Source organism: Eulemur rufifrons, chromosome 8, assembly GCF_041146395.1.
Source record: "Eulemur rufifrons isolate Redbay chromosome 8, OSU_ERuf_1, whole genome shotgun sequence".
Taxonomy (NCBI): Eukaryota; Metazoa; Chordata; class Mammalia; order Primates; family Lemuridae; genus Eulemur; species Eulemur rufifrons.
In genome coordinates, this window is record NC_090990.1 from 96,844,520 (window position 1) to 96,916,069 (window position 71,550).

The 71,550-nt window shown below is 44.9% G+C and overlaps 2 protein-coding genes across 4 annotated transcripts; both read right to left on the bottom strand.

Moving 5' to 3' along the window:
* Window positions 1-23,140: 23,140 nt before the first annotated feature.
* Window positions 23,141-24,674, bottom strand: ACKR1 (atypical chemokine receptor 1 (Duffy blood group)). Its single transcript, XM_069478522.1, has 2 exons — window positions 24,627-24,674; window positions 23,141-24,130 (listed from the first exon to the last, which is right to left on the bottom strand). Exons 1-2 carry the CDS (start codon window positions 24,645-24,647, stop codon window positions 23,141-23,143), a joined length of 1,011 nt encoding a protein of 336 aa, XP_069334623.1. The 5' UTR covers window positions 24,648-24,674.
* A 1,662-nt stretch (window positions 24,675-26,336) lies between these two features.
* Window positions 26,337-57,369, bottom strand: CADM3 (cell adhesion molecule 3). Of its 3 annotated transcripts, XM_069478523.1 has the most exons (10): window positions 57,138-57,369; window positions 39,222-39,323; window positions 36,992-37,132; window positions 36,394-36,546; window positions 35,560-35,697; window positions 35,079-35,249; window positions 33,071-33,161; window positions 32,463-32,632; window positions 29,741-29,866; window positions 26,337-28,859 (listed from the first exon to the last, which is right to left on the bottom strand). In XM_069478523.1, exons 1-10 carry the CDS (start codon window positions 57,217-57,219, stop codon window positions 28,741-28,743), a joined length of 1,293 nt encoding a protein of 430 aa, XP_069334624.1. In that variant the 5' UTR covers window positions 57,220-57,369; the 3' UTR covers window positions 26,337-28,740. The 3 variants fall into 3 exon arrangements, with proteins under 3 accessions (XP_069334624.1, XP_069334626.1, XP_069334625.1); XM_069478525.1 differs by lacking the exon at window positions 39,222-39,323 and having other exon boundaries at window positions 35,217-35,249; XM_069478524.1 differs by lacking the exon at window positions 39,222-39,323.
* Between the last annotated feature and the right edge of the window lie 14,181 nt (window positions 57,370-71,550).

Genomic DNA, 71,550 nt, shown 5'->3' on the forward strand with positions numbered 1-71,550 from the left:
CAGAGACATCATTTGTCTTGTTCATTTATTGCCCAGAACAAAGCACACGAACTTGCACCTGGTGTTAAATACATAGACTTTAAAGTTAGACCACTTAGGTTCAAATCCTGGATCAACCACATACAGGCTCTGTGTCCTTGGCAAGCCACATAACTTTCATATCCCTTGGTTTTCTTGTCTTTCAATGGGGATAACAGTCATTTCAATCTCAAATAGTCATTGTGAAGGTTAAATGTGATAATTCATAGAAAGTGCATAATGACTGGCACACATTGAGTACTCAAAAATGCCTGCTGCTATTATTATTATAAGATCCTCAATAAACATTTTTAAGTCAACTAGTTGTAGGTTCCAGACATTCACTCTTTCTGTTCCCTAATCTCTCCATATATGCCAGTTTGATAATGTTCCCAGCATTCAACCGACACTTCAGCTCAGGCACAAAGCCTGGCCAATTTCCTTTCGCATTGTCAGATTGCTCATTAGCTCTCAGGAGCTGATTCATATTGTGCTTGTCAGAATCCTCAAGCTTTCTGAAGCATGTGCCATTTATCAACTTGTTCAGGTGAATCTTGAGGTAGAAACCAAGAGCTCACCAGCTTGGAATCTAGCAGTCAGGGTGACAGCTTTGGCTTCAAACAAGGTAGTGGACCCGAGGGCACAAAGAAAGGACATTGTCTCCTCAGTGACCCAGCGAAGCAAAGAAGATAACTCTGAAATTGGGGCTGGATGGGAGGAGAACAAAAGTTAAAACTGGGAAGCAGGATGGAGATGACAATAAAGACTTGCTTTATTTCAGCAAATGCCAAGCTGAGGTAATAAAACTGTACTTATAGTTATTCACCCAGATATAGTTTGCATCCTGAGAGCTCTGCATAGTGCAATAAAGGGTCTCTGTGCTCTAAAACAGCTGTAGGGGAGGGGTGGAGCTGGGCAAGGCAAGGGGAGAGCAAGCGGGTCCTGGACCATGACCTTTGGAGGAGTAACTCGCTCTCACATTATGTCGTGGCAGTGGAAATGTACTCGGCAGCAAAGTGGCCACAGAGCCTGCTGCTTGGGAGCTACTCCGGCACCTGCCTCATCACATGCTCCTGGAAGATCATGTGCTTTTACCAGCCCAGATGGATGCCACCTGTTTCTGTGCCGACATCCTGAACTCATGGGCACTGAGCGGCAGCCAAAGGGTAACGTCCTGACTAAATCGTAGCTGTGGGCCTGAGCCCTGTCATTGAGCTGAACTAAATGCCTTTCTCCATGCCCTTGACTCTCTCTCTGAATTCTCTCTCTGTGTGGAGATGGGCCCACAGCTCAGGCACTCATGGGCAAGACCCAATACCTCCCCACTCTCAGCCACATCCTGGACTGAGCCAGGATAACCTCTAGTTCAGGGAAGGGCCTGGCCTTTTTATGAACAAATCCTTCTCGGTGACTGGACTGGTATCTTAAAAATGCACATTTTCTACTTATTATTGTTTTATTTCATAAGCCCCTTCCCAAGTTCCCATCTCTCCAGGGGCTCTGTCCCAGCACCCTAAAATGCTTTTACAAAAGCCATGTCAAAGCACACATCTTATCTGAATCACACAGAAAGCCATTATCAGCTAGGAACACAGCTTAGTTTATCAAGATTGGTTTCAGAATCTGGGGCCATGTGTTTCTTGTGCAGCTGTGCCTGAGAATGCAGAGCAGAGAGGCAGGACCACAATGGAGACGAATCCAGGAACATGCCCATAGCTTTCTGCTGCACAGAAAATGCAGGAGCTCAGGGCATGTACATGTGAGATTCCAGAAGATCGTGAGAGTGGATAGGATACGCCAACTTTTAACTCAATGAACACTTTTCTGAAACACAATTTGCCACAATGAGGGACTTAAGAAGGAAATCAACTTCTAGTCAAAAAGACTCATATCAAGGAATTATACTTTCAGAAATGTTGGGAAAAGATACATGGATCTTGGAAGATAATTACTCAAAACATGCAGGGAAGGTACAATAAAATTGAAGTATTTTTCTTAGACAACATCATTTGTCAGATTTATTTGATCAAGAATTTGAAGATTTCTCTAACAAGTATCTAGTTTAAGGCAGTAAGAAGGATAAAACATCAGTTTGGAAAGAACCCCAATCAGAGCAACATGAAATCTGCTAAAACTAAAGTAAGAACAAGCATCAAATTTATGGTGAAACTTGGGTGGAAGAATGGTGAAGTCACTGATGCTTTACAAAAAGTTTATGGGGACAGTGCCCCAAAGAAATCACCAGTTTCCAAATGGATAACTTGTTTTAAGAAGGGACGATGTTGAAAATGAAGCCCACCATGGCAGACATAAATTTGCAAGGAAAAAATTCATCTTGTTCATGTTCTGATTGACGAGGACCAATAATTAATAGCAGAAACAACAGCCAATACCACAGACATCTCAATTAGTTCAGTTTACACAATTCTGACTAAAAAATTAAAATTGAGCAAACTTTCCACTTGATGGTTGCCAAAACCATTGTGCTCAAATCAGCTCCGGATAAGGGCAGAGCATTCAATGGAAGTTTTCAACAAGTGGGGTCAAGATTCTGAAGCATTTCTTCAAAGAATTGTACAGGAGATAGAATGTGGCTATAACAGTATGATCCTGAAGACAAAGCACAATCAAAGCAGTGGCTATCAAGATGTGGAAATGGTTTAGTCAAAGCAAAAAAGAATTGATCAAAAGCAAAGGTCATGGCAACAGTTTTTTGGGATGCTCAAGGCATTTTGCCTGTTGACTTTCTGGAGGGCTAAAGAACGATAACAACTGCTTATTATGAGAGTGTCTCAAGAATGTTAGCCAAAGCTTTAGCAGAAAAACACCCAGTAAAGCTTCACCAGAGAGTCCTTCACCAGGACAATGATCCTCTTCATTCCTCTCATCAGTGGGCAGTTTTGCAAGAGTTTCAAGGGGAAATCATTAGGCATCCATCTTACAATCCTGATTTGACTCCTTCTGACTTCTTTTTGTTTCCTAATCTTTAAAGGCCACTCATTTTTTTTCAGTTAATAATGCAAAAAAGACTGCATTGACATGGTTAAAACCCAAGGATGCTCAGTTCTTTAGAGATGGACTAAATGGCTGGTATCACTTACAAAGGGTCTTGCACTTGATGGAGCTTATGTTGAGAAATAATATTTATTTTTTGTCCTTATCTTTTAATTCCATTTTTCCATGAACTTTTTGAAGTTCCCTTGAATATGCAAGTACCTACTTCATAGAGTTACTGTGAGGATTAAATGAATTAATATATGAAAGGGTTTCAGACAGCTGCACAGCCCACAGCAAGTACTCAGTGATCATTAGCTACAACATTAATAATTATCATCATGTCCACTGATCTCCACAGGGCCAAACAGGCACTTCCAGTGACCCTTCAGATTAAGCGATTGGAGGATAAGATGAGTTGTGCTGATTGTCAAAGGTCACCCAATTCAGAAAAGTTGAATGCTTTAGAGAGGACCCCAGGCATTCTAATTTCAAGTCTAGAGATCTCTCCACACATTGGCTTTCCCTGTGAAACCAAGGACTGGAATTTGACCACCGACTAACCTAATGAGCTTCACCCCAGCAGAACTCTGCCCCCTAGGTTAGAACACACGCAGTACCTGGCCAGCCATCTCCAAGTCTTTAACCTGAGGACTAGAAAACAGGGCTGATAGCTACATAATTTTCTGTGTGGGGCACAAATCAGCATAGTATCTCCCAAAGACATCTGCCTTTACTCTCTTTTCACTGGAAGTAATTGCTTTGTTCTTTAAATGGCCACATCACTTCATTTGTATTTCTTCCAGGACATCACTCACATCTCAGCACACATTGTGGCTTCCAGCGTACATATCTTACCTGCTCTGCTACACTGTTCACTCCTTGAGTAAACTGTTTGTCTTACTCAGTTTGCACCTGGTTATGTACTCTATAAGCACCTAATAACTCAATGGAAGAATGCATGAATGAATGAGTGAATGCATACTTGAAGTATTTAGGATCAGAATCAAGCTCCTACAAGAGAGACATAATTCAGATCAAATAAATTATGAGTGGCAAAAATGTACCTGGCACTATCCCAGATATTATAGAGGATCCAAAACATATGTCATAGTCTCTTAAAAATTTTTGGACAGGCAAGACTTATATTCACAAAGAAATTATACCTGCAGGGGAAAAATGGAAATGATGTGAGAGAGTACTGGCAGTCCTCAAAGCAGAATGCTCTTCCAAAAGTTCATTTTAAGTTAGTTGTTTGAAGTTTGAAGTACATCTACCTAAAACTTATGATAATGTTTCCAATATTGGTCCACAATATTTTGCCAGAAAAGTCAAAGATGGAAAAGGCTTTACAATTTATCTGACCAAACCCTCTCATTTTATAAAAAAGACAGTGTGACTTTCCCAAGATCACAAAATGAGTGAACTAAGACTAGAATTCTCATTTTAGTAATACTTAGTATAATGATAGAAAAAGCAATCATCAAGAGAGGGAACTGTACTTACATAAATATTTATCAAATGCCCATTATGTGCAGACACTGTACAAATACCTTTTCACCTAAGGCGTCATCTTTGATACTCCTCTTTTTTCTCTGCCCCCTTTGGGTTATGTCCTGCTGATTTTACTACCTCAATATTTCTCTGATCCATTCTTTTCTCCCCAAATCCACCATCACTTTATATCTCTTGTCTGGCCATTTACAGAAGCTTTCTAATTTGTTCTCACAAGGCTTTGTCTCCATAACTTCCAAAGTGATTTCAGATATCTACAAAACAAACGGGATCATCCCATTTCTCTGCTTAAAACCTTCCTATGAGTCCATGTTGCCTACCAGATAAAAAGTATGCTCCCTTAACTCATTCTACAAAGTTCTTCAGGGTCTAATGCCTCCTTGCCTCTCATGCTATTTCCGGCTTCCCACTTTGTGCTATGGCAATACAGACCTGCTTGCTGTTCTCTGCTTAGACCATGATGTCATTCCTCCCCTTGCTGGCTCACATTTTCCCCTCTGCCTGGAGTCCTCACCTCCCTTCTCCCCTCACCTGCCTATGTCCTATCTGTTCTTTGGTGCCAGAGATGTCCATTTCCTTCTGTCTCCATGTTGCTTTGGTCCGTCTCATGAGATTAGGTTTTTGAGCTCTTTACTCTCTGGGTGGTGTTAGAAAAATATATGAAACAATCCTTCCATTGTCAGATTAGGTGATCAGGGATTTTCTAAAGTCTTGTATGTCCAGGAGCACTACTTGAGTGAGTGAAATCAGAGAATCCATGATATATCTGGACCCATTGCATTAACTGAAGAATTGATAGCATCTCTGAGGCAGAGACCAGATTGCACGCAATGACTGAGTCCCTAGAGAAAACTAATGGTCAGAGGTCCAGATGCTGACTGGCCAGCTGCCCTTCTGGGAGGATTGTGCCCAGAAGGTACTGCCAGAATGATCCCCTAGTGTAGGCACTACTTCCAAAGCAGCCTGCTCCCTTGTCCTCCAAGCCTGTCCTTTCCTGGTCCAGTGTCCTACCTGGCTCTATAAATGGCTCCCTCAGGGACTTAGAGCCTGACACTTTTCTCCTGTGTTTCCCTAAGATTCTCTCACCTCTCTGATCATCTCAGACATTTTACAACAAGGGCTGTTTCCAGCCTTCTTACTTAATAGGGTGTTGGCCTGTTGGGTCCCAGACATCTGCCAAAAGCCTATTTATATGTTGTTGTCCAGGCCATCCACAGCTACCCACCAATTTCCCCTGTTGAGCCTTTAAACCCAAAAGCTGATCATTTTCCCAGGAAGGGAAAATAAGTGTTCATTTTGTACCATAATGATGTCTCTCTACTAAAAAAAAATTGGATGACAGTTATTTACAACAGAGTGTTCTTGCTAAGCTTTATGATTTAGTTCAGCATCAAGCTGACCAGAAGCTACCCTGATAAGCAGTATTTCCCTTTCCCCTACACATGGGCTGGGTGCCTCTCCTCTGTGCCTTGTAACACACAGAGCCATATCTCCATCACTGTACTGACCACACTGTGTTGCAATGATCTATTTATATGTCTATTTCCACCATATTTATGACATTTTTGAGATCAGGAGCTATCTTATTCATCTTTCTATTCTTTATCCTAACAACAGTGTCTAACACATAGTACGTGCTCAATAAGTGATTGTTTTACTGGTTTTCACTGAACTCCCAAAGGGAAGTTATATCCAACTTAACCTTGATTATCACCATTCTTTCCTGATGTGAGGGATAAATGGGACACCAAGAATTACTGTGCAGATGAAAGACACATAGAAATATATCTGGCAAACCAACAGCCAACACTCATATGGGCTGTTGATGTGATGATTCAACATCAGTCAAATGTCTATAATAAGAATTCCACCAGGAGCCCCAGTATTTTACATTCTCCCCCCCAGGACTCCAGATGAGGGATATACTTTGTGGAGGGGTGGCAGGTACTCTGACCCACAACAGATGGAATCAGATCCCAAAGGGTCTTTAACAGATACTTCTTTCAAAGTAGCTTCATATTAAAGAATAATCCCACAGTTTAGATAAGAGCTGATTTTGAAAATATTAATAATAATCTAGCAGAGTCTTAGACTTGTAGGAATGGTGTTTACAATAGGGAGTCTTCCAGAAACTTTTATTGTTATAGAGGAGATGAGGCAGGCACATACACAATTTGGCACACAGATATCTCTCTAATCTCTTTTCTCTGAATTGCAAAAATTGGCAGAGAGGCAAGATCTAGTGGTGATGAGGGACTTCAACCAGCAGGACATCTGCTGGAAGTCTCATGCAGAACATCTGATGAATATTTGCCTAGCTTTGCTGACAACTTCATCTCTCATTAGGTAGAAAAAGCAATGAGGGAGAACTGCTACTCAAGACTTAATTATGACCGGTAAGGAAGACCTGGATAATAATTTGTATGTGATAGGAAACTGGGAGGAAAGTGACTATGCCATTTCTGGAAACCAACAATAAATGATAGGGTGGCTCCTTACTATAATAAAATATGGCAATCATCTCAATTCTTTTGGGAAACAGGCAATGTATGAATAGATTAATTAAAACATCCATATCAGTGTACCCTGGACACTAGGAAAGATTTCTAATAGTTCAGAGCAAAGAATTATGATCTTGTGACCCATGATGCAAAATAATAATGGAGCTCCACTCTCTAATGGGATGGGCACTTCTAAGAAATGAAATTCAAATACAATAATCATGAGTCATCCTGATGTAAAAGGGAGAAGACAGCTAACAAAACCCATGGGAATTCCTAAAGAGCTCTTTGATGAGCTCAGATTGAATAAAGGCCTGAATAAGACATAAGAAGGAGAGCATAACAGAACAAATCCAAAAGTTCACATGGTCCTATAAGGACAATAATAATGATAATGCTCACAATTTACAGAGGATTTGCTGTGTGTCAGGTACTGTGCTCTGCACTTTTACATATATTGACTCACCAGTTCCTCAGAAGAACATGATGAAATAGATGTAATATTTATCTTCTCTTTACAGATGAAGGATCTAAAAAACAAAGGGGTTAAGTTACTTGCCTAAAGTCAAAAACTCAATAAGTAGAGAGTTGGGATTTGAATCCAACTAAGCTAGTCCAAGAGTTGACACTCTTAACCTCTGTGCTCTGCTTCCATCTACTTCATGATACTTCTCAGGACATTGTGTGGCAGGTTAGAGAAGAATGAACAGGTCTTTGGAAAAATAATAGCTTCAAACAGCTTTCAAAGGGGATTCCATATAAAAGGAAGAAGATGAAATAATGAAAAAAAATTGAGGTGGTAAAATGGGAACAGATGCTACAAAAAAGGCAACTCTATTAAACTCTGATTTTGTTGCCATTTTCTCCAAAGAGAAGGTTTTTCAGTTGGAAAAGGTAGATTACACATTGTTATAGTCTTGAAGTCGAATTTTTTTGAAAAAGGACAAAGCTTCCAGTTGCTCTAAAATATTAGCTGGCCTGGAATTTTGAGGAGGTTACTTGTTCAAAAAAGAAACAAGATCCATTTGTGTTGTGATTGCAGCATCAAAGTAGAGTGTCCAGGTAAGAAAGTATAAAGGGGGAACAGTTATGGAACCCAAGACCCTAAAGACCATCCAGTCCAGCTCTTCGCTCCATTTTACTCCATATTTTCAACTAGTTCTGAGAATTATGCTCATTTCTGGGTATAATAGTTTGTGGGGAGTATTGACTAATCATTACTCCATCCATGTCCAGAGGAATGAAAATTGGTGGTAAAGAATAGATATTGTGCTGTGCGAAGAGCTCCCGATGGAAGTGGGCCTCTCATAACTATACATGTAACATTTGCATGGTGTGTCCCCATTTACAAAGTGCTTTCATGTGTATTATCTTTCTTGATACATTCCCCAAAACATTATTCAGAGGTAGATGCTCCAAAGCCTATTTAACAGAAGAAGCCAAATGGAAGAGGAGGAAACCAACATGCTAGCAGAACTGGAACTGAGTTTAAGAAAAAGGCTGTGCCCTGTATATCAAGCTCCCTCATGACTGCTGTCCTTAAAGATCTGAAGAATCACCATGTAGAAGAAGCGTTGTTTTGTTCTTAGTTCTATTTGAGCTCTGAAGTGTAAAGAATTTCCCAGCACCCTGAGTCCGTTTAAATGTAGCCAAGAGGATGACATGTAAGGTTACTCCACTGATTGAAGGGTTAGTCTGTTAGAGCGGTGGTTCTCCAGCTTTAGAATTTCATGAACAGGCCGGGCGCGGTGGCTCACGCCTGTAATCCTAGCACTCTGGGAGGCTGAGGTGGGCGGATCGTTTGAGCTCAGGAGTTCGAGACCAGCCTGAGCAAGAGCGAGACCCCATCTCTACTAAAAATAGAAAGAAATTATATGGACAGCTAAAAATATATATAGAAAAAAATTAGCCGGGCGTGGTGGTGCATGCCTGTAGTCCCAGCTACTCGGGAGGCTGAGACAGAAGGATCGCTTGAGCTCAGGAGTTTGAGGTTGCTGTGAGCTAGGCTGACGCCACGGCACTCACTCTAGCCTGGGCAACAGAGTGAGACTCTGTCTCAAAAAAAAAAAAAAAAAAAAAAAAGAATTTCATGAACAAAACAACAGCAGCAGCTATAATAAATGGAAGACCTGCACAGAATTAAAAATCCTACCACTTCCCATTTATCAGCTCATTAAAAGAAGGGAAACTTAATACCAAAGAAAGGGTAGTTGACCACTACATTGCCTTTCTGATTTTACATTTTGCTGCACACTGGTAAAAAAAGAAAAAAAAATTGTCACAAATTGGTAACAATTTACAGACCATTGTTTGGGAAACTCTGGATTAGAGAATTTTTAAGATTCTTTCTAATTTTAAAAGTTATACAATTTTAAATCATATATTTTGGTACTTAATTATGTCTTTCTTATATTTTAGCTGACATCTTGAAAGCTTACTCAGTGCCAAGAAATATTTTAAGTTTTTTACATATCAGTCAATTTAATCCTCTAAGTAACCCTACATAATAGATGTTTGCTAGTCCACTCTGAGGGGAAACTGAAACTCAGAGTTCTGTGCCTTATCTTAGGTCACACCCTCGGGAATTGAACTTTGGTCTCTGACTTCAGTGCATTTAATAATTGCTATTAGATTGTTTGTGTCCCACCTCCCCCAAATTCATATGTTGAAATCCTACTCCCCAATATGATGGTTAGGAGGAGGGCCTTTGGGAGGTGACTAGGTCATGAGGCTTGGGATTAGTGCCCTTATAAAAGAGACCTCAGAGACCTCCCTTAACCCTTCTGCCATGTGATGACACAGTGAGAAGACAGCTGTCTATGAACTGGAAAACTGGCCCCCACCTGACACGGAATCTGCCAGCACTTTGATCTAGGACTTCCCGGCCTGGAGAACTGTGAGAAATAAATGTTTGTTGTTTATAAGCCACCCACTCTTTCGTATTTTGTTATAGTAGTCCGAGCAGATTAAGACAACTGTGTTACATGCCCTCTATTATCTCTATTATTAAATATTAATAAAATATTTCAAGTATCTTTATAAACTCTGAGTCCCTAGATGGCAGGGTTTGTAGTTTTTGAATTTAATTTCTGAATCTCACCATAGCAGCACAGTGTCTCTACTGTATTGAACAAAATTAACCAACATTTGCTGAATGCCTGCTAGGGTTCTGCTCCTAAGCTCGGGGAATACTGAGGCACACAGATAGATATGCCGTTGATTCAGTGATCAGCAGATCCATATAGGAGCCTTTTGAACTTATGAAATTGTTAAAATAGTGCTCTCATTTAAATTGTATGCTATCTGACCATCCAACCTCACAGGACCTATCATGAAGGAGAGTCTTTTCTCTGACTTAACAGCTCCAAGAAGAAAGCCCCGATGTTCTGCTGCTTCTCAGACACTTCTCTCAGTGCCAGGGAGAACAGCAAGGCCTCACCTGTCCCTGATTCCCGCATTGTCCCCGCACCTAGGACGTCTGCCCACTGTGACAGTCTGAGAGACCGAACAGGCTCCCCCGGGGCTGCTGGAGCCCCTGCACCGTTCAAAGGCGGTTGGGAAGAACCCGCAGTGCGCCAGGTAGTAGGGAAAGCTGGTTCTAGGAGAAAAGGCGGGAGGGTTGGGATAGACTCACCACGAGGAAAAGATTCTAAAGGGGCAGGGAGCCTGATGTCTGACTTCGCAGCTTGTATTCATACAATGCTCGTCATCTGCCCACTGTCCCATGTGCCGAAAAGGTTTTTTGTATCGCGCTGCCCCTTTACTAGTGAAAACCCGTGTAACTGCCGAGGACGTGCAGTCCTGTCGACGTAGTTGTCTCAGCACGAACACCACAGCAGACGTGACCCGGCAGCCGGCGTCTCGCTTGGCGGATTCGCCCCGGCCAGGCGGCGCTGCCCGCGCGGCTCCCCGGCCGCCGCCCCGCGGGAGGGCGCTGGGGCCCGGCTCGTCAGGACGCCGGTCCCCGACGCCGCGCAGGCCAGCTCAGCCCTCAGGGCCCCCGGCGGTGGGCGGGTGAGAAGGAAGGTGAGAAGGAAAATGAGAAGAGCAAACTCTAGCCATGACAACCTGAAGGTGGCAATAATCACATTTACTTGAAAATTGCCTGAGAATGAACTACATGGTCTGTGCGAATATGCAAATGTGAAAACATATGCAAATATATGTAAATGTGCGACCCTCTTAACTGTTTTCTCCATCTGGATGTGGCCTCTTGTGGTGAGGCCAGAAGGAAGTGGGCTCTAAGTGATGGATTCTGCCCAGTTCTCCCTCTGGGCTGAGGGGGAAGCTGGAGAAACATACCCTTTGTTTTCCTGGTCACCTTCCTCCCATAGCTGGGGTTTGGGAGGGGCTCATGCACCTTAGGAAGGCTCATGGTCAACAAGTATACGTTGTTTTAATTCACTTGATCTGATGAGGAGAAAGCAAGCTGTCTGATCCTTGTCCCCTTCTTTGTCCCCAGTCCCTGCCATCCCTGGCCCAGATCATGGTGTGATAATCTGACAACATTATCATGTTGCTCTGAGTCTCACAATAACCTGGGAGCCTTCCACATCCCTGCACCTCAGCCATCACCTGTAAAACAAGAAGGCAAAACCTGATTCACTTTAAGCTTCCTCCCAGAAGGTCATAGCTGAATGTCTGGAATTTGTGATGGGAAATATAACAACAGGGCTGTGCTATTGTGGCTCACCATCAGCTGGACACACGAGAGAGGAGGGGGCAAGGGCTTTGCATTCATTCTGGAACACAGACCTGGGTTCAAATCTTAGGTTTTCCTGATTCCTAACAGTTTATACTTGGACAAGTTGCATAACTTCTCAGTGGAGGGTCCCATTTCTCTTTTCTGTAAAGGAGTTCATTAGCCTACAAAAGTTTTTGTACTTAACCTCTATCCTCAATACATGCATTCATATACAGAGCACACATTTAAAAAGCATTCTGTGTGTCCAGCACTGGGCTAGGTTCTATAAATCGAAAGGTAAAACAACCATAGCCTCTGTCCTTAAGAAACTTAGTCTAGTGGGAGCAACATACAAGGATGGTGGTTAAATAACACAGGGCAATAATTATGTGCCCAACATGCTTTGGGAGCACACAGCAGGTACACCGAACTCACCAACCCAGCCTGAAGGGACATAGAGGATGGTTGAAACTCAGGGGACATCTGAGCTAAGTCTGGAAGAACAAGTAGGCATTGGACAGATGAAGGGAAGGTGTTGAGAGCTTCCCAGGCCAGTGGAGCAGCCCCATGCAAAGGCACAGAGGCCTGAGAAAAGGTGGCTTGTTTTGGGGAGCTCCTTGTCATTCACTATGTCTGGAATGTAGCATGATTGGCGGCGCTGGAGAAGCAGGTTTGGAGAAGGTTAGGAAGGCCCTTGGGAGCCATGCTAAGGCTGGCTTTACTCCAGGATGTTGGGAAGCAGGGACACTTGGAAGAGTGGATAGACTGGCATGATTTGCAACCCATGTGGAAAGCATTATGGAGATACCTTAAACAGATTCAAGTAGACCTACCATTCGATCCAGCAATCCCATTATTGGGCATCTGCCCAAAGGAACAAAAGTCATTCTATGACAAAGACACCTGTACCCGAATGTTTATAGCAGCACAATTCACAATTGCAAAGATATGGAAACAACCCAAATGCCCATCAATTCATGAATGGATTAGTAAATTGTGGTATATGTATACCATGGAGTACTACTCAGCTATAAGAAATAATGGTGATACAACATCTCTTTGGTTCTCCTGGAGAGGTTGGAACCCATTATATTAAGTGAAGTATCCCAAGAATGGAAAAACAAGCATCACATGTCCTCACCAGAAAATTGGTTTCCCTGATCATCACTTAAATGCACATTTGGGAATGATACCAATTGGATATCAGACTGAGGTGGGGGGTGGGGGAGGGGATGGGTGTATGCCTACATGATGAGTGTGTTGCGCACCATCTGGGGAATGGTCACGCTTGAAGGTGCTGACCCGGGGAGATGGGGGGTGGGGAGAGGGGATGGGGGTATAACTACATGATGAGTGTGATGCGCACTGTCTGGGGAATGGGTACGCTTGGAGCTCTGACTCAGGGGGATGGGTGGTACATGGGCAACATATGTAACCTGAACTTTTGTACCCCCATGATAAGCTGAAATAAAAAAAAAAAAAGAATCTATTTGACTGCAGGTGGAATTGTCCTGGGGAGAGTCAGGGTGGAGCCTGGGAGGCCCATCAGGAGGCTGGAATACCAGCTCCCAACTGCCCTGAGAAGCCGGACCTGTGTAATCCAGGCCAACATCCTACAGCGTGGACCAGAACTGCTCCTCAGCACCACTGTGAGGCAGGCAGAGTCTGCTTTCGGGCTCCTCCATCTCTGCTCCTTCATCCATTGAGTTCCTTATCCCTCCTCAGCTGCTAGCTTTTCTCCTGTTGCCCTTGACCCTCCTTGTGGCAACATTTCTGTTACATAACTTGCACATAGTGTCTGTTATTTAATTCATCGTCCCTCTTAGAGAAATGTCTATGTTAGAAGAGGAACACAGGGAGAGGGCAGTGTTTGCCAGTGAGAGAGCGAACTCTAACAGCAGTCCTTTCAGGCATCATCAGTGCAGTGTGTGTGGAGTGGAGATTGGGCTGGGAGGGGTCTGTGCCTTCAAAGGCTGACAAAGTCTGATCACTGGGAATGGGGCGGTATGGCCTCTGCCTGAAGGACATGGTGCCCAGACACAGGGTCTAGATGCAGTAGCCCGTGTGTGGCTGGGCACACACATCCATGTGCGTGTGCTCATTTGTCCCGTGTCTGTGGGTACATGGCATGAGACCCCGTGTGCACCTTGTGTGCTCTCTCTGCTGTCTGCAGGGAGTGTTCTCCTCCATTCCATGGCCAGTTCCTCTGCACCCCTCAGCATCACTTCCACCTTGCCTTCCCTTCACGCTTGATGTACTGACAATTTCTCATGGTCACCTTTCCTAGAGGTCCCTCCCACCCAGAGCATGAGAAAGAAAGGTAGAAAGTTTGTGTTCCCCATTGGCACATAGCCCTCAGCCCTCAGGCCTCAGCCCTGTGCCATTCGGGGGAAGGGCTGAGGAAGGCCTGTTTTTCCAGGGCATGGGGAGCCTGGGAAAGAATTGGGGATATGGCTTATTGTCACTTTTTCTAAAGCCTGGGAACTAAGTATTTGTGCAGGCCTGCCCTCAATGCAAGGTGATTCCTGAGTTTTTAAGGTAGAGTCTGGAAGGCAACGAGACTGCTGGAGGTGACAGTGGGGTGGGAGATGAGAGCCCACATTGAATATCCAAGAAAATGTGGAGCATTTCTGAAAATTCAATGTGCAAACAAATCATCCAGGATCTTGTAGAAGTGAAGGTTCTGAATCAGCGGCAGGTCTTGGGTGGGCCCTGAGAGTCTGCCTTTCCTGCAAGCTCCCAGGTGATGCCAATATTGATCCGTAGCCCATACTTCTAGTGGCATTAGTAGAATAAGTAACATTAATGTATTTTCAATGTGTTGGGGGAAGCTCAGTGTCTGATACACAGACAAGCTTTCCCAACTACTCCACCCGCCCACAACAATAAGGAGCTTCCAAAGGACATTGTAGTCCAAGGAATGGAAATTAAAGGAGAGAGATTGTGAGAGGAGTTGGAATGTGGTCATTTTAGGGTCCTCGGAATGAGGTTAGATATGATAAAAGGCACTGCAAAGGTGCCATTGCTTTTTGGCAGTCCAAGAGCATTTTATGCTCTGTTCTAAAGAGTATTGTAATACAGCAAAAGCCAGCCCAAGTGCCAGCAAAATGCCCACCAACAGCTCCCATTACCACCCACTCTGCCTCCCACCCCATGTTGACTCTCTTTTAAAGGAATGAATACTTCCTTAAAGCTTTCTGTTAAATACTGTCTCAGGCAGATTCTATTAGTTCTCTGGTCACAGGACTGTGTGGACACCCAAGGACAGAGCTGGAAGGGTAACTTTTAGCAGTCCAGCTCCTGCCTTTGTGAGAACTTATGTTTAGGTGAGATGGCCCAAAAAGGCAACAGACATTTTCCCAATTGCCTGCAGGGCAAACTCTTCTTTAATACTAATTGCGGTATATTTCCTCTCTGGTGTAATTCATTTTACAGCCTCCACATCTGTTGACTCATTTAATCTTTACATCAGACCTGTGAGCTAGGCAGGGCAGGTTCATTACTTGCTTTTTCTCAAGTGAGGAAACTAAAGCTCAGAAAGCTGGTAGATGATACAGCCCAAAATGCATAACCCATGTCTCCCAACTCAAACCAGTGCTCTATCTGGCCACCCAACTCTGATACATTTTATACTTTTCCAGGGAATGAAAATGACCCTTGGAATCCCTAAACTGATGGTCTGGTATTCTGGGGAGGTGTCCACCCTGGTTTGTAAAACTGGCATATCTATATCCCTCAACCTCCTTCTTTATCTAAATTTAGATTATCCAAGACAAGGTGAAAAAAGGCAGGGGGAATTTGGAAAACAATTACTGAGTTTGCCAGCTCAATTTTTAATGTTAATTGTAGAGAAGAACTTTCTAAAATCTATCTTTAGGTTTCTTTGCTTTCTTTTCCCAGGCATCTTTCATCCATCCTTCTTAGAGCCCGTATCAACAAATTTTCTGCCCATATCTGGTTCTGGAAGAGAAATGGGAGCGGAAGTGACAGCTTCTGACCACTAGAGGGACCCCAGGCACCAGCTACAATATTTCCACAGCAATTGGTGCCTGGCATAGTACCCACCTCTTGGAAAAAATCAGTTCAAGTGCATATCTGGCAAGGAATCCCTTCGTTGCTCTACAAACCAGACCCTGAAGAGACCAAAGTATCTCACCTCCAAACCAGAGAAATTTAATTCCAGAATCCAAGCAAAGAGATTAAAATCATCACAAGTGAGACCCAGACACCAGAACCAAAGAGTATGCATTTAGTCTAGTGTTCTTTGCTCAATGTTACAATCATAGGGTTTCAGAGTCTTCTAGTCCTAAATATTCTGATTAAGGATATCTTGGATTGGGTCCAAACTACTGAAAATCTCTCTCCAGGTAATTCTGATGCACTGCCAATTTGGGAGAAAGCTGCTAAACTGGTCCCAGCTCTATCCCAGTGCAGGGAATACCCTCTGCTACCCTTTGATAATTTGTTAGTGTCAAGCCTCAGCTTGAATACTTTCTGTAACTATGAATTCATAACTCAAATTATTTTTACCTTTGCATTCTCTTCCTCTTATTCACACCAGTTCTTTTCTCTCATAACAGCATTTGTAATTTATTTGTGTGTTTATGTGTCTAACCTCTGCCTTTCATTTCAGTCTCTAAACTTCACAAAGGCAAGGCCCACATCTGATATGTTCACCACTGTAAAACAAGAACACAGAGCAGTGTACAACACATGGTGTGCTCCTTCATACTTCATTCCCTCCTTCCTTCCTTTCATTCCTTTCTTTCTTCTTTTAATTAACAAGAAAGAGACAGCCATCCTTGTGGCACAGATTCAATTGTGGAAAGCTCTTCCTAACATTCAGCCAAACCTATCTCTCTGTTATTTCTTCCCATCCAGAGTTTCTAGTTCTGAAGCTACACACATCTAATGCTTTTTTTTTTTTTACACAGCACAACAGTTGAGTCAAAGACAGCTATATATTTTCTACACATTTCCAGTGAAAATATCCCCCACCTCCCCCCCCACACACACACTTTCTTGCACCTTCAGCCTCTCCTTATAGAAGTCAGGAGCTCTTTAGATTGTCATCATTTCAGCTACCCCTCTCTTAAGAGTTCTCATTTGTTGGTGACATGTGGTATCCAGAGCTGAGCACTCTATTCTAAATATGGCTTATCCGGGGCAGGAGTGGTGTTGCGCCCTCCCTTGTCCTGTACACTGTGTCTCTTAATGCAGCTGGAGTCTGCATTAGCGTTTTGGCTACCACATGCAAGATTGAATCATCTTTAGCATGTGGCCAAGTGAAACCTCTAAGTCTTTTTTTTAAAAAACAAGAACTTCTGTTGAGCCAGGTCTCTTCCATCCTGTTTTTGCACAATTGCTTTTTAAAAATGCAGGTTTTGCATAAATCTTTATTAAATTTTATTTAATTTTTGCGATTTTTGCTAGCCCAGTGACCTTTCTTCCCGTTGTTCTTGTCACACTTCCCAAAGCTTTCCATGGATCTCCCCCCATCAAGCACCCAAGTGTATGAAGTAAGCCGACCTCTTCTGGGGCTTGAGGGGGACCATGGTGAGTATGAGAAGCATGCTTGTGTCTTTGGAAGCTTTTGGACTAATAGCAGAGACAGTCCACTTCATCCTCACCCCTTTCTCAGGTCACAGGCAGAAAAGAGCCAACTAATTTGTAAAGAGCTTTCTTCTCCAATGCCCCACACCCATTCCCTCTCCTCTGGGTAATTGGCTTTTAGCTTGTTGGCTTCCAGAATGTACCACAACCACCTTGGGAGAGCATGTAAGGGCAAGTTCCATTTATTCTTTTATCTTTTCTGTGTCTGCATATAAAGAACATTCCTGGACGTGACAGTGAGATAGGACCATGCAATGACCAGGGGCTTTGCGATTTGCTATGGGTCTTTGGCTGTGAAGTAGAAGCCTGGTATGAGAAGTCTAGGGGGCTGAGGGCTTTGTGGATTTTTCTGTGTCCAGAGATCCAAAAATACATTCAAGATTGTCTGGGAGAGGACTGGGAAATCCTGAGAACCAAGGAAGGAAGGAAAGGGACAGGAGGGGAACAGATGGATTCAGAGAAATGCTTATGTCTATAATTGTATGTGATTCATTTCTGTGTCTTCCAGTACCTCTCATAACATCTTGAACTTAGTAGGTACTCAATAAACTCTTTACACGAAACGAATTGTACACCCCTAAGTGCCTTAAAGGGTTAACCTAAGTACCCAGAGCTGCAGGGAGACGAATTGACACAGGGGGGCGACAGAGCCCAGAAGGTGAGACAAGCAGCTGGTGCTCAGAGGTAGCCGGGGCAAGTATGGCAGGGGCACTAAGATGAAACCGAAAAGGAGGAGGGGAAACTGAGGGAGGAAAAAATGGAGACAATAACTTTAGGTCCAAGGAGAGTGTGGGCTCTCCCTCGGAGTGTGATGAAATCCGAGGAGGTGGCTGGGTTTCCAATTTGATTCTGAGCCAGCGAAGGACTTTGTCTCCTAGATCCTGGGGGAGTCTCCGTGACTCACTTTTCCTCAAGTAAAGATGAAAAATGACAAGCCTTCCCAGCTTTCCCCTGCTGTCCAAAGCCCAGCAATATCCCAAAGGAAAGAAAATATTGTTCCTCCAACGTGTGGCTCAGGAAATGTGGTGAAGTCCCCAGCTCCAATCAGCCATAAATTGACACAGAGAACAGGTCCACAGGCCAGAAATCTTGTACTGACAGTTCTCCAGTATCTTCAGCCCCCAGATGGTCGAATGCCATGGGACAGATACTGCTCCTCTGGAGGACTTAGGGAGAGGAGGTCAGTGTCCCGTCAGTTTTCTCACCAATGATGCGCTTACTTGGTCCTCTTACCCCTTGGACCGTGAGCCCTCCAGTGTGGGTAACCAAGCTTCATTTATACAAGTTTAATTCATTAATTTACGTATGTTATAAATGTATCCTGAGTTCTGACCATGTGCCAGTCACAAGAGAGAAAAGACTTTTGCACAGTTGGAGCTTATTTTCTAGTGGTAGAAGGAGGAGAGGTTGGCAGGCAATGAACTGGTAAGCAAATAAACAAATAAACAAGACAGTTTTAGCATGTGATAAATGTTGCAAAGGAAATATCCCAGGTGAATCGGTAGGAAATGATTGGGTGCACAGGGCAGCCAGGGCTACATCTCATTGGATGTCAGGGAAGGTCAGTCTTTAAGGAGGTGATATTTACATGGAGACCCCAAGGATGAAGGTGCTGTTCTCCTAAAGAGCACAGGAAAGGATGTTCCGGGCAGAGGAGATGTCAAGTGCAAAGACTCTTAAGGTGGAAAAGAGATTTGCCCCTTGAAAGAACAAAAGTTGCCACTGGGCATAAACCTTGTGAGCATGGAGGTGACAAAGCCATGGACTGACCATGCAAGTCCTATTAGATAGTACAAAAGCACTTGAGATTAACTCTAAGTGCAGCAATGGGCAACTAAATGCCAAATTGGGGGTGTAAGATTAGATTTTCCTAAAGAGAGACTTTATTACGTTCATCGGATTTTCTAAGAGGACTACAATATTCTTCTCTCCCCTCCCCCACTAATGATAGTAATACCTGATTTAGAGGGAGAAGACAAGGTCCACGCTCCTAGAAAGACTAGAAAGACTGAAAGATGCAGTTGGAGCTACATACAGTGTATTCTTCCAGGACACAGAGAACTACCTAGGAAAAAGTACCTGGGAAATCTTTGGAAGTCAGCAACTTCAAGTGCTCACAAACATGCTAGGAACTTTCAAAGAAGGGAGGGGAGAAATGGCAGTGATGGGGAAATTGAGGGTCTCATGCTAGAAACCAAGTTTGCAATTAACTGGGTAATGACTTACAGATACTTGAGAATTACAAGGACTTATTTCCTCTTATTTATAAAACTATGTCTGAAAGATATTCTTTTTTTTTTTTTTTTTTTGAGACAGAGTCTTACTCTGTTGCCCAGGCTGGAGTGCCGAGTGCCATGGCATCAGCCTAGCTCACAGCAACCTCAAACTCCTGGACTCAAGCCATCCTCCTGCCTCAGCCTCCCGAGTAGCTAGGACTACAGGTGCATGCCACCACAATGCCTGGCCAATTTTTCTGTTTTTAGTAGAGATGGGGTCTTGCTCTTGCTCAGGGTAGTCTCCAATTCTTGACCTCAAGCAATCCTCCTGCCTCGGCCTCCCAGAATGTTAAGATTACAGGCATGAGCCACTGTGCCCAGCCAAAGATTTCCTAAACTTAAATGTGACGTAAGATGCCCCCTAAAGTGATGTTCCCAAATTTCCCTAAACCAATTTCCCAGGGGCTGTCTCATAGAGATTCGCTCTTCCCTTCACCAAAATGTTATAGAAAAGATGAAAGCTAACGTATATTTTTGCTGAACTGATTTCTAAACACCCCCACCCCCTGGTGTACCCCACACCCCTCCTGCCCAAATCACCTAGAAGATGTTGAGAGAGGATTTGGAAGGACTTGGACTTGTTAATTAACCTAAACAGTCACATTCGTCTGCAAGGTGCATTATTGTTAATTAAAACTGTGATTCTCCTTGTGCCCAGACAGCAGGCTGCTGTTGTCAGAATAATTAGATAGCATACAATGGTTTTCATGCAAATCCCTGGCAATTAGACTTGGTGAAGAATTGGGTTTGAAATCCCAGTGAAGTTCTCAATCAGAATTCCTCTGAGGGTGGCTCCAGAAGGAAGGTGATGATGGAGCTGGAGTATAGCAAAATAGGGGTGGATAAAAGGGGGTGAGGACCAGGCATTTGTTTCCTAAATCCTCCAGAGAGGCCCCAGCCCAAAATAAAAGAATGATGGCATCAGTGTGATGTTCAAACTTACCTCAAACAATAGTTCTCCCTCCTTAAAAAAAGCAATGCAAATTGACCCTCCCTGAGGCTTTGTGTGCTCCCAAGAGCTTGCCACCCTGGCTCTCTTTCTGAGAGGATTTTTTCTTTAGCCAGGAGGCCCAATAACTCATACACAGCTGAAGTCTCTGCCAACCCTAAGATTAAATTCTTAAGGGTTCTAAGGAAATAAACTTTCTATTCCTGAAGGGTTGCAGAAAAGATGCCAGATTCAGACCAATTTTAGAGTGGTTGGTGGCATAGAGGGGGTTAAATGGATGGGGTAGCAGGTCCCCAGGAAAGCTTTAAAGAAAGGACTGAGGTCAGGGTTAGACTTAAGGAGGAATTCTCCAACTGCCACACAGACAATGGCAGGAGTGGGCAGCCCCCAAGTGACTGGGGCAAAGCCAGAGGGCGTGGGCCTGAGGAGGAGCAGCCCTGGGGGCACAGGGCACTGTTTCCAGCTGCTCCACCTCTTATCAGCTGCAGGCTTCTGCCTCTGCCTTTCCCTTGTGCAGGGTGTGATAGCTGCTGGGCTTTACCCTGGAGCCTCGAGTTCTCTCTGGACTGAAGCAGGAGGGATTTCTATTTGGATGATCCGGGTTGGGGTGCGGGGGGTGGTGTTAAGAAAAGCTTAGTGGGCTTAAATTATGCCTCCCTAGCATCAGGTTGACACTAGAAGATTCAGGGAGTCAAAAACACCCTCTCATCGCTCTTAACTAGGTCAGCGTCCAAATCAGTACCTTGGAAGGGAGGAGGGCAACATCTGGCAAGATTGAGAGAGTGGTCAAGGGTTGGAGGGGAGAAATTTGAGAGGAGCCTGGAAAGAAAACAGGAGAGCAAGAAAATACTAGAATGCATTTCTGAACTGTGGTTGAGACCTGAGCATAATTTAGGTTCGTAAATGATTTCCTTTTTCTTCATTTTCCCTTCCTTCCTTTCTGTTTCAGAATGCCTCCCGCGTTTCAATCGGTCCCTAAATCCCACCTTCCAATTTTTGGTGCACCAATCAGGAGCTAACCCTGGTAGTTGCTAAGAGACAGGAGGTGGGAGATTTAGAGACTTTGTCATGGCACCCACCCAGGAAAATTCCCCAAGCCTTTTGCACCCTCCTGCCTGAGATATTCTAACTGATGTCCCCTCCTCTCCTGCACTCTCCTATTTATTCCCAAGCCCAGAGAGTCAAGCAGAAACATTTTAAGGAACAAGCCAGGCATAGCACATATTTGAAAAATGGAAAGACTGTAATTGGATTCAAACAGAGATGAGGTAGATGCTCAAGATTCCCCACTCTTTAGTTGGGTTGGAGGGAGGAATTCATTGTTTTATGGCCTCTTGGATAGAGGATAAATTTGTTGTTGGTGGTAAAAAGCTGTGCCCCTTATGAAAAGGGGCTTATTTCTTCTAAGCACCACCTAAATTTGGCTGGGTAGAGGTTGCAAAAAAGCACCTAAGGTCACCAATAAGCAGCTGGAGGATCAAGGACGTATTTGTGGAAGAGGTGCCCAGGATGTTGGGATATAATGTGGAAGGTGGAAGGAAAGATGTAAGTGAGAAAGAAAGGTTTATTTTAAAAGCTGGGGTTTCAAAGGGAAATTTGGGGAATTCCAAGCAGAAGATGAATCAGATCCCCCTTTAAGTTTCTCCGCCCTTCACAACTTCTTGATCTTTTCTTCCCTCCACACATCCTACACAGAAAAGACTAGGCAAAAAAACCAGGGTACAGAAAACTCATTTGGTTAAGGAGTGAGTCATAAATCCTGATTTCATGTCCTGAAAACAGAGATGCGTGCAGAATTAAGTAGGGGGTGGGGAGATGAGAGAGGTCAGTGCACACGCAGGTGTGTGTGGCTCAGACACTGACGGAGATGCAAGCACATGGGTGGACGTATGTTATCACATGCACACATCTAATATGAATATAGGGTCTAGCAGGTCTAGAACACACACACACACACACACACACACACACACACACACGAATTAGGGTCATGCTGAGGGACCTGGGAGAGACGACTCCTAGGAGGTGGCTTTGAAACTTATCTTGGTATGTTACTGGGAAAGTCCACCCTGGGGGAAGGACTAAATAACTTCCCCACCAATGCTCTGATCTCTAACCAACACCAGAGAGGAGATAGAAGACAGAGAGGGAGGCTGGATAGGTCAGACATGGGAGACAAAGTATTGCTCTGGGCTTTATCATCACTCTTCTCTCTTTTTCTCTGTGGGTTTTGGTTCCTATTCCACTTGCTTTCTGCAACAGTTTCTCTTCTTTCTTCAGCTGCTAAGCCCTTGCTTCTAGTTTTTTGGGCTTAGCTGCTCCCCTCACGCTCTGGTACCTCTTCTCTTCCCTCTGGGAATGGCAGTAACCCCACCTCCTTAAGAGAACATCTGTATGCCCTGAGGATGTTTATAGGTCATTCACTTTCCAGGACACCTAGAAAAAAAGACACTGGCAGGAAAGTCTGGCATAAAATGTCTCTTTCTCTCCATTCTCCTCCCTCTCCTTTTCATCCCCAGACAAAATAAGAAACCACCCGCTTCATAAAAGCAATGCAGACTTTAATTCAGGTTGACAGGTGGGAAGAAAGCTAGGATTTGTCTCCAAGGGTGTCCAGATGAGACCATCTTGCAGGGAGGGGCAGGGAAGGCAAGGAAGTGCGGGTGGCCTGGTAGCAGAACAGGGCCAAGAGCAAGGGCGTAGCCACACAGTGCAGTATTGCCAGGGCTTCTGCCAGGTTCAGCAGCAGGTCCAGAACCTGCTGGGCCAGACATGTTGGCAGCAGCATTAACCTGAACCTCACTAGGGAGTCCAGTCCCAGCAGCACCCCATAAGGCCACCAGAAAATGAACCAGGCCCAGAGGATGCCAACCCAGGGGCCTGGCCCCCTGCCCAGTGCCTTCATCAGCCCCTTGGCGCACAACAAACTCAGTGGTAACAAGATGAAGACGACAAAACAGCCAACAGTGTGTATGAATTGCAAAATCTTCAGGTCCTTGCTGGATCTCAGGTTGCACAGTCCATGGGAAGTGCCACTGGCCAGGGTGATTGGCAACGCCAATAGGGCAGCCACCCCCCAAAGTCCCACAGTGAGCCCCAGGGTGAGGCCTGGGACCTGGCCTGCACCCAGTCTGGGGCCCAGGCAGGCATGGCACACTATCAGCAGAGCCTGGGCAAAGGTGGAGCCATACCAGACACAGTAGCCCAGTCTGCACAGGGCGGTGCTGGGGGTGCTGCTTAGCCCTGGCCCCAGGATGGGCACCACGATGCTGAAGAGGGCACTTCCCACAGCCAACTGTGCCAGGATGGGCCGGCCAGGGCAGAGCTGCCAGTGGAAAAGAGGTCTGAGAAGCGCGAAGAGCACAGCTCCACTGGCCAGGATGCCCAGGACACTGGCCAGGATGAAGAAGGGCAGCGAGGAGTCGTCCAGCAGGTTACAGGAGTGGCAGGGGGCAGCTGCTTCCAGGCTGCTGTCGTAGTCAAGGCCTTTGAGGGAATCGTTCCCATAGTCAGAATAATTCCAAAATTCGTCATCAAGTGTCAGCTGAGTGTAGTTCTCAGATGATCGGGCAGGCTCCACCTGGAGGACATATGGGGGGGGTGGGCATCAGAGTAGCCAGCTACCCCACTGAAGTGTCTCCTGGGAGCCCAGTGGACTGCGGGAGGGGAGGACAAAGGGGAGGCTTGGATCAGGGAACAAGGGACCCGTCGGAGCTGGATGCAGTGAGGACGGAGGAAAAGGACCAGGCAGGGAGACTGAGGAGGCTGTGCAGGAAGGAAGAGTCGTGGAAAAGCCAAGGGAGGGGTACTGGGCAGGCCCATACGGGAGGAGCAGGAGGTCAGAGAGGAGAGTAACAAGGGACCTGGATGGAACCGACTTTTGAAAGGCAGACCAGAAGGAAAATAAGGAGGAGCTTAGAGGCCAGCACAGGGAGAAGAGAAGGAAAAAGATGTTTTAAAATGAGAGAAAATGGAGGGAAGGGATATGAGATGAGGAGAAAAGGGTAGAGGTCTAAAGGCAGGAGGGGCAAACAGAAGGGACTGCGGGGGCTGTGGGGCTCAGCCTCTGTACTCACCCGGTGCAGACAGTTCCCCATGGCACCGTCGGGCTCAGGGCGGGCAGAGAGAAGGGCTGGGACCGCTCTGGCTCTGGCTCTGGCTCTGTCAGTGCCTGTGGTTCCAAGATAAGTGCCCAGGACTAATGAGGGCCATCAGCTTCCGGGCTGGGCCATGGGGGGCATTCAGGAAGTCTTCACCCCCCTCCACCCACTGCCTGCCCAAGCCTCAGGTCTGCATGGGGCACTGGCCCCCAGGCTTCCTGTTTTTTGGGTGGATGGACTGGTCTGGACTGCAGGCGGGAAAGGAAAAAGGTGGGGACCACAAAGTGGGTATTTTCCTGAAGTGAAAGGGAGGCTGAGAAACCAGGGGGCTTTCCAGCAAGTGGAGATTCTTCAAGCACAAGGAAGGAAGAAGGGGTCAGGGGTGGTTTGTGTGGCAGAGATAAGAGAGGTGCTGGGAAGTGGGAGTGAAAGGGCAGCTGAGGTCGCTCACTGTTCCTCCATCCCCTTGAACTTGAGCCAAGGAAGACAGTCCCAAAGCCAAGTGTTGTGGAGAGTTGTTAGTATGCTTTGGTGGGATTTGTTCCCCTGAGGGGTATGCATGTGGGCCTGAGCTCTGTGTGCATCAGACTGGGTGTGAGAGCATACCTACCTATCTGTGTGTGTGTGTGTGTGTGTGTGTGTGCTGTGTATCAGGGTGCACATATCCGTGTGTTAGGGCCAGGAAGGTGTCTGGGTGTGGGTATCACTATCTCTAGGTCTGTGTGTTGCAGTGTGAGGAGGGAGGGCTGGGGTGGCTGTCAAGGGTGCCTAATGAAGCTGCTTCAGGGAGCAATTGGGCATTTGCCTAGCCACCTATGGGCACAGTGAATGCATCTTGCATACGAAGCAGAACACATGGTCTGACAAGTTAAAGTAGGCTCTGGGGGACAATGGGACAGCATATTTTAAAATGGGACTGTTGCCCACAGGGTAATCTCTACTCATATTTCTGCTGGGGGACATAAAGTCTCTGGAACTGCTTCATTGGCCAGGCATCTTAGCAATATGTAGTTTCTTATGTGGGCCGGGGGGTGAAGGTGGTGAGCAAAGCTATTTCTCTCTGGCTGGCAGAGCAAGGGCGTCTACACTGCAGGTGGATCCTCCTAAGCTGAGGCCTCTCTTCCTTGGCAGCCCCTGCCCCCTACCCCCAGCTGCTTTCCCAGGATCTCCACTGTTTCATCACCTGCTCTGCATTTGACTTCCTCAGATGGGGAGACACAGCTTTGACCTTAGGAGTGGTTAACCATGGAGTGTCCGAGTCAGAACAATGTGATAGAGAGGGTTGGTTAGGGGAACACTTTAATTTGTTCAAGAAAGCATGAGATGTTTTAACCCCAATTCTGTCAAGGGTCTTCCGTCCCACTCATGTAGGGGCATGTGGGGGCATGAGGGGGCAAAGCATCTCAGAGTCAAGGCGCCTGGAGGCAAAGACCTCAGACCTCAGACCTCGTAGAGATTTCACCCTTTCCTCCCAGGACAGTAGCTCAAGTTTCAGGATCAACATGAACGGGGCTAAAGTTTGGTGAAGGTCTGGTGAAGCTGTCCTGGATGGTGTTGACGTGTCTGCACCTCCATCTCAACGTGGTCCGGCAATGCCTGGCAGAAGGCCGGGGAGAGCAGTCAGACGCCCCACCCCAAACACCCTGGAATGGAAGGGTCCAGCAAAAGGGGATGAACACGCTTCCCTCCCTTGGAAAGTTATATTGTTTCCATACATAGATGCTCTTGGGAGAGTGGCCTGGCAAGGGACACACCATACCTTGGGATACCAGTAACAGGTACAAGGGATACCGAAAAATAGCCCTTATATACAAGCATCCCAGCAGCAGTGAGAGCAGCAGAAAGGAGGCAGCCGAATGACACGGATAATCCAGATATATTGAGGGTGGCCCCTCTGAGATTAGCACAGGAGAGTTAGAAAGATTATAAAGATACACGATCCCCTCCCTGCTCCCTTCCCCCCGCCCCCCACCCCAGACAGACACACACAGCACAACGGCACCTCTTCCCCCCGCCCCCCGTACAAATATGGCTTCTGTGTAATATGGACAGAGTGGTTCAGCTCGAAGAGGAAAAGTCATTTCCCAAAAGCGGGTGCTGGGAGACAAAGAGCCTGATAGGCCTGCGGCCCCAGGCTCCCTTGCTGCTGTAAGAGGAGGGGGCCCTGCCTTAGGCGAGGGGCTGCCTGTGGTGCCCAGGGCCCAACCAGCGGCTGGAAGCTTCACATGGCATTACCTGAACTGAAGGGGGTGGGCAGACCTGCTGCATTGCAGCTGCCCCATTATGCACGCCCGTCGTTAGAGCAGGGAGGACATGCTGGCGGAGGGTGAGAGTGAGGCCAAGGGCATCCTGGGTCTGAGGTGGGGCAGTCCGGCCAGGACAGGGAGGGCTAGCAACCTCATCTCCATGGCAACCAGCTGGGGGCCATGGAAGGAAGACAGGAGAGCAAAAGCAAAAGTGGGGACATAGCCTTCAACTGGCTGAGTACAGGCTATGGGAAAAGGAAGTGACGGTAGGTCATTCCAGGGTCAGTGCCACGGAGAGGCCTGAAGGGTGCATAGCAAAGGCTGTGGCACTGACTCCATGGCTCGGAGGAAGGGAAGCCAGGGAGGGGCTGAATCCATGTGTTTCAGGGAGAGACAGAATGGACAGCTGGGCAAACACACATCATGGGACTCTTTTCTCCAAGACTGATGGGCACTGGGGGAGGCACAGACAATCCCAGGATGGAGCACCCTCCCAGGTGAGGTACAAATGCTGGCCAGGAGTCCTCCACACCCCAGGCCTCCTTCACACGCCCACAGCCCTGCCACTTGCCCAGGACCCCTGGCCCTTGGCCCTCCTCCTCAATCCCCACCCCACCCCACCTCTCACTCACTCACTCGCACAGGCACACACACATGCACACATGCACCCACAGGCGCACACATGCATGCACACACACAGAATTCACATTATTCCCTCAGTTTGGGCAGGAAACAGCTCAGTGAAGTGAAGCTCCTTTTAGTATTTTTGTTGTTATGTCTGCCTGGCTGCTGAGGGAGGAAGGAATAAGGGCTGGCATAGGGACCAGGAAGGAGCACAGGGCAGCCAAGAAGGGAGGAGCAGTTGCTGAGCAATGCCGTGGAGAGGTGGTTGCCGTGCAACTGTCCAGGGTCTTGGGTAAGAGTGAGGGGCCCCTCAGAGGGGGCAGCAGACACAGTTCAGGCCCCAGAGCAGCGCCTCTCCCACAGCTGCTGGAGCAAGGAGCGGCAGCTGTTCCCTGCTCTCCCCCAAGGGAGGTTCCCATGGAAAGGGCCTGGCTTCATTCATTTTGGGGGCCATGGGGGCAGTGGTCCATCTCTGCCATCCTTCCTCTCTAAATCTACCCTTCCTTTCAGGGACCTGTGTCCTCTCCAGGTTAAAGCCCTGGGGCCCTGTGTGGCTGCATGCCTTCTGCAGGTCCCATCTCCTTGGGGACTCCCCCATTCACCCTTTTCCCATTGCAGTGGAAGAGGGGTGTCAGGGTGGCACCCACTTCCCTGTCCATAGCTCCTGGCTTTCCCTAGCAGAGGGAAAGCCACCCCCAGCCCTTGCTCACAACTCTCCTGCTCCTGGGTTCCTGGAGAAGCCTGGGAAGCTGCCCTACTGTAGAGGATGGAGGGAGGGCTGGTGAGAGCCCCCACCTCCAAGCAGCCTTACCCTCTCCCTACCCCTCCACCATCATTCTCCTCCTAACACTCCAGGTTTTCTTTCTTTTTTTTTTTTTTTTTTTTTTTGCTTTTCTCACCCCAGGGCCCCGCCTCTCCAGCTTGGAGACAGATTTGATTTGGGATTGTTACAAAAATAATAATAATAATAATAACCCAAACGCAGAGAAGCCACGGAAAGGGCTGAGGGCATCCCTCCCCTCCCCCCCGCCCTCCTCCCTCCCCATTCCAAACCGAGTACAAAACCGCACCCAAAGCAGACATTCTGTACAGGGGGGTGGGTGGGCTGGGGAGCAAGCGGGAGGGGCGGCCCTGGGGTCGCTCTGTACAAGTCCGGGTTGGTGATGGCCCCAGCAGTCCCCATGGGGCCCCTGAAGGGTGCTGGAGGTGGGCAGGCACCCCTAGATGAAGTATTCCTTCTTGTCATCCCCTCCTGACTGCCCGCCTTCTGCGTTGATGATGGCGGTGTCCGCATCTGGGGCGTCGTCAGAGCCTTTTGCCTCATGTGTCAGGTAGGTTCCTGTGTAGAGACAGAGGCTCCTCCTTTCAGGAGCAGCTTCCAAACCGCTGCCCACTTTCCCGCCCAGCCACTCATGCATTGCTCATGCAATTTTTCTCTTGCCTAGAGCTTTCTTCCACCCCCCCCACCTTACCTATTTTGCATTTTGCTGCCAACATCACTCACCTGACCACACTCCCCTGTGAATAATGAATCCTGCCCCTAAGTAGAATCTCATCTATAATACTGGCAAAAAAAAAAGAGGTGTGTATGTGTGTGCATGTGTGTATGCACGCATGCATGCACGCAAATTGGTGACGAGGAAACTGCTATGTCAGCTGCATGAGCAATGCAGTGAGATCTGGCTTATGTATGACCAGCCCATGTAGCCAGGCCGCTGGCCAAAAGGGATCCCAGAGCAGCAAGTCTGAGAGGAGGGAATGTGAGGAGAGGGTACAGAGAAGACATAGATACGGGGAGAAACTTAAAGAAGGAAGAGAAAAGAAAAGCAACGGTATGGGGACAGGCAGCAGGAGATCAAAGGGGAAGGAAAAATGAGTCTGGATAGGTAGAAAGGAAGAAAGTGCAGGAAGAAACAGGATGGAGATGTGGTCTCTGAAGCTCTCTGTCTTCTACAGGAGACCTGGAAGACGAGCAGCAGGGGAGCAGCCACTGTCTGAGTGGGAAGGTTTGATTTTACTTGGACCATCCCCAAGTGATCAGGCTTTACTCTGGCTGGTGGCGCTGTTATCACAGGGTTGGCTGCATTTTTTCTTTCTCGAACATGCCAAGGGGCTGGCCCAGTCTTTGAAGAACCTTCTTGCACCTTCTCTTCCTGCCTACCCTTGATGGATCTTCCTACCCTTCCCAAGTTCTGTTGATGCTTCTCTCACACCTCTGACCTTTGTGCCGGATCAAGTAGTGGCCGAGGAAGATGAGCAGGATGAGTAGGAGGAAGACGATGAAAGCCACGATACCCCCGATGATGGCATGGTAGGTGCTGGAGGAGGAGGGCACCGGGCTGGGGTCTGTGGGGAGGGAAAACACACACCATCAGGTCTGGGGGGAGCCCTCATCACACAGCACTCTGACTTGGCCGTGGGTAGCCTTACACAGCAGAGAACAGGCACTGGTATCAGGAGAATGGAGCATCACCATTCGGCAAAGGGGATATGCCTTATTTGGTACTCTAGTTTCTTGCACCATGCCTGGAATATAGTTATTATTAAAACAAATTGATGTACTCATGAATGAATACACAAAAATGCTCGTACCCAACTGTCTAAGTTGAGTTCTTGGCATTGAAACTTGACCTTGGTGAAGGATCATTGCATTAATGCCTATCTCCCTCCTGCCCGCCCGCCTACCCTTCCTTCCTTCCTTCCTTTTTTTCTCTTCTTCTTCTTCTTCCTCTTCTTCTTCTCTCTCTCTCTCCCCCCACCCCCCTTTCACTGTTGGGTTATCAGAGTGTTCCTTCCTCATCCCCCCACACCCTCTTACTCTCCTGTCTGCTTGGTATTCTCAGCTGGTCTCTTTAGCTCTAGGGGCCTCCTCAGCCCATCCACTCACTTCCCTGAGATTAGACAGGGAAAGAGCAGTGAAAAGCTGATGGGGCCAAGAATTAACACTTTGACAGCACCTTAAACAAAGACGACAGACTTTGACCTCTGTATAAAGAGCACTGTTCCTTCATCACAAGGGAGTTTAGTTTCCAGTAAAACCCCAATCCTGTAGCCTGTGCCAACAAGGAGACCTGGGGACTCCATCTGTCCTTTGCCACCATCCAAAGATTTGTGGGAAGGACAGGGACTGAGTTGCCTTCTCCCATGACAGGGGGTGTTTCTGCCATTGAATATATGGAATCTGTCCTCTACAGCAAAATATAGAGAGGAGAGATTCCCACAACACAGACTGGGTGGCAAGGACAGCACCAGCTGTAGTCAGAGTCCCACATATCTGAGGACAAGACCACAGACCTGGGACACAGTTTGATGTATCCAAAATTACATTAGCCATAGATATAACTCTCCCACCCATGGGAGAGCTACTGTTTTTCCATAGACTCAGCTTGAGTCTTGATGCCTCATTGACTCTTTATATATTTTGTCTTTCCTACCTTATGTCTCCTCAGGCTTGGCTGGGCCAGCGTTTTAGTTCCCTGCCTGTCTGCGCCTTATTTGAAAAGAAAACATTTGTGATCTGGTTTTTTTATACTCTTCTTGGGAGGGAGGGAGTGGATGGGCCCAGGGATGCTACGCTATGATTGGGGTGGATGTGATTGTTTAACTTGGAGGAAGCCCAGTGAGTTTACCCACTGTCTCTCTCCCACAGAGTATGTGAAAATCAATCCTGGATAATTATTCCGGAGACTATAGAAATGGTGATTCCTTACAAAAGCACGGGTTTCCATGACCAAAATGACCTCTGGGGTCATCAATTACAGGTCCCTGTCTCTAGGTCGAACTACATTTAATTTCATTCCAGGCAGGCCCACTTAGGCTATTTCTGGAAGAAGATGTAGTAGCTCCTTCCGCCACCAGGCGTCAGCATTGGCAGCAGATACCGTCAAACAGGACTCCCTCTGCTTGGCTTTTCAGCACAGGGGAGAGGGAGATCAACCACGGGGCACAGGAACTTTCCCTCACTGCCCTCACTGCCAGTCAGAATTGGTCTGGAGAGATCTGGGGGCAGAGAGCGGACCTCAGTGCATTGTCCTGGCTCCTGGCATCTTACAATAGCCTTGTTGTGCTGAGGCAGCTCCCACATGCTGAGGTCTGCCTCTGGAGTGGGAATCACCCATTCAGACACTCTGGTCCCAAGAATTCAGGCCTCTTACCCCTGGGAGGCCTGGCTGTTATCCCCCCAGCTGCTTTAATGGGTGTTTCAAGTAACGGAGCCTCTGATGTTCCCCAGACAATGCATTTTCCCTATTCTGAGAAAAGATTTATAAGACTTTCTGGCAGGACCCCACTACCATTGGGATCGTCAAAGAAATCCTCTGCCAACTTTCCATAAAGGGGCCTCTGTGCTGGCCTGTCACTTCTCCTGAAGCTGGGTTTGGGGATCACAGCTTTAAGGAGAACTTCAGAGGAGGAACATCATCTGGTCCCTCTAGAAGATATGGCATCTGGGAAAAGATTCTCATTATCCGTTGGCCTAGTACAAGCTTCTCTCTCTTTTCTGCCCGGACTCAGTATAGTGTGTCCAAGGTCTGCAGAAAAGGCAATGACAGCAGTCGCATGCACCCCACCCCTAGTCATAGGAGAAGAAACTCTGAGAACAGCTCGTTAGAGAGGGAAATGCATCTACGCTGGCACTTAGGAGGCTCTGGGACCTTTACATGCAGAATTATTGCTCTTGTTAGGTGAGTGCAGGGGATAAAGGATGGTGTCACTCCGGCCACCAATGCTAAACAAAGGCAGATGAGGGCCCAGCCTTCTATTGATTTTTCACTATTACACATTCTAGAGTGGTCTTAGGTCCCCAGGCCCTCCACCAGTGGGCTGGTTTTCCTTCACTCCACTCCCAACCAGCGCATAGGGATGCTGTGCCAGCGTAGAACAAAGAGGGTGTCAGGTGGCCGGAGAAGGGAGATGCTGAGGGAGGAGAACAGAGGGGCCTCACCGTTAACATTGAGGGTGTAGTAGGCCTTGTAGCTGCCCATGTTGCTGATGGCCGTGCAGCCGTAGGTGCCGCTGTCACTCTTGTTGAGGAAGGGGAAGATCAGGGCACTCTCTTGGGTTATCTTCAGGGGTGGCACACTGCCCTCCTTCTCCCATAGGTACTGCTGGGGGCTGTTGAGGCAGACAAATCAAAAACGTTCAGGACAGGGTAGGCCAGGGAGGTAAAGGAAGAAAAAAGATAGCTGGAGCAGGTGGCCAAGGACTGTTTGATGAGGCTCATGAAGTTATAGGGGCCAGAGACATGGAGCTGCTCAGAGGGGGTGGAGGGTGGCCTCTTGGAGTCCACTGTGGGGAAAGTGGAGATTTCCTACCTTGTATCTTACTGTAACATGGCTACTGTGGGAACCCCAGGGACTGAGCTAGGGAGTGACCCCTCCCCACTTCTGCCGCTTTGCAGGAGCAACAATCAGAGCACAGACATTGTTGGACAGAGTCAGAGGAATGGGAGGCTCAGGTCAGACAGTACAGAAGAGCTGGGAAGGCGCTAAGTGACGTTTACAGTCTGAGAGGACAGTCATATCATAGAGGCCAGGAAATGGGCCTTCTTACACTGGATTGCCACGACCTTCACAATGTAGCAACAGCTTCTGGCCTTCGCGGGGATGTGGAGGGTCTGGCCTAATCATCGCAGTCGGTGTGTCTGGGGAGAAAAAAAGGGTGTTGCAAAACTCCCCACACCGCTAGGAGATCCCTTCACCCAGTTACACACTACAGCTTCTACCTCTAAATGTCTCAGGAACCCAAGAGGCTTCCTTCCCCTACCTCTTGTGAGCAAAGACTGCTATTGCTATTGAACGTGTGAGCAACTTGTATTGCAACCTCACGTGGTAGGACTCTGGAAGCTCTGCCCTTGGTGGGGCGCTACCAGATATCTTAACAGAGAGCTGATGCGGGGAGTAAGTGGTTCACCTGTGCCTTGCATGCTGCCTAACACACAGATGGGACTCAGTGTATATTTTTGGTGGAATAAATAAACCTTAACTTACAACTTACTGAGCTCACAACTTTTCAGTTCTCTCTACTCTGCGAGGGAGCTTAGAACTGGAGGCAACATCTGAACACAAAACATTATTTTGAACGGCGGTCTAAACATGCGGTGAGGGCTTTGAAACAGCAAGAGCTATGGGTCAGACTTTGGCTGCAGAAAGGCACTGACACAATATAGACAGGCTCTGCAAAGGAAGAATGGCATCTGCCATTGACGCCAAGGGCTGCTTAGGAGGCTAGGTCCAGATGGCCTCAGAACAATACAACCAGATGCTGGTTGAGAACAACAGATAAAGAGGCTGAGTTTCCCCTAAGGATAGAGCCAACCTTAACAACCAGTTAATGAATGCGTTTCAGTCAAATCAAATGGGACTAAGAGAATCAGGCCAGGTGAAAGAATGGGTGTTTCAGGGTCCCACAGCCATAAACATCTCTAGCACAGTACCTGGGGTATAGCATTTGTTGAGTGACTACTGATCACATTTTGGCCAAAGGGGCCCAGGAGAGTAACTGCCAGATGGTCTGGTATCTAACTGAGCAGTCTGGGGCAGGGAAGAGCCTTCTTTAGCCCTGGCCAGGGACCAAGGCTTGGTGGAAGAGCCCAAGGCCAGGGGCCTCACAGTCAGAATCAGTAATTAGAGAAACACCTTATAGCAATATAGAACTTTGAAGTTTACAAAGTTCTTTCATATATGTTGTTTTATATTTATCCTCATGATAAGTGAAGTAAACAGGAACCACAGACAGAATGCTTTGGCCAAAGTAACTCAGCTAGTAAGTGGTAGCACTGCAGCTGGAATCCAGTTTGTTTACCCACAGATTGAGTCTGCTAAGCGGACAGCAATGCCACTCCAAACCTATTCTCATTAAAGTTTGAGTAATGGGTCTAGCAATGGATTGAATAGCAAATAGAGGAGTACCAAGTAGGGGAAAGATCTGGGAATAACAATGCCAGAGAGACTGTGTTTTCCTACCACCGATATTTTCTTGAAATCATAGAATGTTAGACTGAGAAGAAGCCTTAGTGATCACCACATTCATCGCTCTCATTTAACAAATGAAGAATCAAGTTCAATGTGGTAAAGTAATTTTCTTAATATCACACAGCTAGTAAGTGGTAGAGTGCAAACTAGAGACTAAGTCCTGGGACTTCTGATTTGCTACAGTTGCCACTACAATTTACTGTCTGGCTATATTACACTAGCCTTGCTCAGGGGTTGGTAAACTTACCCCTTGGGCCAAATCCTGCCAGTTGCATGCTTTTGTAAATAAAGTTTTATTGGAACATAGCCCAGCTTGTTTGTTTACATATAGTCTATGACTGCTTTCCTGCAGCAGTGGCGGAGTTAAATAGTGGAGACAGAGACTGTATGGCTCTCAAAGCCTAAAATATTCATGGTGGGGCCCTTTACAGAAGAGTTTGTCAAACTTTGGCCTAGTCCTGATGCCCTTTGTCTAATTTTTTAACTACTCACTTTACACATGTTACTTCATACACAGTCTCCTGCATTTCCTTTCCCTGCTCCCCATCCCATACCTGATCCTCTTCACCCCCAAGCCCACGACATACATAAAACTTCAATGCGTTGAGAGGTGGATCTGTCAGCTCCCTTTAGAGATTCATGGTTCACAGAGCACACAATGGTCGCCCCATCATCCTCCCGGGTAACCTGGAATGTCACTGAGCTGCTCACGGTGAAGGTTTTACCATTGGGATCTTCCTGTATCCGAGTTGGTTCTCCTAGAGTGCAGAAACAGACACACACACACACACAGATAGATACTGTGTGGGCCCCACTGTAGACATACAGATAGTGAGGCTCAACCTAGACAAACTTAGAAAGTTGTAAAGTTGTGAAATGGATATGTACATACAAGGAGAATGTAGGCCTCAACACACACATATACACACACATGAGTGTACACAAGATATCTCATTCCCCCTTTCTCCTACTATGCCATATATTATGTGCACATACAAAGACATATACTTCCTTTGCTCTCTTCCCAGCACCACCTCTTCCTGTAACCCTGGGGCAGGAGGTACTCACCATGAAGTTCTTGGTCACCCTTCCTCCAGGTAAGCTGGGCTGCAGGTTTGCTCCCAGAAGACTGACAGTTTAGGGTGGTTGTCTCCTTTTCTCGTAATGATGATTTGTAACCAGTGATTATGGGCTTCTGTGGAATTCCTGCCATGGATAGGGGTTGGCCAGGATAGGAAGGAGAGGCACCGTGAGGTCACATTTCAGCTCTCCCTGTGGAGAAGGCCTCTCTGGGGGTCAGGATACATGGGTTCTACTTTGGTTTATGATGGGTAGAAGACTAGAGAAATAATCTTTCTCTTTGATCTCCTCCCTGATGACCAGAGGGAAGACCTGGGGGAGGAGGTATGGCAGTGGGGAAACGTACCATACCTGAGACGTGACACATGACCTTCCACCAATAACACAATTGAGTGTCCACTGAAATAGTGTGAGGCTCAGGGAAGCAAAGAAGGAAGTTGAAATACAGAATGAAGGTGAGAGCATGTAAGCAACTTCAGTACCCGTCTTGGAAATTATAATTATAGATTGCATGCACATTTCATGTTTCCCTCACACGATCTTCGGAGGTAGGTAAAGTGGACAGGATCATCCGTTTGTTATAATTTAGAAAATTCATGCTCAAAGAGAGTAAGAGTTTTGTCCCAGATCAAACAGTAAGTAGAGAAAAATGATTTGAACTTATTTCCCTTTGCATTTTATCCCATTGCAAGGGGAACACAGGCTGAACTTTTCCAAAGTGTGTGGAGACTTGCCTGGCTCTAGTCTGCTTCAGGGACCCACACAGGGAGATTTGTTTGCAAGGAAGCATTCTGTGGCGACACGGGGGTTTGGGAGCCTCACCGAGCACAGTGACGAGGGACTTGGCGGTTCGCACAGGCATCGTGAAGATCGAGCAGGTGTACTCGCCCTCGTCTGCCAGGGCCACATTGCTGATGCTGATGCTGAGCTCGTGGGGAGTAGAGCTCACCAGCTGAATCCGATTATCTCGAAGGGCTGGCAGAATCAGAGAACGGGAAGCCAGGTTTTTACTGGCACCTGTCATGTTTATCTCCCAATCCCAGGCCAGCTTTGTTAAGGGAAGGGGTCTAGTACAGTGGGGGAGGGAGACTGCTCCTGAATTGAGCCATCTTTAGGTCATTCACTTTTCTGGACTGTTGGCCACGGTAGCCTAAGTGATACTGAGAAAAGTATGCTGGATCTTGTGTGCTTCCTTGTGCAACATCTGGAGCAACATTGACATCAGCTACCTGCTAGGGCTTCTTTGGGGTCAAGTCACTCCGGGACTCTATAAGACTACACATGGCCTAAGTCAGAGCTGTAATACTGGAACCATGGCTTGTCACATCCTCCAACAGCACACCTCCTTGTTTCTCAGCCTCTGCAGTCCCCTTCATCTGCCCATGGTCCCCAAGGAGAAAGATAACTCATGGGACACTACCTCTCTTCTCCCCAAAGTAGAGAGTCTGCTGGGCAGGGTTAGACCACTGCAGGGATGAGTCCTCATGATCTTTCACTTGGCACTTGAGCACCACGGTGCCACCAGCCACCACTGTTTCATCAGATGTCCAGGGCTGACTGTCTGCAGGAGTAGAGCAGAATTAGTTTCCTGAGGAACCTCTAGTCCCTCCACCCATTTCAGGGCCAATGTCCATCCACCTCAACTAATTCAGAGCATCCAAGGCTCTGGTATACACAAGGTCTCTGTGTACTCTTAAGGCTTCATAGCAGAAGGAATAGAGGTAGTGGTTGTGGGGGGATAGACCTTATTTTTTCTTGTTTTTAGTACACAGAAAAACAGTAAGTTGTTGAATGTTTGCTGAATAAACTGACAGGGCCACAGACAGTTAGGGGAATAAAGGCACCCCAAATCTGCACATACCAGTCCACATGTATCTTTTCTGATAGGGTTCTACCACCCCCTTTGAAAACACACATACACATCTGTCATTCTATGTTTTGCCTTCCTTTCACTACCTACATATTAATATAAGAACAAGAATAGGAGAAGCAATTGTGACTAATAATCCCAAAACTGAAATGGGGAAAAGGCCAAACCAGCCCTTGGGCTATACATTCATTTACACAAGAGGTAGCTGATAAAACTGCCAGACAAACAAACAAGATATGAAAAATAAAAACTGAAACATTGTGACATACTTTTCAGTCCTTCTAACAATAACTTCCCTTCAATCACCAAGTCCCTTAACGTATTCCCTTCAGTGATAGTGCTACCCACCTCCCAGCACACAAACCCAAATTACCATCCTGATGTCATTTTAAAGAGTGAAGGATTAAGGTTTTCCCTTCAATGTGATGAAAACATGTTTTCTAATCTTTCTCTCCTTAGTCAAGTTAAACAAAACAAAACAAAACAAAAATGACTAACAAGGTATCTTATGGATGAGCCACTTGAATCCCAAATGTGCCTTCTAGTCAGGCCTGCCTGTGAGCCCCTCAGACCCTGTGACACTTGCTTCCTCTGCTTCCTCTACCCAATCTCATTCCACATTCCCCAAAGCATGGATTCTGATTTCCAATATTGATTCCCTCATCTTCAGAACTGACTTTCTGTGACTCAGTAGCATTGACCTCCACAGAACTAATCTAAAATAGGCAACACCCTCCAACTCTGATTCTGAAACAACCACAAAATCCATTCTATAGCACTAAAGTACTTAACCAGCATTGTTCATCTCTGAATAAAAAACCAAGAAACTTACTTCTACATTTCCCTGTTGAGCACCTTAGAAACAATTCTATGCTCCCTTTGGCACTGACATTACCTCTGTCCTGTCTGCTCATTTCTTTCGTTCTTGGTCACTGGAACTCCATTTCCAAGAAATACCCCACAGGTACTCCTAGCAGAGCAGAGGCCCTGAGGAGTAAAGGTGTGTGTGCCGGAGCAGACACCAAGAACCAACTGTTCAGGGTGACGATTCCCACATTGGAGCACAAAGCCTAGTGGTTAGTTTTAGTGTTTAGAATCACAGAAACTAGAACTAGTGAGATCTTAGGGATCATGGAATCCAATTCCTTCATTTGACAGAAGTAGGCAATGAGGCAATGGAGATGTAAGGATTGCCTAAGCTCATTCTACTAATTCTAGTTAGGAGTAGAACGCTGTTCTTCTGTCTCTCCATGCAGTGCTCTTTTCAATGGAATGCTTCTCAACTAATCATCTAATGTGAGAATTAAAACTATGATTGTGAGATTAGTGTGCCAGATACTGAGCTGGCTGACTAAATTTTGAAGTGATATATTACTAAAATCTCTCAACAAATGGTTTGGGAAACTTTCATTTACCATAGCCATGTGCCGATTTTTAACTAGTAATCCTTTGGTTCCTGGTTCCTTTTGAAGAATTCTACACTGACTGCTCCTCTCCAGAACCTCTTTATTCCAAGTAATATGTTTCCCTGGAATCATTTTATTTTTGGAAAGAGGTGTAGGGTGTACAAAGGTTTCTGTACTGGAGTAAGGGAAGAAGGAGGAGGTGCAAGAGAAGTTGGTGGTGCAGACTAAGAACTAAAATGCCAAATGGGAAGGAGAAAGAGTTGTGTGGTAATGAGGGGAGTGAGAACATGTGGTGAAGCACCATGAGTGGGAGATGACGTGAGGATGAGTGAGGGAACTGAGGGACATTGAGATGAGGGGGCCTGGATTCTCACCTTGACTGGCCAGCATGTCAGGGCTGCTCCAGACTGTGGAGCTGATGGCCTCGTCGAGCGGAGCCAGAGTTCCCAGCTCCAAATCCTGCTCCTGCCAGTAGCCTGGGGAGAGAATCTCCATCAAGGATGAGCCCTACATATACACTGCTACAGTTTGGGTCTATACTTTCATTGTCGGGAGCGAGGGAGAGGCTAGTTCCCTGTGAAAACAGGTTTACCAGGACACCCAAGAGAAGGTAGATTTCTCACAAAGGGGAGGAGTTAACTAGAGTTCTGAAAGAGGAAGTGACTTCTCCTCTGAAAGGGGAATTAAAGGAGGATGCTGAGTTTTATCAGTCAATCATAGAATGTTCGAGCCAAAGATATCATAGAGATCTCCCACTTCACAGATGAGGACAACGAAGCCCATAAAGGTTAAACTTGACTTGGTGAAGGTCACTGCATAAAAATGAATGATAGCCAAAGATTTCTCCTTCCTTATCCAGGATTCTTTCTGCTATGCCACATTATTCACTAAAATAACTGCAGGTTTAATAATTAGAAAATACTTTCACATTTAATCATTTCAATAAACCTGTGCAGGGATATTATCATTCCTGTTTTGCAGAGTGGAAACAGAATGAAATGACTTGCCCAAGGTCATACAAATAGAAGAACAGAGACTAGAAATTAAATGCCTGATTCCAAATCCGAAGCTCTATTTGTTTCAAGGTGAGACCCCCACCATTGAGGAAAGAGATCAAGGTTAGGGTTGAAAGTTGCACCACGGGTTCCCAGATTGTTATCTTCTGTGGGGTACTCTAATTTTCTTTTAAGTTTTCCTATTCCACCCTCAACCCCTGACTCTGCTCCTTCCTTTGGCGCAACAAAACCCCTTTTCCAGGGCCTAAGTCACCACCTCTCTTCCTAGAAGTTAGCTCCTAATTTCTTTTGTGAGGTGCTGTAGTGTTGAGGACCTACCTCCCCAACCCAACCTGAAGAGGCGGAGGGACAAAGAAACCAGCCATGGGAATATTTCCTTGGTCTCCCGCCTCTCTCCCGCCTCGGCGCCCTGAAGTAGCCAATCACGTGCGCAAGATTCAGTGAGGTCACCGGCTGCTGAGCAGAGGCGGGAGTTGCTACTAGTCCCGGGTCCAGGAGTCCCGGGAGAACTTTGCCTGTTGTCCCAGCGCGCCCCAGAGCCAGCCGGGGAGAGGTAAGGGGAGAAGGGGACGCTGAGACCAAGAGAGGACGCGCGCGGGCGTGGGGGTCGAGACCAAAAAGAGAAGCGGGACATGGTCTTAGGGTCGGTGGGGGAGAAAGGGGACAGGACTGGAGAGAGAATGGCCTAATCAGAAGAAAAGGGGAAGAGAGGAGAGGGGAGAAGAGAGAGGGGAGGGAGAGGACGTGGAGGCCTGGGGAAGGGGGTGTGTGGGCGGAGGGGGGCGGGGGGAGAGAAAAGGACGGGAGGGAGGGAGGAAGGGAGGGAGGGGCAGTATGAGAGTCCTAGCATAGGTGCGGGGCTGTAAGACAGCTGCAAAGGTTCCCAGTCTCCATGGAGGCACCTCTCCTCTCCACTGTTCCTCACAAACGTCTTTCCAGAGAGTTGAGAAGTTACTCTGTTCTCAAAACAGGAGAAGCACTAACGCCCAAATGGGGAGAGGGAGAAGGTAGAGAAAACAGAAAACCTATAACAGGTAGAGAGAAGTAGGCGGGGAAGGGGGAAAAGGGAAGTGTTGATAAAGAGAGGCAAGAAGGAAGCCTTGGGTAGAGGCCAGGGATGTCCAGTTCCGCAGAGCCGCCCTGGGTGCCTCGCCCTCCTCTGCTGCCTTCTGTGGACAAGAATGGAAGCCACCTGAAGTTGGTGAGTACTTCGTATTGTTTTCCAGGTTGTGTATTTGGGGGCACACTGTGTCCACACACAGTAGGAAACCAGATTTGGTAGTGTCAGGATGGTGGAGGGACAGAGAGAAGCCAAAGAGGGATCAATGCTCAGCCCCATAGTATTGGTACCCAGTGCACAAAGAAAGCACTAAACAGGGCTTTACTCAAATGAGGGGAGGAAATAGCCATCTCAAACCTTGGTATAGGACTTGCAATTTGCTGAGTAGATTCTCAACCACGAGTTCATTTAATCTCAAAACAACCTTGAGAGATAGGCAGTCAGATAGAATTGCTTTTTAAGATGAGGTTCAGAGAGCTTCAATGACTTACCTAAAGGCACACAAACAGCATACCTCTCAAGAATACTCTTTCACTGGTGGTGCTCTCAACGCCTTTTCAACAGCTTCTGTTTCTTATAGCATTCCAGCTTGATTTACTTGTTTAGTTTTCGGTCTCCTCATCTAAACTTTGAGCTGGTTAAGAGCAGGAGCCTTACGTTATTCATCTTTGTATCTTTAGCACTTAGCCCATAGCGGGCTCCCAGTACATTTAATTGGCTCTGGTAATTCATTCAGCCGCACTTGGCACTGTGCTATGCATATTGTTAATCAGGCAGAGCATGTATTCTGTCCAACAGCATGGGCTTAGTCTTCCCTCTCCTGCTTCTTCTTTCATCTGTGCTTTTTTTTGCATCCTCCTCAGTTGCTTTTCTCCTTGCCCATATTTCTTTCATCCCTCCCCTCCTCCTGCATTTTGCAGCATTTTTTTTTTTTTTTCAGCATAGGATGAATAAGTGAAATGGTGATGTAGGCCATTCAGACCAAACTGAATTGTTCAGATGAGGGGACTGATAACTAAACAAATCATCTCCAATAAATGGCATATTGGGGATAATGCACGATATGTTGCCCCTGCAGGTTTATAGAGAACTTAGTCTGGTTTATAATGTTTTAAGAAACTGTTTAAGAAGTGGCTGGGTTTTTTTTTTTCCTCCCTGGAGGGTGACATTTCTCCCTCTAATTTTGAAACACACTTATGACCGCATGTCTCCTCTTGAGAACTGTCTGTTAATATGCCCGAAAATATTCTTGCTGTTTTTATAAAATTATAAACCTGTATGATAAATTCTGAATGGCCACTCCCCAGGGAGTGGATGAGTGATTATAATGCTATCAACAGAAACATGGATAAGTATCAGAAATTACAATCTGAGTCATGAGAAGCTTGCACCTTCTCTGGATTCAGATTGTGCCAATCATTTATGACATCGACATGAATCCCCTCAATTAATTCAGACTGGAAAGGAAAATTTAGGAGTGCTCTGAATGGGTGGGATGGAATTTGAATTGTACATAGTAAAAATTCTTCTCAGGGACATAGGAAAGAGCTTCTGTCATGCAGGCCAGACATTGAGACCCCACAACTGTTAGGGAGGGAAGGAAGGCCCAGGCAACTCAAAACAACAGGTGAAGAGAGCTTCCATGGTGTTGGTCATATTATTTCTCTGCTTAGAAACCTTCACTGACTCTCCACTGTCTGCAGATAATATCCAGATCTGTTAGCCTGGCCTTCACGGTCCTGCACAGTCTGATGCCAAACTGCCTTTCAACTTTGTCTTTTCTCCACTTCACTTACCTTGTATTTCAGACACGTGAAGCTATTTGGAATAGTCTCTATAAACCCTTTGCTTTCCTGCATCCATTCCCTTTCCTACAGTAACTTTGCTGATAATACCCTTCCCCCATCTTCACACATCTAAACCCTATCTATCCTTAAAGCCTATCTTTTTTGTGTGTGTGGCACCTCCTTCAAGAAGTCTTCCTTGATTGTCCCAGTTGGAAATAGTTTCCCATTTGTCTGAGTTACAACACTTTACCTGATTTTGTTAGATTATGCATCCCTTTCTACATTGTCCTGAAAGTTTGGCTTCCCAACTAAACTATAAAGATTTTATAGGTAGGATCCAATTCATTTTATATCTAATACTGGCCCTAATACAGCATATTGCACATAGAAGGTGCTTAGTAAATATTTATCTATTAAATGAATCAGACACTGAGCATCTTCTATTGTGAGAATTAGGTTCAAAATCTGCCAGTACAGAGGAAATAGCAAACCAAACAGAATAGGAAGAAATAGGCCAAGGAAGAGGGTAGACTATCCAGAAATCCATAAGGCAGAGGGAACTGATGTTTATCAACACTTTCTGTGTGTCAAGATCCAAGTAAAATGCTGTATATTAATTATTCCAGAAAACCTTTTAATAGATAAGTATCATTACAAACATATTAAAGCTGAGACAAGGAACTTGTCCATATAATGCATCTAATAAGTATTGGATGGGACAGACTTTAAACTTAGATCTCTCTGTCCACAAAGTCCAGGCTTTCTGCACATCTTCACTGCACTGCCTCCCTCTGCAGAAGTACGTACTTTATGTGTGCAGTGGTGATCTAGGGGTAAAGGGGGAAAGATTCCTGCTTGCATTGCTGCCCAGGGGTGGCTTACCTAAACAACATTCACAGCACTCACCTGCAGTATGATAAAAACAATAAGCGTACCACGTTGGAACTGGGTGCTTGTGGTCACTGTGGTTCTGTGATTTGTACCCATTGAATTATACTTTTAACTCGATTTTTAATGTGTCTTCATCTATACCTTTAGGGCTGTTTCATGCACCCCTAAGTGCCCTATGATGTGGGTCTCTTCAGTTGACCAGGCAACAGATGTATCTAGTTAAAACTAACAAAATCTCATCACATTTTCCTAGCACTCTAGCACCTAGGCTAAAACCAAAAATATTATCTTCTTGTTTGCCTTCAGTTGCTTTGGGGGTTTCTTAATTCCTGGGTTATTTACCCATGGGTTCTAATATCTTTAGGATTCCCAGCATTTAAAAGGACAAAGTAGCCCTTTCACCCACTGATTTCCTTCTAATTGATTGTTCATATTAAGAGTAGCAGAAGCGGGAATTGGAGACTTACTAATGTGCCTCTTTAAAGCATGCATTGGCACCTATGATTCAGTTTTTCTCTCATAGTATAGGACCTTGAATATAGTGAGTGCTCAATAAATATTTACTGAATAAATAAATGAGTGACTCAAATAAATAAAAATGTATTATCTCCAATTTGAGTGACTCTGGCAGGGAAGTCTATGAGAGTCTGCCAGTATCACCCCTGATTGCTTTATTTATGTATCTTTCTCATCCTATTTGTTTTGGGGACCTACAACATACTGGCCTTAGGGCCATAAAAAGGGTCACAGGTGCACATTTTGCATAATGGGACAAGGAGACAGAACTCGCCTGCATATCCTCTGTTGGCCTTGCCAGTCTTGGGTCCAGAGCCCCACTTCTGCGGCTATAGAGAAAACCAGCTCCCTGAGTAGGAGTTGATGATGATGGTGATGATGATGATGATGATGATGACTCAGCATTTCTCTAACTCCTGAGTTAAAAATACTGTTCGTCCCAGCCTACTTGTTATTCCTCACGACTACCATGACAGGTGGGTGGAGGAGTGTTATCTCCAAGGGAAAAACATACTGGGGGCTGTGGCCTAGAATACTGAAGGGACCCACTTTTAGAATGGTTTATCCACATCGATTGCTGGGCTCTCTGACCAGATTTTGTCACTCTCATTTTCCCCTGACACCAGCTTCTCAGTGAATCCTTATGTACATTTGTATCACACACAGAAGAGAATGGCCACAGCAAAATCAGAATCAGAACTCAGTCCATGGAGCTTTTCTTTATGTGCATGCAGAGCCACATTTTTCTTTGACAGTGAACGTCTGATTGTGCATTTGGAAGAAACTGGACCAATTCCATCTGAATCCTGATATAGATGACAATTCCAAGATTTGAGGGAATGGCTTTGACTTGAGAGCACAAAACCCTGATCAAAAGGGATTCTCTTTACACTTAACTTCCTTCATTTGCTTTTGGGCAGCCAGAAATTATGCCACATTTATTGAAGTCACTGTGTAGTTTCCTAGTCTAAGACTTTGATTGCATGAATATCAAAAACTTCTCTTACTGCTTGCCCTCCGTTTCTTTCTAACTATGTCTGTCCTCCCCTAAGCTCCTAATTCTCTAGTATCCACAAAATGACAGTGCAGTCCGACCGAAGCTGGGCCATAAGAAGCGGGAGTTATTCTGTCATCTGGGACCCTCTGTCTTTTCAGGTGTATTTCCATCTTTTTCTGTTGCTCCTCAGGGATGGGTCTCTGTCCTCTCCCAGGCAACAGGATCTCCTAAAGGATCTCCTTTCTTTAGCTCAGATGCACTCCAGCTCACATTCCCTCCAGAATGTCGGAACTCAGTCTCGCTTCAGCTGTCTTCACCCTTCTCTCCACCTCACTGCCCCCTCCACCCTCTTTCTGGCTGGGACACTGGGACCTTGATCCTCCTTGTTCCCTCCCTCTATTATTTCGGTTGCTGGTCTGGTTTATTCTCCTGGACTCTTGTTTATCCAGCAGCCTCTAGGGCCCAAAGTCACCACTCTCTCTCATCTTTTCTTTACTCTCCTAGGAGGCATACAGGATGTAAGTGAAAATAGATGGTAAACAGGTGTGGAGACAGAACTTTCACTATAAGAAGTTCCTGACATGCGGATTAGCCCCTTAGCTTGGTAAATCCTAGGCCAGAGATTCAGGATTTAGACAAACAGGGTCCTACACTATTAGATTATCCAAGAGATTTAGGTTTGGAAGGGACCTGTACCCAATTTGAGCTCAAACAGATTTATTATTGCACCTTGGCAGACATCTTTTAGTTCCATCCTAAGCAGGTGGAAATGAAAGGCTTTTGTTTCCTGGGCATGGAATGGTATGTGGTTAGGCTTTTCCAGGCTGAATGAGGAGGGAATCTTTGGGGTATTTGGCTAGCTTGCCTTTGGTGGGTGTTAGGGTGGGGTTAAAACGAAAGTGTATCTTGGTGTTAACCCTCATTTCTCACTGAAAAAAAGTTATTCCAAATGTTTTTCCATATCCAAAAATTAATACAAATATTAAGAAAATTGAAATGTTTTTCCATATCCAAACTTTAAGATGTCTTGAATAAATATATTTTATATATTTCCTAAAACCGTGCAGTCAATTTGCATGTCTGGTCACTTTTTACTGACCCCTAATGGCCAGAAGTGGTTATTCCCAAGATCGTTCTGACTCTACCAGAAGATGGAACTAATGTCCTTTCTGACTTTATTGCTGAAGTTCAATAATTTCTCTCCTCTTTTTCTTACACCTCATTCTGCCCCCAAACATTTTCCCCTCTGTGATCCTTAGAAGCGTAGACTTTCAGAGTTGACAAGGATGCATCTAGTCTGATGCTCTCATTTTAAAGATGAGGAGCCAAGGCTCAGAGAGGTTTAGGAACTTGAGCATTGTCACACAGGCAGTTAGTAGGAGCTCTGGTTATGACCTCAGTCTCCTGGAGTCTCCTGGACTCATTGTCATTTTGTAGCAGTCCTTGTGGACTAGCTAATTCAGAGGTTAAGTTGCCTTGAGTGTGATTTTGTTTCCATTGACATCCACCCTTCCTACTTCGCATCTCCCTGTATGTGGTAATGAGGAACCCCAGGGCTCCAGACCTCATAGGAACTAAGTCTACTAAATGCTGGGTAGGTTGGAGAACTTGGGGTGAGATGAGGAGTGAATCCCTGAAGATGGGACAGTTAGCATCTTCATAAACTTCTGGGAAAGTTCTAGTTCCCACAAAAGAGACCATAGGGCAGAAGCTATTGCCATGCCCTTAGGAACTAAAGCGGGTGACTAGGAGGACAGGTCATGTGTGTGTCATGTGCATGTGCCTGTGCTTGCTGGCACCTGCAGGTGGAGAGCTCTGGGAATGCTAACCTGATTGTGAAGTGGGAGACAGGGGCTAGAAAAGAAGAGAGAAAAAAAAGCAGAGGAGCACGTCCTATTCTTGAGCTAGAGAGAGAAAAAATCTGGAGGCAGAAGTGGGCTTGTGGTAGGCTGAGGGGGGCCCTCAGAGACTTAGTTAAGATTCCGAGGAGCAGAGACTGGGAAGTGGGTGGCAGAGAAGGAGGTGGGGACAGCTGTTGCTTTGATTTGCTATTGAGTCAGTGTTCTCAGTGCATTAGCACTGGGAGGGAGCCCTGGGCTGGCCCCCAACCAAAACAAGCCCCTCTGTAGCCAATACTGAGTTGTAGCAAGGAGAATTGCAGTTGGGAGACAAAAAGGAAGGGGATGGGATCCCAAAGGAGCCCCTTCCTCGCCTTAGATCCTTCCTTCTAGGACTCGGCTGTGTACTCTAGACAAGCATCTAGTGTTCTGCACTAAGAGTCTGAGAGGGCAGGATAAGACTGAGCACAGAGGAGGGCCCAGTAAGAGCTTCTAGACAGCAGGTTCTGTGCAGGTACTGGCTCTCATCAGGTGTTTTTGGGTAGGAGCCTGAGGCCAGGGATGGTAACAGCCCTGAGCCATTTTAGCAGTGTCTGTTTACCCCATCTCCTCATGATCACATACTTCAGAAATCAGGACACGTTTGACTTAGGATCTGCATTCTAATGCAATAGAGAGACAGTCAGGAGGCCAGACTTCGTCTGAGCTCTTAGAGGTCCCCTTAAACTGAGAGGAGGGATTTTATACCCTTTCCCTAAATTTATCTTGCTGCTTTCACACATATGTAATAGAACTTGGTAAAAAAAAAAATCCCCCATCTTAGGAAACTACTTGGGAAAGGAAACATAACAGAGTCAAAAGCAGAATTCAATTTAGCTCATTGGAAGGGTATGGGAAAATAGGGACTGGGAATGGGCCAGAAAGCCCAGAAAATCAGGGAGAAGTAAAGAATAGATTCTCTGAAGACGAGAAATCTCAGTCCAGGCTCCAACAGCTTGCTCATACTCTCCAGTACTGATCTCAGTGCCTCGGTACCTGTTGGAGTGCATGGATGAGTTCTGTTTCTCAACGGGCTCTATCTTATTTTCCTTTGCTCTTCATGTTGCACTTTAGATATTTCAGCCTGATGGCTTGGTGTGGTGGGATAACAATGCTGTGAAAAAGTTTAATTTGTTAGAAGTCAAGCAAGAAAGCATTCATCTCTGCTGGTTCTGATCTTCCTGACTTGTTTTTACTGTTTCCCTTCACTGGGTAATCAGAGTCAGGGTGTGGATGACAGGTTCAGGGCAATGGTTAGGAGCATTACATGAAGAAAAATGTGTTCCGCTCTACATATCCACACTACTCTAGTTTCACTGATTCCCTCAATCCTAACTGAGATTTAGTTTCTTCCCTCCATTCTTCTCACTTAGAAAAAAAAAATCTGTATTTTTAAAATCCTGGCACACTGTCCACATTAGCCTTACTTTGTACCTTTCTGGAAATTTAACTTTTCCATGAAACAGAGATATTTTCCCAAGTCTTCAGATCTCACAGTCCCCAATATGGCAAATAATACTGTTCTGACAAAAGAACTCTTCTTCTCTTCTTAAACCTTCCTTGAGTGTCTGTCTCTCCTTTGATGTGTGTAAACACTTGTTTTTGTTGCCTAAGACTCGTGCATATTTTGACTTGGTTGCCCTCTTTCTCTCCTTTCACATGTGCCCCTCAACATACACACACACACACACATATAACATACTACAGTTCTCAATATTCATATTTCTGCTTTTATTTCTTTATGACATAAACACACAGATTTTTATCATGACCCAGATACAGAGCCCTTTTCACATGCCCATATTAATCAGAACCCCTTCCTTCCAGAAAACCATATGGCTTAAACTCAGAAATTCTCCCCAAAGCAGAATTCAGGCTCTCTCTTCTGCTCAAACTCCCCAGGAGAGGGCCAGAATCCTCTCCTCTCCAGGGCTGAGGCTCAGTCCATCTGTCACTGACACTGGACTCCAGGGCTTGGAAACCAGAAAAGAGTTGGCATTAAGCAGCAGTTGAGGATAAATGAAAATATGGGAGGCTCAGGGGCTTAGTGATGGTGATTTTTATATTTGTGTGAGATTCTGGAATAGAGATTAGGGGAGGAAACATATAATATGTATTTGGAAAGATTTTGTCCTTAAGAAGTAGAGTAAGAACTAGTGAGTGGAATTGTTCCACTTGTAATTTTTGCATCTGCTGGGCAAAAAAATGATTAGGAGCAGATGGTAAAACTGGCCTCTCATTTTATAATAACTCAAGAACTCAGCTCCAGACTCTGCAAAGACTGACCATTATGCTAAGTCCCAGGTTACTTGTCATTGATGTACTTATTGGAGACTTGCTGGGTTTCCAAGAAATATCAGGTAGTTAAGTCAGAGATTCAATAAACCAGTTCACATTCAGGAGCTTTTTACCCTGTCTGAGACTTTGGCTGGAATTCTACACTCAGACTTGGAAGCAAAGAGCCAGGGCATAGAAAATGAAAAAATAAACATATGAAACAAGAATCTGCATATTTCCAATGAAATCTGGTGCTGGAAGTGCTAGTTCTCCACCCTATCTTGCCAATATCTAGACTGTATGAAGAAAGGGGAGAGAAAAGCAATGGCTAGTTTAGAGATGAATGGCTGAGACATCAGCCTTCATTTCTTTTTATTTTTTCCCCCTAGGGCAAGGTGATGCACCTGACCTTTCTGACCCTGAACTGGAAGTAAATGAGCTAAAGGTGCTTGTAATTAGCAATCAATACACAATTAGTATAAGTCTAGCTGGAGAAAGGGAAAGCAAATCCTTAGAGAAGACAACATTTTAGTTTGTTCTTTATGTTATTTAGCTTTCTTACCATTCTCCTGGGGACCTCCAGGAAAGAGATGGGGAGAGTTGAGAGAGTTAAAGAATCCCAGAGGTAAGAGTTCACATAGAAGGATGATATACATATTTAAAAATATGTTAGAATTTCTGTATTTGAATCTTTTTGAAACATGTTTACTCTTCATGGGAACAGTGGGCTCAGGGAGATGAGTAGATGGGAGATACTCCAGCTGTTACTGTAACCCTAGTTCTGTCTTCCTGAAAGCTCCCTCATAGAGATAAATCACTCCCATTACCTGTCCTTGAGGAACAAAGCTTCTCCTTGTTTCAAATGGGAAAATGAAAAAGGGTTCCTAGAAATTCACTCTGGAAAGCTGTCTCTCCAATTAGACTTGGCTGTAGGTCATTTGTAAGTATTAACCATCATATGAACTATTATGCAGAAATTGACATGGAGAAATCAGCATTTAGGGGAAGAGAAGCTTGTGTAGTTCTGATGCGATGTGAAAAACAGGCTGGCTAGTCTAAGACTGTCAGGGGCTGAGCATTCTCGGCTCCCTGCCACACTTGTCATCATCAGCTTATTGGCAGATACTCCCAAAGCATAGCAGAGTACAGTTTAAACATGCATCTACTGAGATAGGACCTGGACTCTGGGATGGGATGGTTATATTTAAGGCCATTTAGTTCTGCACAAGATACCTGTAAAGGTTGGGGAAATGAATCAGGGTCTTGATATTTGTTTTCTATGCCTCTCACATATTGGATTACTCCATTATCTGTTCTGATAACCCATTATTATATATTGTTTTTACATTTGCTAAGGTTGTGGGAAAAGGGAAAAGAAGCACCATGAAAGGACAGTTAGAGTTGGTTGTCAGGCCCAGGGTGCTGTTAAGAGGTCCATGCTGAGGGGGAGGGGTAAGAAAAAGAGGTCCTTGCTTATGAAATGTGTAGGATGCACTTTACATTCCACATTTATAGTGAATTTAGCCAGCCTCTTTATCTGTGGGTCCCACACCTGTGCATTCATCTAACTGCAGATCAGAAATATTTGGAAAAAATTATGTCTGTACTAAACATGTACAGACTGTTTGTTATTACCTAAACAACAGAGTGCAACAACTATCTACATAGTATTTAGATTGTATTAGGTATTCTAAGTAATGTAGAGATGTCTTAAAGTATATGGGAGGATGGGCATAGGTTATAGGAAAATACTACTCCATTTTATATCAGGGGCCTGAGCTTCTTCAGATTTTGGTGTCTGTAGGAGGTCCTGGAACCAATCCCCCATGGATACTGAAGCACAACTGTATATGGTTATTGTATGTGAGCAATACTGAATCAATCTAGAACACAGCTATTTGTAGTTCTGTTTTCAATCTATGAGTCCAGATATGGCAAAACATCCAATTCTCTTGAGGCCATTCAAGATCACTGTGGCACCCGTTTCCTGAACATCTCAAAAAAACACTTTTAGCGCTTTTTTTTAAACCTCAGAATGACTTGCTCTTTTGTCCCCTTTCTATAGTTGATTAGATGACCGTGAGGACTGCCCAGATCTATGTCTCAGGGTTTTGTTCCCTCTTCATGGTGGAGCAGATCAGGGACTATAACCAAGACCATGTATGTGTTTGTGGTGGAAAGAGGGAGATTCCAGCTCTGTTCTGAGGGCTGCCTTGTGGAGAAGAAGATTATGAAGCTTGGAGGTAGAGCAGGACCATGGAGAGCAACAAGAAGAGCCTGGAGTGTCACTGTCAGGGACTAGTACCATGGAGAGCTCAAAGCATAGGTAGTTTGTTCCACAAAGAAAGAGGAATTGGGATCATGGGGTAAGGCAGCTAGCTCCCAAGCACACAAACTGAAAGAACAGACATCAGGGCTTCTGTTAGGATCACTCTACATCCATCACTTGTTTTAAAAGTCCTCTCGAAGTACTTTGTTTGAACCTGTCAGGTGGATATACATCCAAAAAAGATTGTGCTAAAAAAATGAGGACCACCACCAGACTGAGTTTGTCAACATAAGGCTCTGTAATTATGTCAAATATGTAGGTATTAGTGATGATGGAGGGGTTTTTAATTTGCTATAATTTATTATGAATAAAATTAGGCTTATCTTTTAATGAGGGAACAGAGCCTGTGCCCCCTCAGGGACACTAGGGCATGAGAAAGCCAAAATGTGTATGTATTATCATTAGGTAGGATATGAGATGTATCAGAGTCAGAGTGCCCTAATCCACTCAAGATTGCTGTAAATAGTTTAGATTTAATCATACCTAGAAAAAAGGTATGAGATCAGGCCTCTTAGGAAGGTTATTGTTCTCACGACTTAAGGGCTTCTGTGTTAGTTGGGAAATTTGGTCACTCTCTTAAGGCTTAGGGAAATTTCAGTAAAGGGAGAAATGTTTCTCCCTTTTGCTGCTTCAGTGAAGAATGTGTACCTTTGCCGAGCCTCTATTATGTAAAAATCTCAACGGCCTCATATGTTCAAGACTCTTGAGAGCTTGGCTTCTCAGTACTAGAAGGGATGGATCTCCTTGTCATATATAGCAGGATTGGATCGGGTTTTTGCTTGGATAGTTACAGAGACCTGAGCATCAGCTGGTTCTGATCTTGCAAAAAATCATCACTACTGCTGATCCTAGAGGCAGAAACAGGCCTTTTGCCCAGAGACTTGTTCTTCTTCATTTTACAATGACTTGGAGTGTTTATACTTAATTTGACCAAGCTCTTAGAGACCTGAATCTTTTTCTGATGTCTAGCTTCACCAGGCTCTTTTTCTGATGGTATGTTTCTCTCTGTCTCTCATAAATATTCCCATGGGGATTGCTATTTTCAGAGCTTATGGGTGGACCTCTAGGACATGACCTCATACAGGAAACAAAATGTTCCAATGTATGGGCCTATAGCCAATGGTTAAACATGAAACATTAAATTCTAACATGAAAATAAAAGAAGATATAATTACCAGAACTTCCTAATAACCTTGATTTTTTCATTCAGTAGTCAGTAAGGAGCTGGTCTAGTCCACAGCTTGCTGTCAAGGAGAATCTGGAATCTAGATCACCATCCTTAGGTGAAATTCCATTACTGAGAATTAGATGACAAAAAATGTTGAGCCAGTATACAGTTCCACTGGAGTAGGAAACAACAAAGAATGTGACTAGTCACAGCCCCAGGGGTTTTTATTGCTCTGGTGATATCTGTGAAGATTTTTTTCCTACTATGTAACTTAAGGAAAAGCAGCTTTTGATCCCATTCTACATATTATTTGGACTGCAAGAAAGAAGTAACAGCAAGGAGTACTAAAATCAAATCTAAGGATTTACAGAGCAATGACACAACTACCTGGTCTGCTATTTCAGAGTAACCAGAATACAAAAACGATGCCGTCTGTGGAATTTATGGCTGCAGAACTATGAGTCACTCTCTCCAAGTGAACAGTGAATAGCTCCAACAAGGCACTCTTGAAATTAGATTTGGGCCTCCTTTCTTCCTCTTCCTTGGAAGAGGAAGGAGAGAGAGCCTGAGGGTAATGGCTGGCTCATTCTACTATCAGTTTAGGGCGGAGGATTTTTGAACTGTGCAGCAGAACCCCAGGTGGTGCCTTAAGGACTGTAGGAGTGTGAGGAAGCCAATAAGACAGGGAAAAGGGCTATGGGTTTTACTTCTCTATTTCAACAAGAGCATTTCTCCTTTGGTCTGTTTTACTAATTTGGTAAAGGAGTTTCACATCTTTTTTTTTTTTTTAAATTTAATTTAAGTGAGAAAACCATTGTCCTAGAGGAAACTACTAACACCTACAGTGCTGTCCAGACTTAGGATAGAGTGTTGGCATAACTGCCGGGTAGGAAGTTGACATTCTGTAGATTGGGTCCTACCTCATACAGACTGGTTCTTCATGAAAGTAACTAACTATTGTTCCAGTGTCTCTCAACTTTTGGCACATGTCTACATAAACATATCCTTCCCAAGAGTTACACCTGGAACTAGGAAGAGATCAGGAAGAGAAACAGAAGATTACAGTACCATTACAGCTGCAACTAGGAGCAGAAACTGGATAGAGCAGATCAGCCAAACAGATCCATAGGCAGCACTAGAGTGAATGCCTACAGGACTTCTCTGGCACATTGGGCATGATGTCTACACTGGGCACCTGGCCAGGGGCTGCAGAGTGGATGTTAGTGGACAGAAGGTCATTGGGAAGGAAAAGATATTCATGTGTGGGGAAATGCTGTACCAAGTTAAATTGCTGTAATCTGGTCCGACGCAAAGTGAGGCTATCCATCCTACACTAGGTCAACTCACAGAGTGCTGCAGATAACTTGGGAAGGAGGAATCCAAAGAAGGCTGGTCACAATTATGAATGTCACGTTGTTCACCAGAGAGATGATCACAGTTCATCTTAAGTTCATAGGCCCTGTATCCCCCAAACCTGGAATTGCCAACTTTTGCCAATATTAGTGGAGAAATGTGAGAAGGAAGGGCAGGTGGCAAATTCTGAATGTCTTTCTGAGCTTCCTGAGCTTCTAGCCACAGCACTAATGGCCAGTTCCAGGTATCAGTTGCTTGCCCTTTTCCACCCTCTCAATCATTGATCAGCCTTTTAAAGCTTAAAAAATTTGTGCTGTACTGTAAGGAACTAGATACCCCAGCAGTACATAAAGTTTGTTTTCCTTTTTCTAAACAAAAATAGCCACCCTGCCACAGCACCCTTGACTATTCAAGCAGCAGTGTATTAGGGTATCTTGTCCTTAAACCTTCACTCAGCATCTCTCCTCGTTTTGGTCAAACATTAACAGTTAAAATATGCACGCCTAGTTTTCTGCCCAGGGGCCTCAGGCCAACTCTGGGGTTCTAGACACACCTTCTGCATAATGCTGGTTAGAATAGCCTTCAGAATTACCATCCATGAACATTAAATCTATGCACCTACCTCCCACCACCAGTGCTGGCCTTCTTAGATCCAGAAACTAAGGGGTAGAAATAATTTAAGGTAGAAGATACTGTGGTTATTTCTTGTGCATCAGTGTGATACTGCACACCAGACAGATGTCCACTATCTGTTGAGATGACGTTCTAAAAGGAAAATGATGCTCAATTTGACTCTTCCTTGGAAACAAACCCCTCCTCTCCATCCTCCACTTCCCAATCTCTCCTCTAGAAATTCCCCATTCAGAAGGTACTGCCTTCTACTCTTTCTCTTAAGCCACTGCTCTGAGATATATTCCTAAATGTGAGGATAGAGCATTTCTCTGCCTGTCAACTTTAAGCCTGAATAGGCTCTGGGCCCCCAAGTTGAGGAACAAGAAAGAATAGTTGGTGAAGAAAGACTTGGCTGGCATCCCGATTTGCTCCAGTCTCTAGTGTTTACATCCTAGAGTAGAAGGGCTCACAGCTTGCTCAGATGATGTCTTTCTCTCTTTTCAAGTCCCAGCCTTGCATCGTCAGTTCTCATTGCTAAATAGTTGCAGTTTGGGTCATACTTGCCTCTCTTTATAAAACTCACCTAGCAGGATGGGGAGGCCAGGGGCTGCAGTTGAAAGTCAAGGCCTATAAGGAGGGTCATTGTTGAGGCACAGACATGTAGCTACCTCTCTCTGCCTTGCACTGAGCCTGCTCTCCCTCAGGACTCTCCTCAGCTCCTCAGTGAGTAGGGTCATCAGTGCAATCCTCTGGGGAAGGGGATTCCATGTAGCGGGAGGAGGGGCTGCTGTCTCTGTGGTGACTAGGGCAGGAGCTCCCCTTGGGGAGCTTGATGGGTAGAAGGTGAAAGGAGCCAGCCAACTGCAGGGAGGGGAATCCCAAGGGTCCCCATACCAGGGGAAGCTCCTTTATCGTGATGGAGACAGGGCTTGGGGAGGAGGTCAGGTGAGGTGGAGGCTTATTCCTCCAGCACCCTGGCTCTTCGCCTGTTTTCCTTGGATGAAATTCTCTACATCATCCTTCCCAGTTTTAACCCCTCCCCTCTCCACCCCCGCCCCGCCCTGTGCCCATCCCTGCTGGCCACTGGGTCCATCGCCCAGGAGCCGCCTCCCCTTTCTCCTCCCCTGCGGTTCTTTCTGTTTTTCCTTGGCATCTGGCCGGGCATAGCCACCACCCTCCCCCTCACTCTCCCCACTTCCCTTTTCTCCGCTGAGGTCCTGTTCCCTCTCCCCCCTCCTCCTCTGACAGGGGAGGGAGTGAGGAGGATGCATTCCTTTAGTCCCTTCACTGCCTGCCCTCCCTCCTCCGCTGACCTGAGGCTCTGAGCTTCCTCCCTGGTCTTGTGCCCCCATGCCACCCCATTAACCCTCGGCAGCCTTTAAGAAGGCTGAGGTGCCCCCACAGCGCTGACCTACATAGCCCGGCCCAGGGTGGGAGGGGCTCTTCCCCAAGTCCCTTCACCCCTGGCCCCGCCTACCCCCCCCCGCCCCCCGCCCCCCGCCTTCCTTCATCTCTCTACCATTACAAACCAAAGAAGGTTTGAGTTCCAGACAGGGGCAAAGGGGCTAGGTATACTACCCCACCCCAAATTTGGGAAAATCAGTGCTCAGCTCAGGAAAGCTTTGGGTTTTCCATGCATTCTCCTCCCCAAATTTCTTGGTGCTTTCTTTTGCTCAGTCTCCCCCCCTCCCACCCCCTCCACTGCTGTCTGGGTTTCTTTTCCCAGCTTCTACCACCGCTAGGGATATTGCCATCCTGGGCACCCTCCGCCCTGTTGTTGTTTTGGTCCAAGGGTAAGCACCCCCCTTCTTTGCCCACGCCCCCCTCAACAGCCTCACCCAGCCCCCGTTCTCTGCCCACTCAGAGCTCCGCCGAGGATGGGGGACGGGCGGGGGAGAGAAGTGTTTGCATACAGCAGTTTGGGGGATTGCACTGGCTACCCAACCCCTACAGACATACATACACAAACACCCGACACACGCCCTGACTGAAACAGCGACAAATCTCACTCCGCCTCCAACACACACTGACACAGACATACACACAGATACTGACACAGAAACGCAGAGCCAGACACCAACACAGACGCGCGCGCACACACACGGACAGCAACACATCCAGACCCAGGGCTGCTCATAACAGAAATCAACTCCGAGATCCAAACCCCGGGTGCACACGCAGACACACACACTGGAAGGTGTACACAGGAGGGTGCACACGCCGGCACACCCCATGGTCCTCAGAGACTCGGATGCTCAGAGACAGACACAAGGGTATTAACAGCGGCTGACGACTTTAACCCCCGATTCCAAACAAAGCCAACAGGCTCCCTCCGCCGACTCCCAGTCCAAACCCCCGCCTCGGGTCGCTCCCCACCTCCCCTGGCGCCGCCCCCTCCCTCACTCACCGTCCTGGGAGAGGTTGGCCCCTCCGGGCGCCCAGCAGCAGGCGAACAGCAGGAGCAGGAGCTGGGCGGCTGGGGCCCCCATCGCGCTTCCCGGCCGGCTCCCTGGCTGGGCGCTGGCGAGCCTTCGTCCCCGGGGCCTGGGGATGGGGAGGGGGTAGACTACGACGTTGACTGAAAGGGCGCCCCCGAGCTGCTAGGAGCCCGGGGCCGAGGTGGGGACCGGGAGGGAGCCGGCGCTGCTGCAGTCGCGGGGATTAAATAGGGCGCTCGGAGCAAACCATTCGGTTGGAGGTGGAGGGGGGTTGACGGGGGGCTGGGCTGGTCGTGGGGGGGCAAGGCTGCCGCATTCCCCACTTCCCCTGCCTCTCACACCCCCTCCTTGCTTTGGTGGTGCCTTCCACCCTCTCCCCCGGGAGCTCCGCCAGCCCGGCTCGGGTGTGGATCGGAGGGAGGGAGCTGGCTCAGCAGTGGGACCCCGCGCGCACCCCTCTTAGGCTTGGGGTGGAGGGAGGGGAGTCGGGCAGGGCGGTGGGCCAGCTGGCGAGAGCGGCCACTGCAGGCCTGGGCAAGGGCGTGCCTACTAGCCCGAGGTCCTCCAGCTCCGCCCTCCACCCTTTGGCAACCGGGGATCCCCATAACCCCTGGGGTCTCCCTATGAACATGTAGCCAGGGACGTCTCCCGGGAGGGTAACTAGGAATCCTCACTGTTCTACTGAACACTGGCATCCCCAAGCCCCTTACTGGAGCCCTCAGTTATCTGTCCAGCAACAATTTGTGGCCCGAGGCAATCTGCCTTGAAAGGCATCTTCCAGCAAACCCCCAGGCCTTGGGCACCAACATCTCCCTCAATCCCTTGTCTAAGAAATTACTCTCTGAAAACATGATTTCACCTCAGACTCCTGTCCAACCAAGAAGCCTACAAGTCTACTCAGTTTTCTTCCTTAACTCTCCCTGTTCCACCCCTTTGCCCCCAGCCCTTCCTCCGGTATTTTTTTCCTTAATCTTTCAGAAGATCTTGTCTGTCCCAAGTTTTAGTCAGAGAGATTCCTGAATGAATGTTCTGATCCACAGACTCTTTTAAGGACCAGTGCATCTGTGACCAGTGCATCTCTTGTCTCTGAGGCCAGATGTAAGATGGTAATAGGGGCAGGATGTTTGTACTTGCTGTTAGTTCAAGTGCCCCAAGTCCCTGGTGTTTGCTGTTCTTAGTGATTTAGGTATCTCTGAAAGAGTCTTGGTACATACATCTCAGAAAGGGATCCTTCTGAATCCCTAAGTTTTGCTGAAACTTAGCTGTTGGGAATAAATTTCTAAATTTTGGAGTCATAGAATAAAATAATTTTAGTTGTGTAAGAATTCTTAGAAAATATCAGGTCCAGCCCCTTAACTATGTAGGTATCACTGAGGCCCAAAGGAGGTTAACTGACCTACCCAAGGTGATACTGATAGTTAATAGTGGAAAATACAAGTGTTGACTAAGATATGAAACAATATGATTTTAAAGTGTCTTCCAATCTTGTGAGGCTAATATTTTGTCCCTAGATGAGGGATTTGGGTATATGTCTTCTAAATTCTAGACAGTGCTCTTTCTGTGGGGATAGCTATGCCTGGTGCTAATCCTTAATGTTTGGGCAATCTTTCCCTCTCTAAAATCCAGTTTCTTAACCTGCTGTGGTAATGTAGTTAATGTCTCTGTTGCCCAGGAGCTCAAGAACAAGGATGTGGAAAGTACTTTGTCACCAGCAAAGCCCTATATAAATGGCAGTCAATGATGGAGAAGCCAAGAGGAAATATTCTCCAGGGAGTTCCTTCGGGATCATCAGGATGCTGGCCCACTGTTTTTCTCTTACTGCTTTTAGAGTTTATAGTTTCTAGGAGAAGAGCTCTGCCTGCTTCTTGGAAATTTTTTGAGTGTTTGGGTAGTTATGATTTTTTTGCAGGGCTGTCATGAGTTTTTTGGCAGGCATGTTTTTTTGACCATCTTTGGCTGTCTGACTTGCCTGATGACTCCAAACCATTCTGCCTCCCTGGTGCTCTCTGACACCTTGAAATCTCTGAGAGGTGAAAGCAGAGGGGTGGTGTGGCTGAGGGATGCGGAGATCTGGATAGAAGAGACAGAAGAGGTTGGGCTGGCTAGAGAAGGGGTGGGCGAGAGATAAAGGGATGATTGGACTTTCTGACAGAGGAGGGACCAGGTTGGCATGAGGTTAATCATGCAGTGAGAAGGACAGAGTAGGGTGTTTTCAAAAACAATCAGCTTTAGAGGGGAAGGATCTGTCTCTTCTAGTTAAAGGGTCTTAGTGGATAAAGACTATTATCTTTGGAGCTAGAAGAAACCTTAGAGATCATCTAAGCAGGCTTAAGAGAGGGAAGGTTAATGGAGGGGGAGGGGGGTGAGAGTGGGGATGGCAGGATGTGGGATTAGATCCCAAAGTCCTCTAATTAATTATCTTTTCCATCTGCTGCTCTGTAGTGACCCCTTCTGCCTGTCCCCTTAATTCTCTAATGACTGTTTGTCTGGCCCCACCCTCTGCTGTAACTGCAAGGGATGAGAACCAAGGGTGGAAGGTAAAGGGGGGGGGGGAGCTGTTTTGAAGAGGGACTATTAAGAGCTAGCAAATGAGACTCTGGAATGCTCTTTTCCTACTGGCTGCTCTTCCCTTTTCTGCATCATCAGCATCAGTTTGGCAGCAGTTTAGGTCCTGGGAATAGGAAGCAGTCATTGGCTCTTAGAATTATAGAATAAAAGAGTATTAGAGTTGTAAGGGACCTTCAAGATTATCTAATTAATACCTCTTGTTGAACAGATGAAAAAAATGAAACTCAGAGAAGCCACGTGACTTTCTGTGTTCATACAGTTAGCTGATAAAGGGGATACCAGTATTGGATGCGGGGGGGGGGGGGGGCTGGGGAGCAGATAGTACCCTTGGGGACAGGAAGGATAAGGGGAATCATTTCCAATATTCTAGAGCAGTGTCTAGCTTGAAAAATTTCTCACTTCTGTGTATCTCAGAGTGAAAGGGTAGTTTCTCCTATGCTGATGTGGATGTCCCCACTTGGAATAACAACTTGTCTATAATCTTTCTAATGCCCTATTTACATGTGCACCTGGCATCCTACAGGCTTCTACTCTATTCACTAGGAGTAGAGTTTTACAAAGAAAGACTGACCTACTAGGATTATTCCCATTATGAAAATAGGTAAAATAAAAGTAGCCATGTTGGGTTCTGATCTCTGTGCATACTTTCCACTCTAAAATACGATATGCATTTCCAGAGATGTGCACAAAGTCTGGAGTAGGTTATCTGTGGGATTACAGAACTGGTAGCTACAGTGAAAATTGGAGGGAGCAAAGAAGAGGAGTGGAGAGAAGGCGGATTTTGCCTCCTGGATGCCCTTGTCCACTCAGCAACAGCCTGGGTAGCTGGGGGTGTGGAATGTGGTGCTGGCACTGGTGCTGGGCTTGATGCAGCTGTGTGGGCACTGGGCATTCCTCTCCCCACGCTGCTCCCGCCAGGGAGGGGAAAGAGAATGAACAGCCTGAGGGGGAAAATTCTACATATTCATCTGTGAGGGGATGACAGCACCTGTAGGGAAAAAACTCCTAAGACTTGGCTCAACATCCATTTGATTGCACCCTAACCTTTCCCCTCTGTATGACTTTTCTTTACATGTAAATTTTACATGAGTTTCCACATTGCTTTCCTTTTCAGTTTTCCACCCAACTAAACTCTTACTCCTCATACTGCTTCTTATTCCTATTGTCCAGTTTTAATTAACCCCATCCTTAATAATAACCTCTGTATGCATTTTAATTCTAACCTTAATTGAATTCTAATTTCAATCCTAACCCTAATCTATTACAGACTCTAACTACTAATCCTACTACCAACCCCAATTTAATTGCCAATTTTAACCAGCATCTTAATTCTAACCAGTTTGAAGCTAGCATCTAGGTCAGCAATAAAATAATCCACTGTACATAATAAAATAGTCACAGATACCGTTACCGAGAACCTATCATGTGCCAGACTTTGTGCTGGGTACTTTACATACACAGTATCTCATGTAAGTGCCAGAAAGTACTCTAATGTATTTGGGATTATTAGGTCCCTTATCAATGTGAGGAAACAAAGGTCTAACAAGATTATGTAATTTGTAAATAGTGGATCCAAATCCAGATCTGCTTGACATGAAAGTGTGCGCTCATTCCTCTTTATGCCAACAAATGCTTTTTAATTGACCTTCTCCTAAAATCCTGACTAACACAGGCTAGATGACTTCTAAAATACTGAGTTTCTTCAAAGCATATTATTATTGGTTTAGATTTTTAAAAAGCAAATGTCGATACAAAATATAAACCAACCAATCAAACAAAAAAACGCCCAAATCTCCTTGCCCAGAGACCCCACTGACATTTTAAAACATTAAAGTAATTTATTTATAAAGTTAAAATATTCCGACTATAGACAGAAACAAACTGAAAAGAAAAGCCTCCTTCTCTTTCCCAGAGTCGCCATATTGCACAACCCCAGGGGGCATTGTTTGAATTGGAGTTGTGCAGAGCAGCAGCACTGCCTCCCATGGCTTATCAGAGAAGCAGATAAAGTCAAGGTAAATATCTACCAAATTAAATCACCACGTATATATGTGCATATGTGACTTAGGCATGAGAATTACTACACAATTCGTCTTTATGACTAGCAATAAGTATTAAGGGCCAGATTCTATATTAAGTTCTTCAAGTTTATTATCCATTATAATATGCACTAGCCCTCTGCGCAGTATTCATTGCCCCTGTTTTACAGATGAGGACAGTGAGGCTTGAAGAAGCAACATGACAGGCACAAGAGCATGAAAATGGTGAATGACAGACCCAGGTGTCAAATACAGGTTTGTCTTACTCCAAAGCCTAAATTTTCAACCATTGTATTTAGCTAGGAAAGCTGCTCAGAGAAGAGGTCATTTGAGCTTGATTCTGAAGGAGAGATGGGGAGTTGCTTGATGTTAGAAAAGAGGATGGCCTCTCAGACTGTAGATGGACAGGGAGTGAGATAACTAGATTGTAGAGGGAAATGAGTAAAAGGTGAGAAAGTAATAGGAGAATAAAACAAATATGAGCAGAGGCCAGGAAAAAATTGTGACAAATTCAGGCAAAAATAAAATCATATAATAAATATGTATGTCACTGTTACTCCAGCTACAGGCTGATTGATGTTTTATGGAAAGACAGTAGACACACATAATCATCTGCAAACAAAAATACACATTTTCAGTTATATGGTATCACGTATCCAACGAAGTATCTTTCCATTCCTCCCTGTGCATTCTGTGCTCCAGCAGTATCAAATGGCTTGTAATTTCCTGAACACACTATGTTGTTTCATGGCTCAGTGTCTTTGCACATACTATTTTCTATACCTGGATTGCCCATCTCATTAAGCCTGGTAAAACCTGTGTTTGTGTTTATCCATCCAACCTTTGATTAGGTATTGCTGCCTCTATGCCTTCTACCCAGAGATAATCACTCCTTGCTAGGAGCTACCACTATATTGAATATACACCTCCACTGTTACATTTGTTTCATTATGTTGCAATGATTTGTCTACATTTTTCTCCTCTAACTGTGGGCTCTTTGAGGGCAGGAATGATATTTTGTGAATCTCATTATTTCCAGTGTAGAAACTGAAAAATAATAGATTCTTAGTTAATTCTGAGTTAAGTTGAAATGGTATGTTTATAAACACATAGGCTTGATAAACCATTTTATCCCAGAAGCACATACATGCTTCATTAATATACTCCCTTGCCGGTATGTATACATGTGATTACATTGATATAATATGTCCAAAATAAAGTGACTGATTTTGAGTTACATATAAAAATATTTTCATCCACTTAAGATACATTTTGTAGTTCTTGGAATTGACTTCAGAGCCTGCACATCCCTTTGTATACTTCAGTTGTGGAAAATGTTCATCCTTGGAGTCTGGCTTTTAATTCTGAAAGTAGCTAAATGTCTTTAGGATCCAAGCCTTATGGATAAGTTGGTGGTTCATGTTGGATAATCCAAAAAGCAAGACTTGGCTATAAAGTAATAGTAAAAGGCTCACAGAGTGATTCATATATCGGTTCTTAAGGCAGTTCCCACATAGGAGTTCTAGAAAATTTCTGAACAGTGACATTCTGATCTATCTGTTAATATAAACAAAATCAAATAAGAGTTTTGTCATTTTGTAATCATATTGGCTGAACAAATACATTTGTGTGTAAGAACACAAAAAGTCATATGTCCAGAACAGAACTCCTTGATTCATTCATTCATTTATAGTTTACTGAGTTTCTATGTACCATGCACGATGCTAATTGAAATTGGTTGTTTTGACTCAGATGTTTGTTGCAGCCTATTTAAAAAAATCTATAAACTCTTAGATTTTATTTTTTTTAATTATAAAAGAAAATGCTCAGTGGATGCTCTTATCCCATTCCCACTTATACTCCCATTTTTGAGCTTCATCTTATCTGTGAGGAATAATGAACAAGGGTCAGGGATAGAATTACATTAAAGGATGCAAAATACTTGGTAATGAAGACCAATCTGACACTAACGATTTTCTTTTTAGAATCATAAAATAGGATGTTAAAAAATGCTACAACAAAATGTCAATGTCTGGTGCTAGTCACTTGAGAAAACAAAGATGAGTAACTCATGAAACCTACCTTCAAGGAACGCATAGTCAAGTAGGGAAGATAGCCCTGGAGACACATCATTGCTATATCACATCATGAGTGCTACAGTAAAATGATACATAAGGCACAACAGGAGAAGAGAAGAGGCAGAGATTAAATTTGTGGAAAACCTTAAGACTAGGAGTTGGCCAGGTATAAAAGGAATGAAAGACATTACAAAAGAGGGAATAGCATATGCAAAAGCAGTAAAGTGGGAAACAGCATCCTTCGTTGTAGCTAGATTGTGAAGGGAATTTATGCTAGAGATTGCTCTTTATTCTGCAAACAAGGAGTCATTGAAGGGTTTTAAGCAGGGAAATGTCAGTGCCAGATTTGCATTTTAGAGCATTAACTTTGGCAGTGGTGGATGGATGGATTGGCAGATACACATGATTTGATGCAGAAGCCTGACCCTTCCAGTACCATGACATTGAATAGGACCACTGAGTGTGATCCTGTCTTAGATCCTATGGGTAAGGTAGAGAAAGCACCCAGAACACTGTTATAGGACCCATACACCAATACGGGGGCTGGCCCTCAGATACAGACATGAAGTTTCATAGAGTAAGTAAGAGATGAGGTATGATGACCAACTGTCCCAGTTTGCCAGGGACTGATTTGTTTTCTAGGACTTCCAGTGTGAAAATTGGGTAAGTCCTGGACAAACTGGGATGGTTGGTCACCTTAGGCAGTTCCTGACAGAAACAGCCTTCTCTCAGTAGCACCTATTACCCAGACCGTCTCCTTGGCAACCAGCTAGGGGGGTCATCTTCGGGGCAGTTGGAGGGAGGGGGAATGCTAAGTGAGTTTTTTTTTTTTTTTTTTCTGTTTTAGGAGAGGGAAGAGGAGGGAAGGAGTAGGGGGTGGTTAGTCAGAATAGCTAGGCCAATTGAATAGGAGGAGAGAGAAGGCGGCCAAGTAGGAGACAGAGGATGGATGTTGGTTTCTGGTCTAGGATCCCACCTCCCTTGTCAGAGATCTTGGGCTCTCTGGTGGTAAGGAGCATTGCAGTCTCAAAACAACAAGTATCACAAAGAATGAATGTATGTATGTAGCTTTTCATTTATGCATAGGTTTCATATGCTCATATATTTATTCATTCACCATTTATGGAGTGCCTACTGTGTGCCTGGCAATTTGCATATACTATAACATTTAGTCTTCATGCACAACCCTATGACTCGTAGGTAGTATTATTCTCATTTTTCAGATGAGTAAAATGAGCCTCAGGAAATTTGGTAACTTCCTACATATCATACCTCTAAGCTCCTGGTGGAGCTGAGATCTTAATTTAGGGAAATCGCTAAAGTCCCTGGTCATTCATTCCAGCAAACCAGCATACCTATCACGCCTGATCAGAAGGGTTCCCTGGGGGCACCCGTTAAACATAATGCAAGTACCCAGGATATTCTGGTTCTGTAGGTTAATGATGAAAATTCCTGTCCTTAGTGCTAACAAGTACTTTTTAGGTGATTCCTAGGCCCCAACAATCCTGAGAAACAGCACACTGCAGCCTGGGTCTCTTGACAAAGAGCTCATTGATTCCCAAGGGTACCATATGTGTAAACAGCTCATTAGAACACAGTTGTGTTAAGGTGTAAACCCAAAAAATACCACTGAGTCTTTCAATAAATAATTTTCTTGACGCTTCCTCTCCAGTGATTATTAACCTTGTCTGTAAAGTTCTGTGCAACTGGGCCCTTGTCTATCTCTCTGACCTCCTGTAACCTCGTGGCCACACTAGTCCCCGTTTTTTGTATCTCCAGCACTCTAAGCTCATGCCCACCCTAAACCTTTGCACTGGATGATCCTTCTGAACTGGAACATTCCTCCTCTGTGCTGAGCCATTCTTGCTTTCATTTCAGCCCACATGTCACCTTCTTGGAGAGATCTTCTCATCCCCTTGCAATCACTTATTTTCTGCTACTTTCTTAATAATTTATCTTTTGTTTATTTATTGTTCATATTCCTTCTCCCAGTAAGTGTAAGCTCTGTGAGGAAAGAAACCTTGTCAATTTTGATCAAAGTTGTGTTGCCAGAAACTTAAAAGGTTTTGCACATAAGAGGGCCTGGCACATAATAGGTGCTTATTAAATGAATGAATGAAAGAGAATACTCTCACTCATCACATCTGGAGAAGAATGTTCACAGTCTTTGGTTTTATACTTTGATTTTACAATCAAGTAGTTTTGTCTTAGGTCCAAAGTAAATCTCTCACTGCCATTTAAGGTTTTTCCCTCTGGTTCTTGAAAGAAGACATCTCTTTCTTTTTACTAGCCTCTATATTATGTCCCTCTAGAGGCTTTAAGACTGTTATTAAATTGCCCCTCAACCTCTTGTACCTTAGGTGAAATGTCTTAATTCTTAACCTTCTGCCAGTTCTTTTATCATTTTAGTACCTCTTGTCTAATCCTTTTAGCTTAAATAGTTGGGTTCAGAACAGGTCCCAGTAGGTGAGTAAGGCCATGGCTGATGGTTATGAGTTGAACATGAGATGCTATTCCAGGCCCTCTTGTAGGTTTCTTGCTATTCTTTATTTTTAAACTGTCTCCTTAGGCTAGCTCATGGTTAGCTTGTGGTCCATTTTGGTCCTAAGATCTTTTTAAGGCCTAAAATTCCAGAGCTTGCTACCACTAAAGTATTACCTTGCCAGGTAATATCTGTTGAGGTTTGCCACCAGGGCTTCCAGTCCTAGGGCTTGTGAACTGGTATACCCATGTGCCCATACCTGTCAAATTGACGATTGTTGCTGGTGTTCCTATGGCTATGCCAGAAACGGAGGCAGATACACTTCGTATTCTTGCTATGTTCATGTGAAGCCATTGCTAGTTTTCATGTGGGGTATGAAGGCCCGAGAATGACTATGTGTACTGCTCTGAGAAAGTTTAGCCAGTTCTGGGTCCAGCTACAAGGAGATAGTTCTGACTTATTGGAGAGGCAGTGCAGGACAGTTGAGAAAGCATGGCTTTTTGAATTAGACTCACCTGGGTTTAAATACCAGCTGTGCCACTTTATTTGAGATCAGTCTTTTCATTTGTTAAACATTAGATGTTATTATTGTCTATCTGGTAGGCTTGTTGTGAAGATTATGAAATGCAGACATTTATATAAAACTCCTAGCAGAGAACTCCATGCATGTTAGTTACCTTTCTCTGTGCCTCCTGCACCTTGGAGCAGATACGTGAGGATGTTTCTCTGTTTCTCTGAGTGTATCATCGAATCTTGCCTTGTGCCCACTGTCTGAATATAAAGTATTACCTGCATATAGATTTTCAGTTACAGTAGCTTTTTCATTTTTATGCCTCTCAGTTTAGCCTGCTCTCTGCTACCCTCGTGTGGCCACCCTGACCCCTTGTCATTCCTGATCCTCTGCTCCCTCGGTGTGGCTGCTTTGCTGTAGTGCAGCCACTTCCCAGCTGCTTGGCAGACCTAGCTCCCAGCTCCTCTGAGTTTCAAACGTGTACATGAAATACTTTTCAGTTTAATTTTAGTCTTCTCTTCTGACCTTTTCTCGTTCATTTCTAATATGTATCTCTAATATATCTGTCAGAGATACTGTATGAAGCACATCCTGCATGTTGAGAGTTTGGACCCAGTAAGGTCTTTTCAAGTTTCAAATCCCATTATCTGTTTCCTTGTTCCACACCAAGTTCTGTTTCCTACAAATGCTGAAAGAACAGTACACAGTTGGCCCTTGAACAACACAGGTTTGAACGGTGCAGATTCTTTTACATGCTGATTTTTTTCGATAGATGAAGTAGGCTCTCCATATCTGTGGGTTCTGTGTTGGTAGCCAAACAGGGATCACAAATACAGTATTTGAGAAATGTGAAACCCATGGATATGGAGGGCAGAGTTTTCTTATGGGTGGGTTACACTGGTCCCACAGGGCCAACAGTGGGACTTCAGCAAGTGCAAATTTTGGTGTCTGTGACGGGGGGTGGAGGGCTGGCGCAGAAGGGGAATGGTGGTGGTGTTGGCGAGGTATCCTGGAATCAATTCATTCCCTGGGGATACTGAGGGACAACTGCATTGCTATAGGTTATTTAACCATAGAAAGCTCCTCTTTTTTCCCCTTCAAATTCAAACCTCTGTAAGTTAATAAGTAAAAGCACACCCATTCTTGCCATGTCAAAGGGTGGATCTTGGATAGATCCAGAATGTCAGTGCTTCACACTGAGGATGTGTGAACGAAGGATTTATTTGCTTTCTTCCTCTTCTAATTGCATAGCATTTCTAGCACTGGGAATGAGGGATTATTTAGAATAGAGTAAGTACCCTAGTTTGTTTGGAAAACTGTGTGGATGAGAGACAGGGGAAATAAATTTGGCAAGAAGGCTTTAAACCAAATTTGGAAAGGTGAGATTTGAAAACTAGACACCAAAGTGCTTTATCTTTATCCCAATGTCAATTGGAAAAAATTTGTAGCAGGATGTTATGTGATTGAATTGGTATTTAAAGATTAATCTTTAGATTCATATGGTAAAGATGGTAGATTTTTAAATTTGTAAATTCAGTGTAATACTATACTAAATCCCAAGAAGACATCTTATGGAACTTGACCAGCAGATTCTAACATTCCCTTGGAAGATAAAGTCAGGAATAAATAGCAGTGATTTAAAAAACAACAACAACAACAACAACAACAACAACAAAACACATGGGGTTAGGGGGGAAGAGAGTTTTCTAGCTATCCTAAGCTACTTTAAAGTTATAGCAATTAAAATATGAAATCTTGGCACAGGAATATACAAACAGATCCACGGAACAGAAGAGAAAGTGTAGTTACATGCCAACTTGGAAATTTAGTATATGAAGAAGAACTACGTTCATCATATACTACACTTCTAATCAGTGACTAAGGGATTGAACTGCTTAAATACATTAGAATAATTGATTGTCTATTTGTCAGTTGGTATGAGATAGATCTAGCATTCTCTTATATCATATATAACAATATATTTCAGATGGACTTGTGCTACATTTTATAAACAAATCAACACACACACACACACACATATATGTATATATATTTATTTATTTTTGAGACAGAGTCTTACTCTGTCTCCCTGGTTAGAGTGCAGTGGCCTCATCATAGCTCACTGCAACCTCAAACTTCTGGACTCAAGTGATCCTCCTGCCTCAGCCTCCTGAGTAGCTGGGACTATAGGCACATGCCACCACACCTGGCTTAATTTTCTATTTTTAGTAGAGAAAGGGTCTCACTCTTGCTCAGGCTGGTCTCAAACTCCTGACCCCAAGCAATCCTCCAGCCTTGACCTCCCAGAGTTCCAGGATTACAGGCTTGAGCCACCATGGCCAACCTTAAAAATATCTTTAAAAACTGTAGAAAAATATATTTAATCTTGAAGTAGGAAACACCTTCCTAAACAAGTCACAAAAACTAGAATCCATAAAGGAAAGGGCTGATAAGATTTACTGCATGATTTTTAAAATTGATATAATTATGGTCTTATTGACAAATTATAAAAGTAAGTTACAGACTGAGAAAATTTTATTTATAACATATATGCCAAAGTATCAAAATTGATAATATGCAAAATATCCAGCAAATAAACATAAAAAAGACAAACAGTCCAATAGAAAATTGGGCAAACGCTATGAGTAGGAATTCTCAGAAAAAATACAGTTGTCCAATAAACATCTGAAAACATGATCAGCTACATTTGGATTTTGAGACATACAAGTTACAGCACCAAAGAGACCCTAGACTGTTAAAAAGCATCAAAGAACTCATCAAATTGTTAAAAATTAAAATGATGGATGATATTCAGTGCTGGCAAGTGTTTAGGGAAATAGGCACCTTCATATATTGTTAGTGAGAATGTAAATTGGTACAGCCTTTTTGGAGATATTTTGGCAGAATGTATCAAAATTAAAAATGGAAATACCAGCAGTGCTATTTCTATAAATTATGCTGTAGTTCTGTTCACACATGAGTGCCATGATTTATGTACAGAGATGTGCACCACATCATTTTTTCCAGGGGTGAAAAATTGAAAACAGCCTAAATATTCATCAATACTGAATTGGTTAAATAAATTATGCTATATCATGCTTTGTAATAACACATTGCAGTCAAAAAGAATGAGGTAAATTTATAGCTACCAACATGGAAAGATGCAGAAGGTGTATTGTTAAGTGAAAATACAGAGAAAATACATATACCCCTTTTGTGTAAAATAGGGAAAAAACATAAAACAATATATATGTATACATTAAATTTCTATACATGTAGCTGTGTGTTTAAGTAAATGAATAGTTACTTACTGGCTGTGCGACTTCAGGCAAGATACTCTCCTCAGTATTTTAATTTCTTTGTATGGCAAATAGAGATAATAATTGTACATGTCCCCTAGGGTTGTATGATGTGAAAACTAAATAAACTAATCGATTTAAAGTGCTTTGAATAGGGCCTGGCATGCAATAGGCACTTGATGTGTGTTTCTACTGTTCAGATACATATTAAACTTGGGAAATTATTATCTGGGGTGGGAGTGAGATTTAAGGCATAAGAGGAACTATAATTGTTTATATTATATACTTAATATTTTTTCAATGATAATGTACTTATGTATTGAGTGATTAGAAATTTAAAAACAATTAAAATTTATTCTACGAAGATCAGTTAAAAGATGATTATAGAAATCTGGGAACAAAGTAAAACATTCCTGAGCTAGGGCATGGCATGGAGAAGGGGAAGGAGGGACTCCGTTGGGTGTTGGTTATGGGGAGCAAGAGAGAGGGACAAGACAGGAGCAGCTCTCAGCTTCGGCTTTTGAGTGACTTGGAAAATGCTGAACCATGGAAAGAAATAATGGAGTTAGAAGAAGCTTTTTGTGAGGTGTAGTACTTCAAGATCGAGGAAGATTAGTGTCTTAGTTCAGGCTGCTATAACAGAATACCATAAACTGGGTGGCTTAAACAATGGATATTTATTTATCACAGTTGTGGAGGCTGTGAAGTCCAAGATCAAGGTAATTCCAGTTTGGCTCCTGGTGAATGCCCTCTTCCTGGTTTGCAGATGGCCACCTTCTCAATGTGTCTTCACGTGGTGGAGAAAGAGATCATCTCTCTTTTGTCTCTTCTTACAAGGACACATTCCATTTATGAAGGCTCAACCTTCATGACCTAATTACCTCCCAAAGGACCACCTCCAAATACCATCACATCTGGGATTAGGGCTTCAACATAGGAATTTGGAGGAGAAACAAACATTCAATCCACAACAATTAGTTTTGTTTAAATTATGTTGAGTTTAAGATGATGGGAACCAATCTAATAAAAAATAATTTGGTAGACTGGATATGAAGACTGGAGCTCTAGAGAAACTTGAATCTTCTACCACTTTGAAGTAGAGCAGCAGAAAAAGTCCAAAGTTCTCAGATCTTATTTTCAGAGTTCCCATCTAGTATTTCCATTATAAAAATCAAGAATTGTGGTATTATGAACAATCTCTGGGCTAGGAGTACAAATACCTGTTCTATTGGTTTTGTTTGTGTATTTCATTTTTTTCCCAGTAGCCGTATATTATATTGAGCAACTACCATGTGCCAGGGACTGCCCAGACTGTCAAGGATAGAAAGAACTCAGATGGCTCTCTGTCTGGTAGGAACAGACATGCATGGGATTGATTGCATTACATTGTGCTCAGTGCTCCAGT

Bases quoted from the DNA above. Each gene is read 5' to 3' on its own strand.
- ACKR1 (XM_069478522.1), bottom strand. From the start codon at position 24,647: ATGGGGAACTGTCTGCACCGG. The intron at 24,131-24,626 runs GTGAGTACAGAG...TATGTCCTCCAG, and splicing joins TGGGGAACTGTCTGCACCGG to GTGGAGCCTGCCCGATCATC.
- CADM3 (XM_069478523.1), bottom strand. From the start codon at position 57,219: ATGGGGGCCCCAGCCGCCCAGCTCCTGCTCCTGCTGTTCGCCTGCTGC. The intron at 37,133-39,221 runs GTGAGAATCCAG...CTACTCCTGCAG, and splicing joins TGACATGCTGGCCAGTCAAG to ACAGTCAGCCCTGGACATCT. The intron at 28,860-29,740 runs GTCAGAGGTGTG...GTCTCTACACAG, and splicing joins CTACTTGATCCGGCACAAAG to GAACCTACCTGACACATGAG.